This window comes from Perna viridis, chromosome 11 (assembly GCF_037379345.1).
Source record: "Perna viridis isolate PV_CMFRI_1.1 ecotype Kerala chromosome 11, ASM3737934v1, whole genome shotgun sequence".
NCBI classification, from domain to species: domain Eukaryota; kingdom Metazoa; phylum Mollusca; class Bivalvia; order Mytilida; family Mytilidae; genus Perna; species Perna viridis.
The window spans coordinates 38,503,309-38,575,397 of record NC_142455.1 but is presented as its reverse complement, the minus strand read 5'-3'; the positions used below and the strand labels follow the sequence as shown (position 1 = coordinate 38,575,397).

The following is a 72,089-nucleotide window of genomic DNA, read 5'->3' as shown; positions in this document are numbered from 1 at the left end:
ATTTCCTTCCAAACTCAAATATTCGTTAATGATGGTAAAAAGTATGATTGAAACCATATAGCTCAGATGTAGAATTAAGGTACTTACCATCTTTATATTGAAGAAGTGGGTTGAGGGATGGGGGTTATATGGATGCCTGAGACTATTTCTTTTAAAAATCCAGATGTGGGATTTTTTGTTTTATTGTTTTTTAGCCATGGACAGAAACAAATAATATTCAGTATTTACCACATTACATGACAATGTAAGTTGTTGCATGTAAATGAACTACATGAAATAGGGCAATAGCAAGAAGGCGTCTGTTGATCCTCTTTATATAAAAACGGATACTCATGTAAACAATATTGTATTAGTAAAACACAAAACGATATACTTTTGTTTATGAGAAAAGATCACTTCTGCAAGAACCTTTAAATTCTTGGAACATGTACGAGTCGTATTTACCTCCTAAATTCATTAACCTTTTGCCCTATTTTCTACGGAACTGAATGCCACACATCTGATCCTATTGTCTTCACCCCCCAAAAAGCTACAGGCGTTGTTTTGCATATATTATGTTATAATTTGACTTGCTGTTGTTATGTTTAACCACAGGGTCGGTGGCATTAGTTACTGTGCTTCTTGTGGATATATGCACATGCGAATTTCATTCATTTACAGGTATGTTAACCTCACCTAACTTCACATTAAAATGATGTTCACGCTAATCAACAACTTTACTAAACTTATTGTGTGTGAGATACAAACGTGGACGGACATACAGGAAACATTCTCGCACACCATGAGCCTTCCTTATCTAAACCAAACTTTTGACTTACTGGACTCCAAGACACGATCCGATTCAAAGAACTCGGTTGTTTTATTTTGTTTTATTAGTCAGGGAAAGACAGAATGCTACAGTTCTGATAAGGGTAGTTTACCACTTCGAGTAATAAAACAGTCGTTCCGATCGACGATTAATATGTAATGTACATTAAGCAACAAAATGTCGTGAACAGGGTTGTTTTAGGGTAACACAAATATCTGCTATGTATGTGATTCACAGATAAATGGGGATGATAAAAAAATGGGCACGTTTAAAAAGGAAAACTACAAAATAAAAACAAACAAAATACCAAATAATAGGGCAACATTTTTGCATCGCGACCTTCGTCGGAATTGATAAACACATAAAAGAATTGGCCTTCAAACCCGAATATAGAAGTAAGTCTTCTTGCGGTTGTTGAACAATAATAAAATAAAATAGTAGTTCGTAAAATTGTAAGAAGGACACTAAATCTTGGAATAAAACTGAAAACAGGTAAATGCAACTCTCCTCATGTAGTGAATCATAACAGCAGGACATATAATTTGGATGTCTATATGCCTTATAAATGATAAATATGACATGAGATCATATTAGTTTAATCATGTCCGTTCGTTTGCCAGTTTGAAGAGAAAGTTAGTACATGGTCTTAATTTCTACCTAAAATTACAATTCTGGGGCTTAATATTTGGTTGAAAACCAATTTCACCATTTGGAATGCTCATATAAAAACTACAGATATTTACAAGACAAAATGAATAGATTTTAAAGTGGGTATAATTCGTATTATAAAGACATATTTTTTATCTTTATTTTCATGCGCTTTTTTTTTTCAAAAAAATTAGGTCGGTTTTCGTCTTTTATGAGTAGTTTTACTTTATTAAGTTTGGGGCCTTAGATTTACAGCTCGCTTTATTGTTCAATAGACTAGCCAATCACATCAATTATTAAGAAAACAAGTGACATGTATAAAGCAATTGCTCGGTATGGAGGTGACTTTATTCCTTACTCGACACGCGTGTTACCCGTTTATTTCAAGGTTTACCAATGAATAGCCTCCATATATTTATACTTCTTAAAGAGCTTGGTAATGTCACAGCACAGTTTTCATCCTTCTTCACCAATAATATTCGAGTACTTACAGAACATGCAGAACTAGCTCGGGTTGTAGAGAGCTATATCAATGATGTGCGTATTGCAATTAAGGATCTATCAAAAGATCAGTCAATTTTACAGGCTACACACTCTTAACAACCGATCCGGTTTACTACTACAAATATGGTAAATTTGTAGCTTTCAGAAATGCAACAACACTTCACCTATCATAACAATTCCCTGTTACAACTATTAAGATGAAATTCAATGTTTTCCACATTTCGTCATTTCATGTCCCAGTCCATAATACCACTACACAGTCAACTATTCCTAAAGATTTTCCGGACTATTTAGTAATCACAGAAGATATATGCCAAGCTCTCGCGTTATGTTATTGATTAATGCACCGATACCATCCCTAGACACTGTCTTTCTAAACCTTCTTTCCAACGGATTAATAATACCACCAATGATTGTGTCCTGGATTTCGATTTCGATAACCGTGACCCAATCAAACTGAATTGTGATTTTAGGTTTATTCAAGAGGAAATTAAACCCAACATCTTACAATTGTCAGGCAATGAACTTTTGATTTACCACATACCAACTATTACTTTCCTTTGCATTGGCATGAACGATACTATTCCTGGATGCGAATGTTGTGTTATAACACTGCCATGTATTTGCGAAGTGTACTCTGAAGTTGCACATTTTCCCTGTTTTGTTTCTGCATGTCATAACGACACAACCATTAAGAAGGCCCATCCAGTAAATCTAGCAGTTTTACAGGAGTTCTTTTTTTCCTCTCAGTTGAAAGACATTCTTGTAAACACTAACTTTGATGACCCTATTTCTGTAGACGTCCCTGACTTCCAAGTTTATAAACATAAATTTGCCGATTTAATAGCTAATGATAAGAAAGACGATTTGATCCTCAAGAAAATAATCGCAACAGTGAAAAACAGGAATACTGTGTATTCCAACCTAACAGATTCCGTCTTAGCAGGTGAAATTGATATTAACAAAAGTTGTTCGACTCTTAATGATTTGTTGTCATTTGTAGCTTTTGTCTTGGGCTCTCTAAACACACTCGCTACGTTTGCCTCATTTACACATTCCGTATTATCGCTGCGGCATTAACATTTTATAAACCGTTACGCGCAGAGGATTTTTTTATCTTCACTTTCCCTACCACCGAGGCACCACGAATAAATCAATGGGCTCAGATAATTCGTGATAGCATTGAATGGGATCACGTACTGTTCGCAAGTTCCTTTTTAATACTATTAAGAATCGGCATTTTAAGTGCATATAATATCAAAATGACTGCCTCCCAGACCATGATTTGGAAAACAGTGTGTTTTAGTGTCATTCCTAAAATGCCCGATTTGTACTACTTCTTATCATTTTAATCTACCTGATTCAATTGACAATTTTCAGTTAATAGGATCATTTCGCCCGAGACTTAGTATAGAATGGCCAAATGTTATAGTTATTGACAGAACATCCAGTCGTTTGATACGTGTTCCATCAATAAAAAAACATTTCATGTTTTAATTCTATAAAGATCAGAACCATACTATCCCATCCATTTTTCGCCTATATAGTAGCAACTCACAAATGGTATAAGGTATCCGATTCAATGGAACGAGCCAAAGAAAAACTCGACCGATATTTCCATTGATAATATTAATGTTAAAGGAAATGATGGTGACACTATGTCCTTAAAGATAAGTCCGCCAATGTACTCAATCTATCCGTCTTTATATTCTGTTTACATTCTGACATAAATTAGCTTTAAAATTAGTTTTTTCGTTTGATTTTAAATTTAATAATAACAGTGAACTTGCAGACATTGTCAGATTTTGTGGTTTCTTAAACACTTCTAGTGAGGATTTACAGTTTGTTTTTGGGTGATTTAAAAAAAAAATATATGTTTATCCTCCACAGATGGGAAGGAATACTTACCTTTCATCTCTTTCCTACTAACAAAGGGGTATGCTTCCATCGCCAAAGATTTCGGTCGACATATGGAAATGCCGCCCTACTTCTTCGTTGATGAGTATATTCCGTACATAAAATTTAAAGTTGATTTATTTAATTACAGACTGACAGTGTTTCCGAGTTGCAATTGTCCATCTTGTTTGAAATCACATTGGCGTGAATTATATGTTAAAGAAGATGATACACAATTTCCAAAGCAAACACAACTTAAAGATTTGATTTTTATCCCAGGATGATAATTACTTTCTACACGTTCTTTCCTTACTACATCATGGATGTCTTGTCTTTGACTACACATAATTCATAGACGTTATACTTTTCATATACTCATATTCATAATACAAAATATACTTGTAATTGATTGTACATGCACAAGCAACGAATTTCGTTCTTGCGCATACTTGTCATCGCTGATTTTACTTGTGGTCTTCTACAAGCAGCCTGTTCATTCCTGAACACGCTCCGGGTAGGTGGTATGGTACGCAGTTGCATCGACACTCGTTCAATTGTTGTAATTTCATTGACGACATCCAATTTATGTTATTATTTATATATTTGTGTTTGCCTATGTGACATTATTACAAATATTGTTTATTCTATGTATATATCTTGTTAACTTGTACTTCTTCACACTAAAAAAAACATAATTGTTCTTCACATTTATCTTATATATGTATGTATACCTTAAGCTGTCATTTATGTAGTTATTATAAATTTATTACATTTACGTTGATGATTTTATGTATTCGTGTGTTTTTAAACAACTGAGGACAGCTGTTAACTAAAAAGGGGGTGTTTTGTGATACAAAATTTAGGTTTCGTGTACTTAACAAAATATATTAACTAGGTCTAAAAAACAAGAACGAGCAATTTCATTACTTGATTAATCCCACTAGTCATTCTTTCGAAATATATTCAGATATATTTCAGAAATGACATGATTGCATTAATGATATTTCCAGCTAAATTAATTCCTTATTTTAAGTCATGGACTCGTGGATCGTTATGGTGTATCCATCAGCACCATGAAAACTGATGTATTCAACGGGTCAGTTTTCCTTTCCTCGTTTGTCTACCCCGGACTTGACTTTTTATGAGCAACTCGGCGGGTGTTTCTAGAAAAGCAGAGGACGCTTACCCTACCGGTGCACCTGGTCCATGCTCCCAGTTTTTACTGGAGTCCAAGTTGCTCTTTTGCTTTTGTTACTTTGTATGTATGATTTTAGTTACTTTATGTTCTTTGTTGTGTATGTCTGTTTTCCATGTCTGGTCTTACATTATTTTGATTACCGCTATAACCTTGGTTCCCTTGATTACTCTTAAAAGATAATTATATAAAAGTAATTTAAAATTGACAACACGTAAACAAATGTGTATCTCATCAGACATATTAGAAGTTCCATAATTTAACATAAAGCAAAGTTCTTCTGAGAAGTTAGCTACAAAGGAGAAGAAATGATTTGTACAGATTTGACGGTGTTGATGGGCATAGCCCATTTAAGACATGTTCGCTAGTAGTATATTAGACTATTATGAATCTTTTAGACCGCTTAAACGTGACTACACACACTATTGTTTTAGCTAAAGATAACTCTTTATTCCCAGAAATAAATTAATATCAAACGGGATGCTGTTAGGTAGCCAAATGAGATCATTGATAAGTAATTCCCTGTATTCCCTGTACAAAGGACATTCAAAAAAATAGTGTTTGGCATTTTCAATTGAATATCTACAGCGACAAGCCGGATCTGAGATAATATTAGCTTTACATAAACCATTCTTTAAGGATGAGGCAGAACATCTTAGTTGCGTAAGTATAATATCAAGTTTTCTTGAACCAAATGAGAAGTATTCTGGAATTTCAGTTCTGAACGTTCTTCTTTTTAATGTCATTTTAAAGTGTCCAATTGATTTTGAGTGGCGTATTGAGAGGTCAAGAGTATTCCATTCTTTAATTATTGCGGGTATGAATGAATCTATAGTTGAAGACAATCTATAAAAAAAAGGTACACTGATATCTACCCCATTTCTTAGGGGGTACGTTGTTGTACTCTGTATATTAGGAGGTAAATATTACAAAGATAGTTAGGAGCGTTATTTTTTTCATATTTAAAAGCATTTGTAGTCTTCCTTTCTTTCTTCTTTCCGCTAATGTTTCCCGCCCAACTTCTTTGTAGATTAATTCTTTTTTTTTCTTAAACTTGGCAAACCAGTTACTATTTACTGGTAGCAGTGAGAGTGAATAATTTATTTTGGCCGAAATTGACAAATATGATATGAATACATACCAGTCAAAACTGGTCCAAACTCTAGCCAAAACTTTCGGTGCAAATAAATATAAGACCTGATAAAATACATTATTGATGTAAAGATTATCAACGGGCAAAATGTAACAATTATATCTAAAGGTATGTTTTGTTTTGTTTTGTTTTTTTTTTTTCAATTCATATAGCAGATCATCTTTTGGATCATGATTTTGATTACTTTCATTTTAGTCTTTAAAAATCAAATCAATTAAAATGATGAAAATCAAACGCATTTAATACAGTTAAATTCAAACCAATGTATTTCTCGACCGGGGTTTCTAGAAAAGCCAAGCATGCTTACCCTACCAATGCATCTGGTCCATGCTCCCAGAGTTAAAGTTTATTTTTTTTTGTAATACTCTGCATGTATAGTTTTAGTTCGTTTTATGTTCTTTGTTGTATTTGTATGTTTTACACCTATGGTCTTTGTCCATGGATAGTATTATATTGATTTCCGCTAGATTTAATATGTACATGTACTAAATCATATGATTGCATACTTAGATAATGTAAAAGGAGCTTCATCATTACAACTAGTAAGTGTCAAGTAGTATTCTGGTAAGTTGTGGAATCTTGATGAAGATATTCTGTTTCTTCTTTGAGGGAGAAACTTTATTTCGGTCAATCAAATTGTCAAATTGAGCGTTTAAATGCTATAAGAATGATATTAACAAAGACTGAACACACCCCTGATTAATAAGTGAATTTGACAATATCCACTCTTCACAGCATATAATGATCTATTTATAGGTTCTTGACTGGAACGTTGCACGTGGAAGATTTGCGTTTACACGCTTAAATCAAAATAGTGTGAGTTTCCTGTGTTTTAAAAATAGTAATGATAGCCAAGACCTTGGATTATATCTGTAATTTGTAATATCCAAGACGTTATGTATGGTTCTTCGACGTTAATGGATTTATTGGACCAATAAAAGCAAACTGATCGTTGAAAAAGCAGTCAAAGGAACCAAAATCAAAAGAATGTAATCCAAGGACAAAGACCAGATATGGAAAACAGGCACACACAACAAAGAACGAATAAAAATCGAAGAGATACGTTAAAAAGTAACAAAAGTAAATGAGCAACTCCACTACAAACTAAGATCATTGACCAGGTTTTCGGGCTGGAAAAGCGTTCTCTGTCAAGTTCATGTGTACGAAGGAGGGGAGAAAAAGTATGACACTTTGAACAAATCAGTTTTCATGGTACAGATGGATAATACGTGATATATATATATAGCGGGAAATGAGATCAGGTCAGCTTTAGGGTGAAAAAAAATAGGTCAGCAAGTACAGTTGCGATCACTTCTAACCTCTCTTAAGTTCTGTCAGAATCTGTCAGAATTTCTGTTCTACGACAGCAGATAGAACAGAAATCCTGACAGGACACATTCTGCCCTACTCCCTGACAGAAACTGTCCTGGGACGTGACAATGAAAATACGAAAAGCTGTTCTAAAATATCATACCCCTGGACAGTTCCTGACACTAAATCTTTCTATTCTGTTTGACTTAATTAATAAATGAAACTTCGTGACTAATGTAAATATGCAAATCCGATGAGGAACAAAATCTTAATTTCAAAATTTACCTTGATTTTCCAATTATATATATAAGCTTGTTTTGATAATCCCAAAATCACTCGATCTTTGTACATGTTCCAATTTACGTCAATCACAGTCCAGTCACTAATAATTATTGTTTACATGTATTTTATTTTTACTTTCTGTCATACCCCTGTGATATTAATTAAATTAAATCATTTAATTATCAAATTAAATGTATATGTTTCTGTACAAAGAGTTAGAAATGGTAACCGATAACTTTCAGATGTTTGTTAATTCTGGACTCCCAAACTCCACAAGAACCCATACAAACAACGTTTCATAGCAGGATCTCCAAAATGTGCCACCAAACCTATTTCAAAACTGTTAACTTCTATCCTCACAACCCTCAAAGACGGTCTACACTCCTACCAAAATACTTGTGACTCTCGTACTGGTATTAATTCAATGTGGATCCTGAAAAATTCGAAAGATCTTTTGGAGACAATCACTTCAAGTCTATTATCTGAATATAATAGCATTAAAACCTATGATTTTTCAACACTGTATACTTCTATTTCCCATACTCATACTACACATAGATACAAATACATAGTTCTTGGTGGAGATTCTTCATACCTTGTAAGAACTAATTCCTATTCATCTTCCAAAAATACAGAGGAAGATGTTCACATTGTGAACTCGTCGATCGTTATAATGTATCCATCTGCGCTCTTGAAAACGGATTTGTTCAATGTGTCATGGCTTCCCTTTTCTCATTCGACTACCCCGGACTTGACTATTTATGAGCAACTCGGCGGATGTTTCTAAAACAGCAGAGGACCCTTACCATACCTGTATACCTGGTCCTTGCTCCCCGTTTTGAATGGAGTCCGAGTTGCTCATTTGCTTTTTTTACTTTGTATGTATGATTTAAGTTATTTTATGTTCTGTGTTGTGTATATCTCTTTTCCAGGTCTGTGTGTGATAATTTACTATACAGGTAAAACCTCTGGTAGGTACATGTGCATATACCTTTTCAGTTAATTAGTAATGTCATGTTGTATATTGGATACAGGTGATGTTGTTGGATGATGTCTTGTTAATAAAGGGCCAATAAGCAATAAATACCTGGCATTGGATGCTGTATCTTCTGCCGAGGTCAGACATTTGGGCTTGTAGCCCCTAAGACAATGCGGGATCACATTCGTAAAAATAATAACTAAATTTAATAACAAATATAAATGAAGATTTTTAAACATTTTTACTAGTCAATTTGAGGTATTAATTCCAAAATTATACGTAATACCAAAGATTCTTAACGGTTATGCAGATTAGGAACATTTTAATCAATATTTTAAATTCACATTGAATAGGACTACACTGTGTATACCCATAAATGTACCTATTTTTTGAAATCCTACTATTATAATTGTTCTGCCCATTTTATCTGAAGTTGTATTTCTGGAAGGCTTTTATTATTTATGTGTTTCTTGAAAAAATGCCTACGTGAAGTAGTATTGTAAAAATTACAATTATGTAATGAATTTAGTTTGTTAAGGTCAATCAGTCATTTTCACTGTTCTTTAAGTACATTCATGTCCCTGCCACTGAATACAACTGACATAAAATACTCCTGAATTAACAACTTTAAATAACAACGTGATGTTATTCGGAATGATTATTTGTCTACTTTGTTACTACAAGTAAGTATCAGCCATGTACATCGTATAAGGTAATGAATATACATGTCATCTTGTGTATTACATGTAACACTGTGTTTCTCACTCCTGGATTTTAAATTTATCTTCATAATACTTTTCACACTATTCTTATTTAATTTTATACTGAAGCAAAATTAAGTCATTTGGCCAATTAAAGAAAAGTTTTAAAATTTTACAATTACGCACAGACAACTTTTTAGAGTAAACCTAAACCACACAAATCTTATATGAAAATGTACCGTAACTTCAATATCAGTAGGAGATTTATAAGTTTAGGGTTTGACATTTAACTTTCCTGACTATGTAGCCCACAGGACCATTTGATAGATAAGGTAGGTTTTCCGAAAAAATTGTCTTGGGATCCCCTCCTAAGAACTAAATAACTCATATCTTAATGCGGCGATTCAATGTTAAAGACATTATGAAACATTAAGAAATACAATCGTAAGGGCTATTAAGGTCAAGATAACATGGTTGTCATGCATGCATTAATTTCATTGTATTTGAGTTCGGGAAAAAAATATTTTGTTTTTGTGGATTTCAGAAAAGCATTTCATACGGTATGGAGGGTGAGTTTATGGCGTAAAATGGTTAAAAATATGATGGGAAAATGTTTAATGTTATATTAAACATGTATACGAACATTAAGTCTTGTGTAAGAAATGGGGAATTAAAAACAGATTTGTGCCCGTGTGAAATCGGTGCAAGGCAGGGAGAAAAGGTATTCCTCTTTCTCTTTGCCTTATACCTTCACGATTTGGAGGGATATCTGGATGAAATTTCCATAGATGGTTTAAAGGTTTTAAATGAAAAAAAAATGTATGTAACCTCGTACTGTATATAAAGTTATTTATCCTCTTGTATGCTGATGACATATTTTTTTTTTTTTTTTTTTTTTTTTTTTTGCGGAGTCATCATCAGATTTACAAAAAACACCGTCTGTCTTAAAAAAAAATATTGTATAGATTGGAATTGTAACAAAATCAAAAGTGGTAATTTTTTTTCAAAATAGGAAATTTACAAGAAATATTTATTGTTCGATGTAAACTTAAATGATTCATATTTTTTTATTTGGGACTTTAATTTTGCGGATCTGGTCTTGGTGACGAATATCATTATTTATTTGAATATAATAACAATATAGTTTTAGATATCAGAAAAAAAAAATATTTCGAGTTATTATAGTAGGTATCCAAATAGAGAAAAAAATTGATGGTGTGTTAAATTATTGTAATGTAAACGTATTAATAAATGTATCAATTTTCATTCAAAAAATCCAAAAGTTTTTAAATTGATTGATCATTTGTATGTTCATGTAATGATTCATTGTTTTTGTCATTGTACATGTATGTGATTGATATTGTGTAATATTTTGTTTTATGTATATTTATATGCATTTACCCTTGTTACGCAGTAATCTGCGGCTCAGTTTTCTTAATAAACTAAACTAAACAATGTGAAGAACCAAAGCATATATATAGGCACTAAATGAATAAAAAAAGACATCGATTCTCACATATGTACTATGAAATCTATAGTGTAAGCGTCAATGTCTATTTTTATTATTCATGGTATACATGTATTTCCATTCATTTAATCTATAAGTGATCATGTTTATCGATATGAAGAAGTTAGCAAAGTACATGTAAAACTATCGATTACAACAGTGGTATTCTTGAACGTTTGATTCAAAGTAATGTTTTAAAACATTTAATTTAGTTTTTTGGACACATGATGAAATTAAACTCGTCTGGACGGGTTTGTTTATTGGGTTCCATGTTCTTATTTTGTTGTATGTACTGCATTGTAACCGTGTACCCTACAGGCATGCTTCATTGTAATAACACAGGTAATTATCGGATTAATAATTTAAATTGTATTTAATTTTTCGGTATGTGTAAATAAATATATTAAGTGATCTACTTTTATATGATATTTCTAGGTAATTATCCATGATGCTAATTTAAGAAAAACATAAAACAACTACCGTATTATGTATTTCACGATCACTGTGCACATCACCGTCTGTCTCTCGGAAACTGTAAATACATTGACAAATAAGGAACCTGAATATCATACTTCAAGAATGGTTTAGGACGTATGATGAGTTTGTATATTTAGCCATTGCTTATCGTTTACATGTTATGAACGTTTATAAATTTAAGCATGGTGCATAGGTAGCATTTTTTGTCACACAAGAAGAACAAAAATAGACATATATTATGTATCATAGACCTGTAAAGGTAAGAATTTATCTATCTTGCATCACCCTGTATATTTCGACCATTCGTAAACTGTTTCTCTGCAACACGCCACGACAGTAGATATTACTATTCTGTTTAAAGACTCTTGTAATGGTCAATTATTAACTGTAAGAATACAGGTGACTTTGTGAAAGGTCGAGTTATATTGTTCCCACCTATGGTTACCATATTACAGTTCAGTGCAATTCATAACAGGCGATACTATATTGTCCAAGTCTATCAAGAACTGCGGTAATCCAACACAAACAGCCAGCAAAATATTGTAATCACCTGTCAACACCTTTAACAATCTACGACAGTCCACGAAAATTGTCACCATCTATCAAGAACAGGCTTTGGCAACCGGACAAATTTTTATCACGATCTTAGACATAAGATGACGGCACATATTAGACGTGGAGTAGTTACTGTGAACTTCTGTCATCACCTGTCTTAATTCATGACAGTGTTTCATCGTTTGTCCACAGTTATTTATAAGACACTGACAGTAGACAACAAGTCCAACATTGACAAATATGACTCCTTTCAACTAGACTCTATTACAAATGCAAAGAGTAATCAAGGGAGCATAGATTCTAGCGGAAGTCAGGAAAACGTAATCCTGAGTCAAATACCTGGAAAACATTCTTTTGCAACGATAAATTTCATCAATTTATCTTCCCGTTGCACTAACGTTTGTGCCTATCCACCGTTTGCAACGTATACGTTTTTTTTTTCTAGAAATTTGGGCCGCTACCTTAATAAAGAGAGAAATAGGGGGCTCAGCCCTGACGTATATCTGTTGGTACAAGGATATGTTGCCCGTAGATTAATCTGATTAATACGAACTATCCTATTAAAATATCAGCGGCCTCATTACATTTGTATTTTTTATTCGTTGGACTTGACCTTTACCGTAATTTTAGATCTGATCATCTCACTTCATTCACGGTTTGTAAGTCAATAATGTAAAAACACACCAGAGAAAAACATAAAATAAACATTCAAATATAAATACAATACGCATCCCAATTACTATACAATACAACCATGAACAGATATACAATAACCATCCCAGTAGCCATTCAATAAACACCCTTACAATTATACAATTCCCGTTAATCTGAACACTCCAACAGGCATACATCGCACTTCTAACACACAATAAATGTCCCAGTAGACATACGATACACCTCCAAAATACATACAGTTAACATTCCAGCTGTCATTCAACTAACATCCCAGTAGACAGAAAATATATCTCTCAACAGTCATACAATACATATCTCTACAGCTATACGATACACCTCCTAAGAGACATACAAAAACGTCCGAGCAGGCATACAATACATCTTCAAACTTCCCTTTCATCAGTGTCAACATCCTTTTAGGACCTGCGTATTGAATTTTAATATTACAACTCATACGTTATGCCAAAGCTTGCCTTAACTACGCAGAAGATTTTGCATCTCTTTAGACTTCTTACAATTAGGCTCCTGGAACAGGGTTATGATGCTACAAAATTAAAGTTATCACTACAGAAATATTATTATCGTCATTATGATCTCGTCGATCGTTACGATGTAACCATCTGAACCATAATATCTTATTTGTTCAACGTGTCATAGTTTTCATTTCCTCTGTCGTCTTGCCCGGATTTGACTTTTTATTAGCAACTCGGCGGGTGTTTGTAGAAAAGCAAAGGATGCTTATCCAACCGATGCACCTGTTCCATGCTCCTAGTTTTTAGTAGAGTCTGAGTTGCTCATTTACTTTTGTAAGTTTGTGTGTTTTATTTTATTTACTTTATGTTTTTTGTTGTGTTTGTCTGTTCTTCGTGTCTGGTCTTTGCCCCTGAATTAATTTCCTTAGAATCTTGGTTCGCTTGATTGCTTTTTACGAACAGACTTAAAATACACATCCAAGCAGACATACAATATGCCACCAAACAGAAATACAGTACAACACCCAACGGTCATGCAGGACACATCCCAAAAGACATACAATACACATCCAAGCAAATATACAATAAACATCCAAGCAAATATTCAATATTACTCCCAGCAGGCATACAGTACACATCCCAGAAGACATACAATATAAATTCTAGCAGACATACAATATACATCCCAACAGACATATAATACACCTCCCGACAGACATGCAATACGCATCCCAGCAGACACACAATGCAACTCCCAACAGACATACAATACAACTCCCAAAATACAATAAACAGTAATAAGAAATTTGCATATAAAGCAGGATAAAACATACTTTATGGCAAAAATGATCGCAAAAGCATGTGCAGTTAAGTGCCTATCACATTGGGAGGAATGTTGTGAGGAGTCATATAGTAATTCAACACAAGAATGTAGACTTGCTTTAAAGAGTTGCTGTAACAATTTTAGAGAAGATACGACGGAGTCATCTGTCCTTCAACCTATCCATTGTGAGTAGGAAATGATGTGTATAACTTTATAAACCCAATAATTCAAATTATTCGTGTTGTAAGTAATATCCGTTTCGATTTCAGGGATAAAAAAAAATGCCTAGATGACTGCGGGGTCAGACTCGATAAGTTTTTTGATCTCTGTTTCTTAAGTTTCCAAAACAAATTGGAAATTTGAAAGAGAATTCAAGGGAACCAAGATTCTAGCAATCCAGGGATACAGATAGACGCAGGCAGCAATGAACATGAAATAACCACAATAACACGTACAAAGAAAAAAAAGTAAATGCGCAACTCGGACTCCACTAAAAATTGAGATCATAGACCTGGTGTACCGGTAAGGTAAGTGTGGTAAGCATCAGCATTCTCAGTGTTTATAGAAAAACACACCGAGTTGTGGGTATACCGGGTAGGTTAAGTCCGGGATATATGACAGAGAAAAGGAAAATTATGACACGTTGGACAAATAGATTCTCATGATGCTGTTGTATACACCGTTATGATCCAACATTTCATGATATATACAAATTTAACATACAGTTGATTGTATGAATAAAGCCGACATGCATTTTTTTAAGGGCAACTAGTTATTTTTATAGTTGTAACGAATGGTATTGATAGTTTTGGTGATTGGACGAAACCTAAGTATTGTGAAAAAGGTCAATATGCATTGGAGTATAATATTTTTGTAAGATTTAACTAATAGTTGAAAAACAGGAGGACGTTTTCAGTTTAATAATATTAAATTTATAGCAAATATGCTCATAGTAATATATCGTAATCTGGTTATTTATTGACGTTTGTGTTCGTTAATTTGGTGTCCCGTAAAAACAAAAGCACAGCCCCATGGCAATTGTAGGATTAGCATTCTCTTTAATTTTAATTCACAGTATATCTTCATGTATTCGAAGGAGCAGACAAAGATACGTTTTTAGCAATACACTGTGATTGTACATATAAGTAGCGACCACAGAGAGCATACAGAAGGCTATATATATTTTTTTTTTCAAATTTCATTACAACATAGTATTATTCCTAATCGCATCGAACGAAATAAATTGGTGTAAAAACCACATACCAAATGACTGGTAAATGTCTACCCTCTTAATAGGCCTAAAGTTGATATGGCACGGTTTCCTCTTTGCAATCATACTATTATGACAGTGAGTTCCATGGCGTGGTGGTGTGCATGCCTTCCTAGGAAAATGTTACATATTATAAGCTCCCCAAAGGAATTGGCATATGGTAGTATGGAAACTTATGAATGTTGGACCACTTTCCTCCCAATTGGAAACTTACCTAAGTCGTAGTAAAAAATGAAAAAAAATAAATTCGCCTGTTATCGTGGTAATACGATAGTGGACTATATGAGAGTTTTTGTTGTTTTTTTTTGCTTGTATTGTTTTGTTTTTGTTTTTTTTTTGTTTTTGGTTTGTTTTGTTTGTTTTTGTTTTTGTTTTTGTTTTTGTTTTTGTTTTGTTTTGTTTTTGTTTTTGTTTTTGTTTTGGTTTGGTTTTTGGTTTTGTTTTTTTGTTGTTTTCTTTTTTCTTGCGCATGCCACTTGTTTTGTTACATGAACATGAATATCAAATGTATAGTGCCCTAACAATAAGTCTATTATGATTATAAAAATAGGCTATTTGGTATCATTATGAATTCCAATGAGACAGTCATTCGTCAAATACCAAGTAACGAAAAATTATACTTCTACAGGTCACCATTCAGTCTTCAATGACTGGCAAAACCCATACCATAAAGCGAGATAGGAAAGGTCACAAAACAAATTAGGCAAAACTGTTTCTGGAAAGACTTAAACCGACCAAATATACAGGAAAAGGTAAAACGAATAACATAAAAAATACACATAATCGACAACAACTTGACTAAGGGTTTCTGATAGAATAGGCACATAAAGTATTTAGCGAGGTTAAACATGAATGTGCGTGCTAAGAGTTCCCCCTAATCTTGGACAGTGATGGGAAAATACTAGTACAGTATTAAAACGAATTATTAACATCTGTTAGATTCGGATTTAACATTTCAGTAGATACAGAATAAAAACACCTTAAGAAAAAGAACAAAGACAACAGGCAGTTTTTACCTCGAAACTACTCACATTCCAAAATCCAAAGGGAACAGATAAACACACCAGTTTACCTAAACAGAAAGATAAATAAAAACACGTCCGATCGCATTTAGTGAAAAATACAATAAAATATCTACGTATAACAGGGTCTTCGTTTTAATTCCAATATAAAATATATGACTTTCAAATTACGCAGGATACGTTAATCATGTAAATTTGTGAAAGAGTAATCAAGGGAACCAAGGTTATAGCGGTAATCAAAAGAATGTTATCCAGGGACAAAGATCAGACATGGAAAACAGACACACAACAAAAAACATAAAGTAACTAAAATCATACATACAGAGTAACAAAAGCAAATGAGCAACTCAGACTCCACTAAAAACTGGGAGCATGGACCAGGTGCACCGGTAGGGTAAGCGTCCTCTGCTTTTCTAGAAACACCCGCCGATTTGCTCATAAAAAGTCAAGTCCGGGGTAGACAAGGAAAACCATGACCCATTGAAAAAATCAGTTTTCATGATGCTAATGGATACACCATAACTATCCACAAGTTCATGATGACGGCCATAAAACTTCTGTAGTGATGACTGCAATTGTGTAGCAACATAATCCTGCTCCAGAAGCATATTTATTAGAGTTATAGCGCGATACAAAAAGTCTGCGTAGTTTCGGCAAGCTCTGGAATAACGTATGAGTTGTGATATGAACACTTTATACGCAGGAGCCGAAGGGATGTTGCCAAAGGTGAAAGAGCCAATATGATTCAAAGATTTAACATTGTTGCAATGAAAATATATACACTAAATTTAAAACCAATTTTCGGAAAGACAATAGTTTTGTCCTTAGTGTATGAGTTACGAAGAACCGAATGAGAGGAATTGGGATTAATATTACATACGATGAGGACATGATATATTGTAGGTTTAAACTGGTCTAGAGCTTGCATGTCATTTCAATGTTAGTTGTCCTTTGTTTGTGTTTTTGTGTAACTTATAATCAGTTTATATTTTTTTTAAATGACTCAGACTTTTTGAACTGATTTGTAGCGTGTTTAATTGTGTATTATTGTTTCCACAGTGGAACAGAAAATGAAAGGGGACGGGTTGTTGCCATGCTAAAATACATTAACCTCACTCTATTTTATGGGCTTGTATAAGTCAGGAATGTTTGGTTTATGAATGTCTTGATTCGTATTTATGTTTACTTTTCTTTTTTGTCGCTGTGGTTCTTTCCACAGACGATTGTGTAAAATTAGTCGTAAGATATGCCGTCATGAAATATCAAACGATCGTGGCGTCATAGCTTACAGCTTATTTAACAATTACGATTTTTTTGCACAATGTAAAAATAAGTACATCATTGAAGAGCATCAATCAAGTACTAATCACATTGATACTACCGGGTGTTCAGCAATATGTCTTTTTAATCATAAAACAGTACATTACATGTACAAAAACTTATATTTCATACACAATTGATATTCAATAGTCAATTATTTAACAATTACGATTTTTTGGCGAAATAGAGAAATATATTTTAAGAGTTTTATTTTGAAAAGGTTTGAAACATTTTTACCCCCAAATATCAATGAGAAAACTCCCGTAATTAAGTCATTACACTAAGTAATGAAGAATAAACCACAAATGCAACATTATGGGTTGTCAATTAAGTAATATCAATAATACAGTCCGGTAAAACTATCTTCTTGTAGTACATTTTTTTTTTGGTTTTCAGAATAGCTGTAATTAAAGAAGAAATATCAACATTGAACAACAGCAAAACAGTAAGACTTGCAATTGTCTTTAATTTATTCACTTATTCATAAAAGTAATAAATTCATGTATTATTTACTAAGATTCGTCATGCATTCGCTATGAATTTGTTTCCTATCAGTTGTCAATACGTCTAGAGTGTTAGCGGTTCGTATACAGAACGTTTTGGTTCGGCCTGCAAACACCTTTGCACTTGTTCTTCGTTCGTTAAAATTTTGTTCTGATAGCGATTTACTCTTTGCACATTCTTTTTTTTTAATTCGTTCAAAACATCAGCTTTATATCTGACAGGTGATTGACATATATCTTCTCGGTTTTTTTTTTTTTTTTTTTTTTTTTTTTTTTTGTTTTGTTTTTTTTTTTATTATTCATTTGCAGACCGTTATAGGGTAAGAGAGCCTTTATTAAAATCGATACGATAAATATACGTAACTTCTATGATGATTGGACCTTTTCCTTCACTCTTATGGAGCTGACTTTATAGTTAATCTGATCCGAAAGAAAGAATATCGTTTAACTAGATCTTTTAACATGAGTTTGCGTTATAAAGGTGAAATATTATCTTTAAACAATCCTAAATTCGGGGATTTGATATATTGCATCTACCCCAAAGAGCTTGATATATAAGATAATACAGCCTTATATCTTTTTTTTTTTTTAATGGCGTTAAAATTCTAATACATAGGCTTCATGACAGGGCTTTATTGCTACAAGATTGGAACCATCACTACAGAAGTTTTATGGTCGTCATTGTGAACTCGTCGACCGTTAAGTGTATTCATCTGCGCCTTGAAAACTGATTTGTTCAACATGTAATGGTTTCCCTTTCGACTACCCCGGACTTGAGTTTTTTATGAGCAACTGGGCAGGTGTTTCTAAAAAAGCAACATTGTTTTTGTCTTCAAATATAGATACAAATATATAGTTCTTGGTAGAGATTCCTCATACATTGTAAGAAATAATTCCAAATCATTTCCAAATATACAGAAGATATTTACAAAATGCTTAAATTTTTAATCGACAACATATTTGTCCAGTGTGGTGGACGTGTTTTTCAACAAACGGTCGACATTCAAATGGGAACAAATTATGCTCATTTACTTGCTGACCTTTTCCTTCATTCTTATGAGGCTGATTTTATAGCTGATTAGATCCGAAAGAAAGAATATCGTTTAGCTAGATCCTTTAATCCCCGTTTCCGCTATATAGATGACATATTATCTTTAAACAATGCTAATTTCGGGGATTTGATACATCGCATCTACCTCCAATGAATTTGAGATGAAGGATACTACAGACACTGTGAAGTCAGCCTGATATCTTGACATGCATTTAGAAATCGATGGTAAAGGAAAATTATTGACCAAACTTTACGACAAACGTGATGACTTTTCATTCAAAATTGTCAACTTTCTTTCATATCTGACAACATCCCTTCAGCATATGTGTACAGAGTGTTTATATCACAACTCATTCGGTATGCCAGACCTTTTATCTGGCGCTAGAACTGTAACAAATAGGCTTCTGGAACAGGGTTATGTTGCTACAAGATTGAAGTCATCACTACAGAAGTTTTATGGTCGTCATCATGAACTCGTGGATCGTTATGGTGTAGCCATCTGCACCATGAAAACTGATTTATTCAACGGGTCATAGTTTTCCTTTCCTCGTTTGTCTACCCCGGACTTGACTTTTTATGAGTTACTCGGCGGTTTTCTAGAAAAGCAGAGGACGCTTACCCTACCGGTGCACCTGGTTCATGCTCCCAGTTTTTAGTGGAGTCCGAGTTGCTCATTTGCTTTTGTTACACTGTGTATATATGATTTCAGTTGCTTTGTTTTCTATGTGTTTATGTCTGTTTTCCATGTCCGGTATTTGTCCCTGGATTGCATTTTTTGTATTTCCGCTATATCCTTGGTTTCTTTTATTATTCTTTGTTACCGAGTTTGACCAATATGTCTAGTAGACAACTACAAATAAAAACATGAGTTGTGGTTTTCCGTGAAAGAAAATGCCATCAAAAGCATTGATTCCCCATTCACCGATAGTTATTTTTAATCTGATCCCGAGCATGGAGTTTCCATTCTGTTAATATCACACTAATGTTTTTGTTGCATTTAACTTAATTGCGAGGATATCAATAAAGCTTTAGGCCCAAATGCATATCTATAAATGGAATAGAGGTTACACATTCATTTTACTTTCCAGTTTGTTGTTAGTTGTGCATTCCGCCATGTTTGTTATTTCATCTTTGTATCTTGACTTTCAAATTAATCCCGTTTTGATTAAAGTTACATTTGATCTTTTATCCGTAGCATTTCATTGATTACATTCGGATATTCTTCATTGTATTACAACTGAAGATATGGCAAAATGTGAGTCTCTGACCAAACGTGTTTAAGGAGACAGTCTTTTTTTTATCTTAATATAATAACAATTCAGAAGGAATAATTCTTCATCAATGCAAATAATTAAATTTATTGAAAACAGATAATATTTCGTTGGTCAAAGTGCAAATAACACTTTATAGATTCTCCACGTCTTTTCAATTCAATTCAATTGTTTCAGTTCAACTTATATCTGAAAACGTTCGGTCTGCACATTGTATTTGTTAATGTTTCATAATGCCATTAACATTGATTGAATGTTCATTTATTCATCTTTGTTTCTATGTGTTATATAAGTCCTTGGGCATCATTTAAGTACTAATCACTTTGATACTCCCGGACTTTCATCAATATGACTTTTTTTTACCAAAACAAAAACAGTACATAACATGTACAATAACTCTCTCACTAAACGCTTTAGATTAGAGCCTCACAGATTTTAAAATATTCAGTTTATCGCCATAAATGTAGGTATACGATTGGTAAGCATAAAATGTCTATATTGACAGTCAAAAGCAGGACAAATGATTTGAAAGTCAAGAGACAAATAATGAGAAAAACAATAAAGGTAGTAATATACTGCAACGGGCAGACATCACTCTAAATTGAATGAGGATTTTCTGCCCCGTTTACTATAATATTGGAGCACAATGGGGGCGTTTTTAAGGAGTAGTTCATGTTCAGGGAGACCTTGACACTTTACTTTAATTTGTTCTTGTATTGAAAAAAGCCACACTTCAACTGTCGTCAAATTATTGGGTCGGCTGTAAAAGTTGTAAATAATATTCACGAGATTACGTAAGCCTAATTTTTAGATGTTTAGTGAAGCCAATTACATTCGTGTACCACCAGAAAGATGAAAACTCCTGGCAAAAGGGCAGACTGAATTTTATCATTAGAGAATGGCAAATCGATTGTATCAACCGTCTTTCTACATATTCACAATAACCTATGGCGATACTCCTTCAATTTCAGTATTTGTTTGTGACAATTGATACAATATAAAAGTATTATGTAACTGTTGTGTCGGTTTTAAAGACTGTTCCATACCTCTGTATAATTGACCAAATCTGAGGATTGCCCCCACTTGTTTTTATACGGTCTAGGTTGTTGTATGATGTTTGGCTTTGCCTGTTTTATTTTTTGTTATTGATAATTTGTTTGTTATTTCTGTGGTTTTTGGTTTGTTCATTCAAGGTTTAATTTTTGTTCTGTTATGGTTTTGTTGGGTTTGTTTAATTTAAGATATTTTGTGTATATTATTCTCAATTTTTAGTCTGAAAACACAAGATGCAGTCAATGCGTAAAAGAGAGAACAACTCCATGGGGAGGGATAAATGTCGGCTCAATGCCACCTATTCTTCTTTAGTGAATGAGGAGCAAACTTTCGAATCATGGGTCATATTGCAGCTTGCCCAAAACAACGATATACACGGGTAGAGCAAACGGTTGCCCCTATCGACTCCAGCAACATAAAAGTAAACTGACAGTGAAAACGAAGCAACGTGTACAGTGGCCCTGAAATTCTTGGGGCAGGCTCAATAAATGCGGCGGGATTAAAGTACTTTAGCATGATCACAATCCTCCCCATTTCACGCATTCATGACTTTAACGTGATATTTTACAATACTATTTAGACAAAAATAAGTATCAACCAAAATAAGCCTAACTGAGGGGAAGAACCAATAGTAAAATCACGAGAAAAATGAAGTTAGTAATCGTGGTTTCCCCGATTCCTGCTTAGAAAAAAAATGTTTGACTTTATTCATAAAAGCTGCATTATTCCGATGACTGCAAAACATCTAGAAATGTCGTCTTTATATCTGCAAATAAAAAAAAGACTTGAGATATGAAATCCATTTAATAATTGGTTCAAACATATACAGGTATTGTAATTGGTAAAAATATGCATGTATTTAAAAATTGCTTGTATTATCAGTTCTTTTATTTAAACAGAGAAGGTGGAAAATAATCAAAATTACAATACCAACTTCTTATCACTTATTTCTTCTACGCGATGTACTCATATCGTAATATATTTGAGACAACTTGAGGAATATTTAGAGCTTTTTCTTTTGGTATGATACATATTAACTCGATACAAATATACGATCAAAATTTCATTTCAACGTTTATTATATCTTAAAAGACTCATGTCATACAATCATGTATATTTCGAAGTGTGAAGTCACCTTTCTGGAAATATTTTGAAGTTTCTTTGATTAAGTCGCTAAATCTCTCTCTAGGGTGAAGTTACGTATTATCATTTTATTAATTTAATTCAGCAGAAATAACTGTCATCAGTGTGTGAAATCCTTCATATAACTTGCATGCATAACTTCAATGTTTGCAACTGATATATGGCTGAAACTTTTAATTCAACTTTGAGGTAATTGTTCCTTCACAAGTACATCACTTCTACAGATCATACATTTAAATAACTTTTCAGCACTTGTGAGATAAAGGGTAAGAACAAAATTGCTGAACTGATCAATTCTAGGCAAACGGATATATGTTTAACATATGGCAATATCTAAGAAAAAACTTCAATTGCCCTGATTTTGTACAGTCATTTCTGATAAAAATCGTGGGCTGAACCATATGTATTGCGCGCTTAACCTCCCAGCTAAGTTGTTTCCTTGTAAATTGCAATGGAAAATGGCAAATTTGGAAAATTCAGCAATGGAATCAGCACGGAAGATATATTGATGATATTGCTAATATGAATACATATATCTCTTTGTCAGTTAAGAATATTTTACAATAAGATTTTGATATCAGAGAAATATAACTTTTTTTTCAGGAAATGTGTGAGTTGTACTTTATTTCTATAAACTTGTTTAAATGCCTGACCCTCAAGCAAACAATAGCTAGACAAAAAGAATAGTTGCTTCTATTTCTGGTTTATTTTAACAACACCATATTCAGGGTATATCACTGCAAATAAAAGAGATATCTAAATCGTCTCTTGTGTCATATATTTTAGAACTGAAATGTTAACTGTCGTAAAATTTGAAGTTAAGGTCTAAACAAACGACGCAGAGAAATTGACTGTTCTACTTTCCTATAATGCATGGGACAAACACATTAATAAAACATCAAGTACAAGAAACAAACTGCCTAAAATGAAGTTGAGTTTAAATCGTATCAAACAATATGGCTTAAATCTTAAACTTTCGTATACTTTATTCAGCCAATAACAATTTTTTTAAGCTGAAATCAAGATATACAGCTTTGTCAAATAAGGGCTGGGGTCACTTTGTCTAAAAATGCTTCTAACATATATTTTGCGATGGAATATTTAACAATAATGCGCAACGTAAACAATGAAACTATGGCATCAAACATAAATTTGACGTTGTTCAGGTTGTAAGATATCGATTTCGTAAACCGGTAGAAAGATTCTAAAGAAAAGAAATATTAAGACGATTTACTGGAAGAAGTAACGCAAAGTTTACATATACCGGACAACGACAATGAACAAACAAAACATTTCAAAGGAAATATTGCGATGTTATGTAATATTAAGATCGTATTGTCTTGGTCTTAAAATACTACGACTGATAAAATATAATTATCTTAATATTTAAAAACAATAAGTCTCTTCTTAAATGTAAAAATGTCCATGAGATATTAATCAAGAGTCTGGCGTAAATAAAATGAATGTAATCAAGGGACAAAGACCAGACATGGAAAACAGAAAGACACAACGAAAACATTATATAACGAACATAATACATACAAAGTAACAAAAGTAAATGGGCAACTTCATACATAAAAACTTGAAGCATGCACCAGGCGCACGGGTATGGTAAGCGTCCTCTGCTTTTTAGTAACACCCACCGCTCATAAAAAGTCAAGTCTACAGTAGACAAAAGAGGAGGAAAACTGTAACAACTTGAATAAATCATTGTTGGTGGTGTAGATGGATACACTTATTAAATGTCAACATATTTACAAAATGATGATCATGGTGTCATCCAGATCTAAAGTTATATTTTAAGATATGAAATTCAAATAAAAAAGTGCAAATTAGATAAAGCCCATGTGGTTGATATATCCGCAAAAAGTTTAAAAGATAAAAGGTCAAACTTAAACCGAGTGGTTATACAGAAAGTTACCATGTAATAACATCCAGGTCCTAAATTTTACGCCATACAAAGTTTTAAACGTAAATTAGATAGTGGTAGGGTTTTATGTGTTTTTTTTACAATCTTACAATACAATATAAAGCAAGTTTTTTAATATTACATCAAATCAAATAAATATCTCCCGAAACAAAACAAGTTGATATCGACAAAGGATAAGTTAAAGAAAAGGCTTATGAAATTGCGAACTTTTAACTGTAAGCTCTTAGATTAAATAGAAATTTGTTTCCAACCTTGTCTTAAATTGTTGCCAAGAATTAAATAAATATTCAGAAATATATGTTGGAATAATAGCCGCATGTTGTTAGTACAAAAATAAAGAACGAATATGATATTTTTTTTTGTAAGGCTTACCTAAGCATTGTTAAGATGGTAAACATTTATATTTCTCTATCATCTTCATTGTGATATTGATCGAGTAACAACACTTGACACATGCAAACCAAAAATGCAGTATACGATAGTTTCTGCTGGACAGCTTCGAGGCACGCACATTAAATCTTTCTCAATTGATGAATTACTAAATTAAACTTCTTGTCCACACATTCAACATTGCGCTTTCTGGCTTCAACTCCGAAAGGAATTTCATGAATGCGTATTCATTTAGGCCCATCACGATGTAGAAGGAATTACTAAACCCGCTTCGAACAGAATAACACTTTTTTTTCTTCATTTTTGTGGATTTTGTTTTAATCTACACTTTTACTATTAACAGCGCTGTCGTTATTTTTGGTCGCGTGTCTTCTTGTCATATTTGATTTCCCTGATAAATGACAAATCTGCAATAAAGATAAATTTATGACATATTCGAAATCGAATAAGAGCAAAGCACTCCATAACATAGACTAATTTCGTACGTACTATATACAGTTGGCACATTTCTTACCACTCTTCGATTCTGTGAGAGTTTGCTCTCATTGAAAAGTTCTAAACAGTCAGAAACTGTTCTAAATCGCGACACATCTTGCCAGAATCTGTCGGGGGTTTAAATAAACTATGTCGTAATCTGTCATGGGTCTTGAAACTCTCTAATTAGAAACTGTTATGTTTGACATCAATCTGTCAATCTGTATAACATCACCTAGCCAGTAATATTCAACTTCTAAATTGCGTTGATTAGAAAAGTTTCTGACATATTTTCAAAGGGTATGGTGAGAAGGAAGCTTTGTTATATTTTTACTTATTCTAGTTAGCTGATACCCTATTTTTCAATTAATGTACAACATCCAGTACCAACAGACAATATTGGTACGACCCTTGCCACATCTACCGTACCAGGCGCTACGTCACTTGAAAGTGTTCTTACTCATATATTTGCAAAAACATGTCAAATTAAAATGATTCTGACTGAAATATATTTGTCACAGTCATCCAAATGATAGTAATATTTAAACCAAATACATTGTATACCACAATTTAAGATCCTTATTGAAATCATAAGTGCTCGCACTCAAAGATTCTGTAAAAAACATGTCAATTATTATAATTGTTATTGCAGTATATAAGTGTCAGTCACCTATATAAAAGGTACAATAAAACATTGACATTTTATCCAATGGGCTTCGACTTATGGAAATTACAAATGCTTTGCATGAAAATGTCGAATGTATAGTAATTTGGACTGAAGTATATGTGTCACACGCAACCAAATGAAAATAAGATTGATATTTCATACAATAATTGTGTACTCTTATTAAAATTTAAAGTGTTTAGCCTCATATATTTTATATATGTAAGAGCTTTATCGGGAATAAGTGTTCATACTCGTACAATTTGCAAGAAAAAAGTGTAATTTGTAAAGAATTATGACTGAAATGTATGTGTCGCAGTCATGAGCACTCACATGATAGTGAAATAAAAAAAAAATGAACCATTATATTCAATTATTTTAGACGTAATGGAAATTATAAGTGCTTGCGCTGATGCATTTTACAAGAAAATGCCATTCTCATAGAGTTTTGACTGAAATATATGTGTTGTAGTCACCCACATATTAGTTAAACTTAAAACAAAGTAACATTTTATTAAATAATTGTAGACCCTTATGAAAATTAAAAGTGCTCGTACACATACATTTTGCAAACATATGTATTTTTAGAATTTTGACTGTCACAAATATGTACCAATTACCAGCATGATACTTACATTGAACACTTTTACAGTGAGATAAGACCCTTTTGAAAATTGAAAAGTGCTCACACCCATACATTTTGCAAGAACATGTCATATCTAAAGTATTTTGACTAGAATATATATGTCATAGTCACCCACATGATAGCTATATCAAACCATCAGACAAAAAGTCGAATTAATTCAATATTAATTTTAATGATTCATTGCTTTTAAGTATTAAAATAGTCCATCAGACATCAGACAGAAAAATTCAACTATTTAGTACTGTTTCCATTATTTTTTAACCAGACTTCCTGTTCTAATATAGACTGAACTAGTATCAATAACTGTCCAGTGGTATGACAGTTTGGAACAGCTTTTCGTTTTCCTTTGTCGTGACCCAGGACAGTTTCTGTCAGGATCGGTCAGACTCTGTAAGGAATTTTTTTCTATTTGCTGTCATGGACCTTTTTTTTTTTGTCTGACAGATTGTGGCAGATTTCCAGAGTAGGTAGAAGGGATCGCTACTGTATATTTGTCAATCATGATTTACCGTTAACAGCCGAATAACTTATAATTATTAATAATATGTTTATATATGACTCTAAACTTATCAGCGAAACAATTTCTCTGGTTAATAAGTGATATTAACTGATCTGTGATAGATCAACAACTAGTGCCAGATTTCGTTTGCAGAATGTCGATAACTCTTTTTTTTTATTTTAAATTTCTTTGAGACGAATGAAAAGAAGGAATTATAAATTCTAAAAACTCATTCTTCAATTTCAAATAGAATAAATTATACTACAAAAGTGTTTATCCAATTCCAAGCCGGCCTTTCAAATACATTGGGATGAATAAATTTCTGTTTGAGTTTCCCACCATTTAATATTTTCTTAGTTTTCAATGCATTTCATATATGCCGCCGCTTTTTTACAGAAACTGTTTGACAGTTGAACAAATGATCTGAAACTATTAACTTATTAATAAATGATCGTAAACTTGGTACTTTATATGACGATTGTGTATGAGTGCATTAATAACTGTAATAAAACTGTTTAATTAGCAATAACTTATCTTTAATAAGTTCCAAATTTCCTGTTCCTCAACCAACCAATCTAAAAATAAAAGTTATTCACAGTGTAAATACGTTTTTTTGTTTCTTGTTATTAAATTTACATTGCCGACAATCCAAAATAGTTCACTCCACATCGGTATTGATTAAGTACATTAACTACATCGATAGATAACCGATCATTTATATCTTTTTTTCCTTTAAAAGGCACCTAATTGAATAGTGTTGAATAGATTTCCTTCATATGTTTTCAATATGAAACATGTAAAACAAAATATTTGGAAGTCTATACTTCAGCATTCACATTTACATTTCTAAATTAACTATCAAATATAATGCATTCTTTAATAATAATTATAAAACAAAACACATGACGAAAATTTAATAGTTATTTTAAATACTTCTATTTTCTTAATAATATGCAATATGTTCATTTTCTTTTGAAACATACTGGTTACAATCGATATTGTTTACAGTTTACAGTATTGGCTCATTAAAAAATACTTCAAATGACTGATTCTTTGCTCTCTTTGCATGAATTTAATTATTAACAGCTCTACAATTTTCAAAAAAGATCGATAACCAGGTATTGCAACAGTTTTGTTCTAAATATTTTTGATTCTTTAATAACCAAAATATGATCAGGAATGCCGAAGAACGCCTAGATGTAACGAATGTGCGGAAATTTTTCTGTGCACTAGTTAAATCTTTATTCGTTGTTGGCACGAATGATCATATTCTTGTCATTAACGATAACCAATTATTATCATATTAATCGTTGCTATTTTCAACAGGAATTTAAAATTGTGTGAGCGGCGGATTGATATTTGTGACATGTTGACGTGAGAAAGTGCGAGTGTAAAATTAACGAATTAATTACACAGTGTGAATTTTAGATTTTGTTTTTCACTGGGAACATTCTGCAAATCACTGCAACCTATATAATAAAACAGATAGATTCAACATCCAGTCGTGTAATAAAATATGTTAATCAAATAGTATACTTACTACATCCGTGTGGAAGTTATGATGGTAAGTGAAGGTCTTGTAATATTTTCCTGTTATCCGCTTAATTGAATATGGTCCTTTTAAAATTGAACCTCTGTTAGTTAGGTGTATTGGATTTTTCCTTGACCAATCATACTGTTGCCACGCCTACATAACCTCTACCAAGTAACGACCGATTAAAGTTCATTTCTTTGATCTAAAAGTAAAAAAAAAATGAAATGAGAATGTTGTCGTTTTAATGATCCTGTATATTGTTTCAAACACAGGACCTAACTATACTACACATTTAAATGTGTTTGTAATGTGTATTATCAGCCATGCATTTAATACAAATCACACTGATATAATAAAGTTTCCCGTAAAAAGTTAATAATTGTTTCCTCAGGCAAAGCTTACAAAGTGCTACTTTACGTCTGCGTTTTATTTTCTGTTTGCATGGAATTCCATTGTTCATGTATTGATTATTCAACAGTTAATCTAAATAACGTGTTGTTTGAAATGTTAATAATACAGACTAAATTGCAATACTGTGAACATGATTTTGTTTATACATGTTTTTTTTTCGATTTATATCTAGACTTTATATCACAATAGTTGTGTAAAACGTTCATGATGATAAATATACTTATAGATTATATTTGATAAATAAATTATTATTCTTTTCAATAAAAAACTGCTTTTCATTGGAAATAACCACTAATCATTTCTTGATAACCAATTATTACATACAAGGTAAGTAATTTAAATTGAACATATAGCAAGATATGGGTTGTTTTTAAACCATGACTCAAAGCCAAGGTGCAGTGCAGTCTAAAACCTTTCAAAAACAATATAAAAACTTACCCTATTGAAGGCAGTATTCTTAAAGTTGAACTTTTTTGTGTTACTTAATTCGTTTTAAGAAGAATTACATTACATACTGTAGTTGTCATTTATATTATTGATAGTAAATATATATGTAAACAAGTTAGAGTTTGTGACACTCATTTGAAATAAAATAACCAGAACATTACTAAAACATATTTTATACCAAATAGTCATAAATGTGTTCTTTTGGTTACGTTTTAAATAAAATGATGAAATTTGTGCCACCCACGTTACAATCGCGGTATATGTTGCGTGCATTAGATACATTTCAGACTGTTAGATTAAATAATACAGAAACAAGCTTAAGACACGCTAGAGAGATAATGTATAAGCAGACGCTAAACGACAGTTTAGAACACACCCACCATCAGATAGACTCAGAAGTAATGATAAAGAGATACGTTATAAAACGTTTTATAGCCAATGTTTATTATCAGAGGTAGACGTAGAACATAATAGCAGTGATAAGACCTACACTGCTACCACTCTCTCTAAAGAAGAGATTGTGGAAAACCATAAATATGTGCTATCCTCTTTTGGTCTCTCTACCAAGGACGATGATTGTGATTTACCGTCTATGTACTGGATTCCTAAACTTCACAAGAATCCATACACACAACGTTTCATAGCTGGATCTGCAAAATGCACCACCAAAGCTCTTTCAAAACTTTTAACTTCTATACTCACAACTGTCAAAGAGGGTCTACAGTCCTACCACAACACTTGTTACTCCAGTAGTGGTATTAATTCAATGTGGATCTTGAAAAATTCAAAAGATCTTTTGGAAACAATCAGTTCAAGACTATTATCTGAATAAAATAGCATTAAAACCTATGATTTTTCAACACTGTATACTTCTATTCCCCATACTCAGTTAAAATTTCGACTTAAAACATTATACACTGTTGTTTTTTTTTTCAAAAAAAAAAATGGTACACATAGATACAAATATATAGTTCTTGGTAGAGATTCCTCATACTTTGTAAGAAATAATTCAAAATCATCTTCTAAATATACAGAGGAAGATATAATAGTCTTGAACTGATTGTCTCCAATAGTTCTTTCGAATTTTTCAGGATTTTTTCGAATTTTGTTAAACAATCCTAATTTCGGGGATTTTATACATCATATCTACCCAGACGAACTTCAGATAAAAGATACTACAGAGACTGTAAGGTCAGCCTCATATTTTGATCTACACCTAGAATTCGATAGTAAAGGAAAACTATTGACTTTACGACAAACGAGATGACTTTTCAGTCAAAATTGTTAACTTTCTTTTCATCTGTGGCAACATCCGTTCAGCACCTGCGTATTGAGTGTTCATATCACATACCACTGTGACATCTATGGCAACACCGCCTCGAAGTCCAGCCCATGTACCTTACTGTAGAGTCCTTGAACCGATCCGCGCAACAATTTAACGGATCGATGACCGTTGACTGATTGATCGCTGACCGATCAATGACCGGTGACCGATCTGATCGCAGTTTTGTTGAAATATATGTAAAATAAAAATATAAATTGATGTTTAAATCTATTACATTGTGTAAATATGCGTAAAATTGACAAAGAAAACAATAAAAACCGTAAAATACAGTGACTGCTCCATGGTCACGTGATGAGATCAGCGGTTTAATGGATCGGTTTGACGGATCGATGACTAACCGTAAACTGATCGATGACCGATCGAAATTTTTGTTGCACGGATCAGTTCAGGTACTGTAATTCTTTTGATTATTATTATTTCTTCCGTAACTTCTTAAAGTGGATTTGGCAGAAAGAGTATGCGACACATTATTACGACACTTTAGACTAGGACTATGCGTAACGGAGTTGCTGGGAAATATAATGTTAGGTCTAATGGAACACTTCTAGCGTTTACATTACTTTACATGTTGAGAAAGTAATTTTCATTGTTGGACAAATTACATCTAAATTTGCATACCATTGCGAGGCTTGGAAAATAAGGTTTCCAAAATTAGTATGCTAATGGTACAGTGATTGTACAAATTCTTCACAAAATTTATTTGAATAAATAAAACTGAAAATACACAATGTTACCTTTTCTGCTAGCTGACAGCATGGAGGCAAATTACTCACACATGTAAACAATATTCATACAATTTTGTAGTTAATTATATATATGATTTTAAAGTACTTATTCTAAGCTTTATTTTGACTACTTTTAACCATAATACACACAGTGAGTTTTTGGTACTATATAGGGAGGGGGGTAGCCGTTCGACCCGGAAGTGGTTAGTGAGACCTTAACGCGCCTTGAGTTATCTCCCTTAACACCGATTTGTTTTTTGTTCGTTTGCTTTTTGTTTTTGTTTTTGTTTTTTGTTTTTTGTTTTGCATCTATAGGAAAAAACGATATAGATAAAGAAAAACTGAAAAATGCCTAATGTGTGTATGGTACTTGGCCGACAAAATTGTCCTGTTGGTCAAAGCTTTTCAAACTATTCCTTGTATGAGTTATTTAATTCTAACCGAAATCTCTTTCCGTCATTTTTGTTTTATTTTGAAAACCGTAAAGCTTAGAAACATAAGACTTCCAACATTCATCCTAGGTCACATATGGAGTTTCCAAAAATGTATCACTCGATGACATACGGCGACCTAAAGTCTAGTTATGGACTCTCCTTAAAAACCGTAATAGATAGAAGCAAACATGACATGGGAAAAATACTCGTCTTGTCAAGTTCTACAATAATTCTATGATCACAAAACCCTCCGACCAACTATAAGTGATTTATCGCCCATAAATTGATTTTTGAGTAAAACTTTTACAAATTCAGAGCAAAAACCATAAGAGATAGACGGGTAATGTAAATGGCAAATTGTTTAGGACAAGGAACTCTACAAGAAAAGTAAGGGCTTTATTCAGTATGCTCAATGCTGTATGAGTTATTGGCCAAAATGTTTAACTACTCATTACTCATTAATAATAAGAAATGCTCCTTTATTTATTTAATTATCAGTTTCTTTATTTTTTTCTCTTAATATAAAGGCAAGAAAAATAATTGTTTAAGCCCACATATTTGGACTGGCCGTGCGATACATGAAAGTGGTAGTCAAGCTTGTTAAAAAATCTTAGTAACTACACTTTAAATTTGCACTTAGAAATAAATCTAATTTACAGGAGGTAACTTGTTTACCTAACAATACTAGATATGCACGTGTTATCCCTTGACAGCAAATACTGAACACTCTTAGCGCACTCTTAGCACCACTAAATTGATTTGAGTGACGCTAACGGATTTACTGAAATTACTCTTGACAACTCTTAACGACAGATATTTAATGTGCACTGAATCGCTACTGAAAATATAGAAACTTTTTAACGTATTGTTAAGAGTTTTCAGTAGATGTTAAGTAGGACATGACCGATTCAGTAAACAAATATGCTACTAGCGATGAACTGTGACACTCCAGCAGCATAATATTTTGTCTCCACAACCAACTGTTAAGCACATGAATAATATTAATATTTTGACAGCTACTTCTTGCCCCATTGGCAAGCATTTATTGAAATTATTCCAAGTAAATGATAATTGGCTGGGATTATACGAAAAACATCTTCTATATCACATTTTGCGAGTTTATTCAAAGCGGCCATGATGTTGTACAAGATTGACAACTACATCAACACTGTCATATTGAACTGTACAGTTCTCTCCGGGAATTAAGGAGTATACTGAACTATCTCTGGGAAAGGAAAGGTCATGAATAAGCTGAAATTGTCCAGGAACACTACATTTGGGAAGGGGTTTAAGACAGGGCCCACAATACTCTCGCAGGATAGTTAAGGCACATCGGGGTACTATTTTGATAGAAAATCGTTTTTTTTTTTTTTTTTTAAATGCAATATCTCTGCATAATTATTTTTGTACGGTATTTTGTGTGTAGTGGTTTTTATTTCAGAGTGTATCAAGAAACATTTGCAAAACCAATTGTCCACGAAAACACCCATTAAGGTATTGTCACGTGACTTTTTGCGCTAGCGTAACTCATTAAGAAGTTAAAAATACAAGTTTTTCCACTGAACGGATTTTCTCGAACTTTTACACATGTTTAATTGAAAGCCCAACCTTCATGTTTATCGGTGCTCGCTTCAGGAAATAGTATGCATAATTAAAATATCCCCATTAATTTACCGGTAATTGATTAATTGATAACTTTTTGCATTAACATTATCAATTTTCCACGATTCTAAAAAAAATATCTCTTGCAAGCATCTGTTTTCATACACATTGCCTTCTAATTCAATCATTCCCCAAAATAAATTCATATCGTTCCATTGGAACAACTAGTAATTTTTTGTAATTCATCACGTAATTTGGGCAGTTCAAGCGCACTGCCGTTACTTTCAAGCGCTCAGGTGATTTTAACTGAATTATTTTGAAATCGGACCCGGAATGTTTTTCCGTATGGAAAGCGGGAAATATGAATAAAAAAAAACTAATTGTAAATTTTATCCCTTACTCCAAGATAGCTAGTTTTGCTTTGTTTCAAATAAAAAAATACGTTTTTCAACTGTTTCATAATTTACAAGTGTAATTCTATTAAATGAACTAGCAATTTCCTGTTTCCCATATACAACTGTATATATTGTAACCAACGTATCCGCAGTCGTATTTATCATGCATTTTGGACCTACTTTAATTTAGAAGCTGCCACACAAAATAATGGACTAAAAAGCGTTTCACCTACCTTGTTTACTTGTTGATCTGCAGAATATTTATCTCCAGTAAAGGCAGGTGCATTTGACACAGACATGACATACCATTGTGCATAAACGATTGAACCAAGGATTTTGTGAACATACATACAAAACATTTCAATGTGTTCGTGATTTTTTTTTATTCAATGTGTGTGACTTCATGATGCATTGTATATAATAAAAAAATAGGATATTCATGCTACTTTTTTTCTCAACATCTTAAGCATTTTTGTGGTCAAAATCTAACTTTTCCTATTACTTGCAGTTCTACATTTTTTTTTTTTTTTTTTTTTTTTGACTTATAAAATAAATAACATAAATATTAAGTTAAGTGTAAACTTGTACACCTTTTGTATCTTGTTTCTTTTTTGTGTTTTAAGGGGCATCAGCTGCAAGAACATCAGAAGACATGTCTGCCATTTCGTTTTCAAGATTTTAAAACGCTAAGGAATATATCAATTTCATTTTCATTGGTCCATATATTGTATGAAATTATGAATATTTGCAACTTTGCTAAAGTTATTCTTGCCAGATCGACCGAAGATGGCAATGCTATTGAAAAATTCAACAATTTCCCAGAATCAGTTCAATCAAAAATAACATTAGAAAAAAAAAGAGGAAAAGTTTATTGAGGCAAAATACAACAACTACACATCAATAACTCAGAGACATGAAAATTACAGTATCTTCATGAAAAATTACAAGAATCTAAATATTGAATCATATGATACTTTCACAAATATGTTAAAAAAGGTTCAAAAGTATGTAACTGAAAGCAAATATTTCATTAACAACAGCAAACATGGAGAAAAAAAGGAATTCACAGACTACCTCTGTCTAAACAATTGGCTGCACCTTCCTGAAGCTGACCAAAAACAACACACTATAGACAACTGCATCCAGTGCATGACAGTTCATGCTAGCTCTCCCTCTCTACACAAAAGATTTTCAAATGCTTCCATTCTTGTACAATCTGGTTCCATGCTATTGAAAAATATTGAAAATTTAACACCACCTAACACAAAACCATCTCAGAAAAAAGGACAGAAAGCAGTTGAAACAATGATGAAGGTTCTACAACCAGTTGTTGAGAGGAAGTATGATACTAATTTCAAAAATGCTGTAGCAGAATCCTTGTCCCTTCAACCAAAAGAAACTGCAAGAGAGGCCAAAAAAAAAGTCAAGAAAATTATTCATCAAACTAAACACCAAATTGAAGAATCAATGCAAGAAAATGACAATGACTTAGACCATCTTTTGGGAAGTGGGCAATCCTTTGCCCAATATGAAAGGGACAGAATTAATTCTTGCTTTATAGGTAGGGAACAAGCTGAAAAAGCAAACAAAAATAGAAACAGGTAAAAAAAACCAAAAGATCATATTGGGAGAATTGAAAATTATACGTTTAACAGAAATGAGTTTTTAGAGTATGTAAAAACAACTGCATCAAAACAGATCAACTGGTCCCAATTAGCCAAACAATACCAGGTATCATGTAATGGAAAAGCTGTAAATAATGGAGGTCAGGTCTTAAAAAAAATATGCATATGATCAAGGAATTGACATCTCCAAGTTTAACCAACACCTACGAGTAAGTGGCAGAGAGTATAAGCAAAGAATTAGAAAATCAAAAAAAAAAAAAAGAATAATGCATAAACTACCTGTCCCATCAAGAAGACCAATCAAAGTTTTAAAAGAAAATCTAAAAAAGAAAATCCAAGACAACACCTATGATATTGGAGTGAAAATTGCACCAAAAGCTGTACAGCAAAACAAAATTGGGCCAGATGGCAACACTATAACAACAACTGTTCAAGTACCAGCCAGAAACATTTCACTCAGAAAAATATTTACAAGAGAAATCAGGAGATTAAAAAAAAATAGGTGTTGTACGACAAAAAAACCGATCACACATTATTCTTTAAACTATGGCATGATCACTCTGCAATATTAAATCACTCATATGTTAGTTTCATGGTAAGCTTATTATATGAAACCAGCACTTTTTTAACAAATGAGGAGTATAAAACAAGTTATCCACAACGACAACCAGTTGATGTCCAAACAGCAGTCGAGCGACCTAACCTATACATTTTTGGCCAGTCAGGTAAGCATATAAATATACAATGAAAATAAAAAAAAATTACCACTGATAAGATGACCAAGTATTCAAACAAAGTAATCTCCATGTACAATCATACCAACCCATATAAAAGAACAGCGTTCCAATGTCCCTCATAAGTAAAAAAAGTGTAGAAAACTTTAAATTCACTGAGACTTTCTAATTCGAAGGGTCATAACTTCCGTTAAATCAATCAACTGTAACCAAAGTCAAACTTAATCTGTAACTTCTCATAGTAAGACTACATACAAAAGGTAAAAGCATTACAAAAAAAAGTGTGGAAACTGTAAATTCACTGAAATTTTCTAAGTCCAAGAGCCATAACTTCCGTAAAAATCATTCAACAGTAACCAAAGTTGAACTTAATCTGAAATGCTTTATAATGGGGCCAAATACTAAAAACAAACTCGTTTGATAAAAGCATTACAAAAAGGTGTGGACAACGCAGACGGACGGACGGACGGATGGATGGACAGACGGGCGGGTCACAAGTAATACAATGAGAAATGACTATATATGGTACACTCCTCGAGACATTTACGTTTCCACTATAAATGCTCACCAAAATCAATGCTTCTATCGTGCGTTTAAACAAACGCTCCTATCAAATGACGAAAAATAATAATATTGACATATGATGTGACAGAAAAAAATTAAAAATTGAATTAATGAAATTATATAAATTAATAATACCAAAAAATATAAAAAAAATAACAGTTAAATCAAGGAAATAATCAAAAGACAAACATAAACAAATGTTTCTATCTTGCCTTTTAAACGTATGCTCCCAGCATGCATTTGAACGAATGCTTCTATCGTGTGTTTAAACGAATGCAAAACTGTGTGTAAACCCACGATAAATGATGCACGAACGCTAAAATGGGAAACGTGAACATCTCAAGGAGTGTATATCAAAACACAATGTGCTAGTAAGTAAGTATACAATCATTAAACAAGTACATCCAAATATATTGTACAAGTTAAAGTAAGCCAAGTACAAGTATATCTAACTACAATGCGCTAGCGCTAGTGAGTGAGTAAAGTATATATTACTATAATGTACTAGTAAGTAAGTCGAGTATATCTTAACTACAATGTGCTAGTAAGCAAGTCAAGTATAAAGTCATTAAATGCCAGCTAGTAAGATAAAAATGTACATCCAATTATAAGTAAAATGTGCAAATAAGTAAGCTAAACACATCAAACTAATGTATAAAAGTAGTAAGCTAAGTATACAATGAACAAAAAAAGAACACATATCTACAATGTGCTAGAAAGTAAGCTATTTTTACAGTCATTAACTAGATTATATAACCTAGTTTTTCCACCTTACACTCAGTTTGATAAGTGAACCCTTAAGTAGCATTAAGAAATTTTCTGCCTGAACATCAAAATTATGACAAAGTAAATACCTCACATTCCAAGGGTCCCTCCCCCTTTGTTTAGAAAGAGATTTACAATAAATTTGCAAAACCTGTCCCCAACATTTGTATAAATTTCTTAATTGGACCCACTTTTAAAAATTTCTAGATCTTCCCTCTGGCAAATAGAATATTATTGTCCCAGCTATTGACAACTCTTATTTTGCAAGAAACTACATAATTCCCCATGTACTGAAATACCTTTCAGGCTGAACTTGTCAATAACTGACAGTCATAAGAATAGAAAATTTCAAACGAAAAATAAAGTATTTTAAGTTGTGTACATGTCTAAAGGATATAATAAGTAATATCAAGTAACAATCTCACCTTATTTTTTTATTGGCCAATAAAAAAAAAACTAGGTTATAATCAAAGCCGGTTAGAGTACATTAAGTTAATTCTTAATGAATAAAGGGGGGAGGCAGCCACTGCCCACTCTTCATTCATTAAAAAGTTGCTTAATACACTCTAACCTTCACATACATGTAATAGATATACTAGTACTTAAGCTAAGTATATAAAAAATCAAGTAAGAGCAGGTGAAAGGACCTATGCCACACACAGTTATTTTAACAACAACATTTAAATATGTTATACCAACTTTAAATTATACTACATGTATGTGTCACATACATGTATCTGGACCATTTGATTTTGAAACAAAAAAGAACACTATATCTATTTCAGACCTGGCAAAATCATTTTCGATCTGTCCGACATTTGAACAAAATCCATCCAGCCGTTTTCAAGTATTTTAGTCCACTATATTTTCCTATAGGGTAGTATGTACAAATTCAACATACAATGTACATGTAGTAATTAGTCCCATAACTTTTAAATTAATCGAATCAACTAGAAATGGTGATGAAAAATCCTACAAAATTTGAACAAAATCTGTCACTTTTTTATTAGAGTACAGAAAATTTTAAAAAATAAGGAACTATGTAGCGAGTCCTTGGAAAATAATAAGTAATATTTCATCATGAAACTTTTAAACTTTTAAAGCATCAAAGGATGTTGAGCAGGCCTTGTATACCACACCAAGATGTGAGGACATTTCTGATTTGCTGAATGGCATCAACATTGATGGGACACAAAATGATTTTAAACTTCGCTTGTTTAGTGGTGATGGTCCTGCCAGACAATTTGAAGCTGGCCAAAAAAGAGGTGGTCACTATAGTTGTCTATGTGGGGTAAACTCAAATCAGCACATGGACTTGATCCGTTGCTTCGATATCAGTTACATGACTTTAGAAGAAAGGAGGGAGCATGTAGTCAAAGGGGTACTGTGGGAAAAATCGTATCCAACAACTGTATAAATCCTTTTAACAACTTAAAAAAAGATGAGATCGAGTGCGAGTTGGACAAGAGGGGCATTGATATATACAACCTAAAGAGTAAGCAAGACCTTCAAACTAAACTTGATGAAGTTCTGCATGGCATTTGTCGTCCACCTGCCTTACCTTTAAAACAACCACAAAAACAACTGAAGAGCACAATATAAACTATTATGAAGTTATGAGTTGTGAGCCATTGCATGACTTAACAAATGTCATCCAAAACCTGATTGTTGAGTTGCCTAATCACGTTACTGACAAATCGACAAAAACAGAACTTGAAAGATTCCACACCACTACTATAGTCGACAAAACACAAGTCAAAGGGTCAGATGCCAGAATTTATCTGGTACGTTTGGCAAAAAAAGTTGATGACCTCCATGTTGATAGCAAAATATCAGAGGACATAACAAACATGATCAACTCTCTCGTAGAAATTCAAAACATTGCTTATAGTCCAGCAGACAAAAGGTCACCAAGGACAGTTCTAAGGATTTACAACCTTATCTTTTCTTTTGGAATGTTGGCAAAAACTGTTATAGGCATACCAGAGAAACTCACTGAGAGGAAATTTTACGGCAGCCATTTCCATAGTCTTGTAGTGCACCTTCCAGAAATATTTCGTATAATAAGCTTAAGATCCATCCTCGCAGAACAAGAAGAAAGATCCTTCGGCTCACTTAGGAAAATCGCTCTTGGTACAACAAAAAGAAAACCAGGTTTTGTTGTTGATAATACTGTCCTCCGATTTAACAAACAACAAAATTCTGACAACTTTAAAAATCATTTCAGGACTCAGCCATAAGTCAAGAAGCACAGCTTCTTTCCAAGAAACCAAACACTTCATTCCCCAAAACCCTTGTTGCCAGCAGAGGATTTCTGTTCCAGTCTCATTTTCGAAGAATGTCAGATTTCCTCCTTCCAGGACAAAATGTGTGGTGGCATTACAATGGAAAGGACATCATTTTCCATGACTGTACTGAGGAACTGTCTTCGAGGCCAGAAGGTCCTCCTCTGGCAAATTTTGTTCAAACATCTGTTCCAAAAGAACAAAAATTAATGGAATTTGTATGGCAAACATGTCTTAGAAAGGTGAAAGATGACAAAAGTTTCTCTCTACCTTTACATCAAATCAAAACAAAAGAGCATGGAAAAATAACTTATCTACAAACTAATTTGAAGCCAGGTAAGAAAATGGCTTAATGAATATCACAGAATGCCAAGTACTTGCATATACCCGGTATGCAATAATATCTAAAAATCTTTAATTACTAGTGTTCTAGAATTTCACTCTACATCACAAAAAATGTATTGATGATGTTCCGATTTCCTGTTGCAAGTAGAAAATTTAATTTCTTATCAGACTATTTTAAAACCAAAAAGTAGACGTTAACTGTCGGAAACCTACAATTCTTTTTTATTACTTTGTCCATCTGATCATCTTATTTAACAAAGAAGTATAGTGTCTTTTGTTTTAGAGAAATGTGAAGTTTACTATCTTGTAAAATTTTTTACAAAATTTACCTTTTACTTTAGGCGAAAGAACTCACAACATGATCTTTAGTAATGACAACCTAGTACTAGTATCAAACAAGGAGGACTCATTTATCTCAGTAGCAGGTATGCATTACTACAAAATAAAACAAATTCCAAGTTAAATGGTCATAATTAAATTTTTTAAATTATAAACATCATATCTCTTGCAAAGTATAACATAATATGTTCTGTCTAGGAAGACAGTTAATAAGAGGCTCCAAGGAGCCTGAATTGCTTACCCTGTTAAATTTTGTCTTTCAAGGGCAATAAATTTAACAAGGTTTTGTCCAAATATTTTGATATGCCAATGATGCTCATTTGTTTACATCATGGCTTTGTCTCAAACTTAACTTTAATGGACATGCATATGCAAACATTTTCTGAGGGTATCTTTTAATACCACACCACTACGTTTGGCAGGGTATAAAAATGTCAATGTAACTTTCAGGAGCACAATGCACTGATTGCAAGGAGGAGGAAATGGAACATGCAACATTTAGTACTGGAAAACCAGAAGGTAGTATTGAGGCTAGAAATGTTAGTTCAACCTGTACGGACTTTGAACCGATCCATGAAACGATTTAACGGATCGATGACTGTTGACCAATCTGATCACAGTTTTATTATTAAATGACGTAAGATCTGTTTTCAATAAAAGAAATGAAAAATAAATGTATCAATTGATGTTTAAATCTATTACAGTATATAAATATGCGTAAAATTGCGAAAGAAAACAACAAAAACTTTAAAAATACATTGACCGCTCTATGGTCAAGTGATGCGATCACCAGTTGAGTGGATCGGTTTGATGGATAGATGACTGACCGGAAACTGATCAGTGCATTAAGACCTAAAATTGTATAAGCATACAGGTATTAAAAATACAACACCATGCCTCAAATGCATGTACATGATGTACTTAAAACAAGCACAATGAACTGAGATATGTAACATTTAGAAAAAAATTAATATACTATGCTGCAATTAGGGCTTGCACAATTTTTATTTCACCAGTATACACTGAACTAAATACCTTATAAACATTCTTTGCATGACAGGATGTTTACCCTCTAAACCATTGATCAATTGTGTAATTAACACAGCTGGAACAGGATCTAAAATAGACAGTATTGAAGAAGCAAAAGGTACAGTTACCTTTTTAGAAGACTACTACATATACATGCTTTCATAATATAACTTGTACCTTGCCATATATAGACCATAAGATTAAAATTTTGTTAAGGTTCAAACATGGTGTGCAGGACAATTTGAGTACTTTTTTTTATTTTAAGTAGTAGTCTTTACAAAGAGCAGAGAGGACATGATTCATGCATGTCAAAAACCCAGTAAACTCAGATTTATGTCTTGTTCAGAAACCATCATTAATAACATAATCAGGCTTTGTTTTTCATTTGGGTGTTGCACTTTTCAGATAAAATTTATATAGATTTTACATACAATTAGCACGTTGCAAGAGTTATTGTCCTTGATACGGTTAATTTCAGGTTGAAGTTACAGTGTAGTTTTCTCAAAAGTACAAATCTGGATACAAAAAGGACTGTTGTCACATGAAATACATGTAATAGCATACATGTATTCAGAAAAAAAATGTCATCTAATCCTTGGATTTTTTTACACCATGAATCACCTTATCAAAGGCAGTGTCTGATCTTCATATGGACTAGTACTTAATAATATAGGAAAACAGTTTCAACGAAAACAGTGGCTTTATGAGCCTGAATTATATGGATTTTTCAAAACGTGGTCATAATGATCACTCTCATTGCATAATCTTCACTTTTCACATACCAAAAGTACTAAACAAAAAATTACAATATTAATCAACAATCATGCTACAGATGTGATTCAACTTATACCTACACTTCAAATGTGCTAATTCTTTATGTAATTGTATGGCAGGACCAACTAATATTCCCAGTAGTAGTCATGATGTTCAATCCAATCTACAAAAGACAAGAAACAGAAGTACTCTCTTGAAAAACAGGTAATTTCTTGACTGAAATATAAATCAAATATTGACTTGTTTACAGTCATGAGATAAATACATGATTTTATAACTATTTATATTATTATCATGGGCATGCATTGCAACAGAAATTAATTGTAATTAAGAATGAATACTCAAATACACTAACTACATTATAAACAAGCTTACCCCGGACTTGACTATTTATGAGCAACTCAGCGGGTGTTTCTAGAAAAGCAGAGGATGCTTACCCTACCGGTGCCCCTGGTCCATGCTCCCAGTTTTTAGTGGAGTCCAAGTTGCTCATTTACTTTTGTTACTTTGTATGTATGATTTTAGTTACTTTATGTTCTTTGTTGTGTGTGCCTGTTTTCCATGTCTTGTCTTTGTCCCTCGATTTCATTCTTTTGATTACCACTATAACCTTGGTTCCCTTGATTACTCTTACAATTTATTTTTATTTTATTTCATTAGAAAAAAGCAGACCAGGTGTAAAAAGAAAATTATTCTGTACAGAATCTACAAGTACATGTAAGTATTACATAGTCATTCAAGAATATATATATATGATTTGAAAATAAGAAAGTCCTACGAACCCAAATTGACCTACATTTGAAGATATACATTTTTTGTGTGGCATAGTAAATAACAAACCTCTCCAGAGCAGAATCAAATGGACAGCAATTGTTACCCTTTTACTGCAGCCGACTATTGGCTGTTGCCCCTGGAGACTTTTCCCAAAATGTTGAAAAATATTATTCCCAAAGGGGGTAAAGTTTGCATTTGTCAGGCATAATTTTCAAAAACCAGGTAAGGAAGCCAGTGAAATGTTCCTCAAGATGTTATTTCTCAGTCTCGGTACCTTAGGGAATATTTTTTTGGCAAGTTGCAACTTAATGAGTTATTGTCAATACAGTATCGGTTTTCAGTTCCGAATCAGCATATGATGCATTTCTGTCCCCTGTATCATACATCCCAATACAACAAATATTTCCACAAAATAAAGGGTTGGGGCTGCTTTTAAAACAAGGAACAAAATCACTGATTGACGGTGAATAATACATATAGACCCTTTAAATGAAACTCTTAACGCAAGACATTTTTAACTGCTCATGTGTATATATTTTTAATTAATGTGTCAATAGTAAACAGGAATTAAAACAACATTACCATTGGCTTGCAAATATTATTTTCTTTTTCAAAGTTCTGCCAAAAATATCACGAAAAGAAAGCAAAGAATGTAGAGTTAAAGCATTAGGTATGTAAATGAATAGAAAATCCCTTCTACCACAATACTTAGGCCAACACATAAAAGAAATATTGTAATGATCCAAGTAGTATGTGAAGAATACTAATAACTGCCGAAATACTTCATCTGTGACAAGAAATTTGTTTTTTTCATTATTGACTGATCGACTGTGTCTTAATATTATATGGCAGACATTTCAAGAATTTCAGAATGAAAACTATTCATCCAATGAACACACCCTTCTTAGTACAAGTCGAACACACCAAGTTAAGACTGTAATACTGCTAGCTCACCGAAGCACTAGGGCACATACATATGAATCAAAGCCAGCAAGCATTCATTTAATATCCTTAAATACCACACGACTGGTGGAGTAGTAGTGCTTACCAATTTTGAAATATTTGGTGCGACACTGCTAGGAGTTGAACAAAGCAACCTACTGAACTGAGGCGAAAATATTTTAAATCATGATTAGGAATCTTATATCTGAAACCTGGCAGAATGTTTATTTTTAAATTTTCTTTCAAAATGGGTATTCTGACCTTATTATTAACTAACTACCCAAAATTCGTTAAAATATGTCAAAAACTGACCAATTGATATGAATTCAAATCGGACATCTATACAGGGCCAATATGGTATCATAACTTCTATTTTAAGTTAGAAATTGGATTTAATGAACTTTGATCACAAGGACTAAGAGCTGCAGAAACAGAACAAAATCTTCCATTTCATACAAAAAAGATATTAAATACTGATTAATGCAAATAAACCTACATGTTCTTTGTAAAATAGGAAAACAACTGTTCTACAAATCATCTTGTCAAGTTGTTAAATAATATTGTTAATAAATATGTAATTTCATATTGGCCCTATTGTAGAATTCGGTCAATCATTCTGGCCTCGACAGCCGTATTGTCGGTGATGCCTCTGGACCAATACGACTGACCTCAAACCTATAACAGGGCCAATATGAAATTTAATATGTATTAACAAATAATATTAATTGGGCTCAGATTAATATTAATCACTTTGAAAATGTAATATAAAATTCTTGATAATTTACTTTTGAAACCTTGCAGCGGAAGATTTAGAGTGTACATGTATCAACCCATTTGACCTGACAGATGATGAAGCTGATCAAGCATGTTTTGACAATTCACACCAAGCAGGTACACATTTTTAATGTACTTTTCTATCAAACAAAAAATACTGATATGTAAATGCTCAAATTCAATATGCCAAGTAAAATGCATTGCAGAGCACAGCTTGATACAACAGCAAGGGTCAAATTCTGATGAGTTGGGGCAAATAAGGACACTCTATTCAAGTTGATACAGATCTGAATTTTGAAAAGAAACAAACTGAACAACTACTTAACCCCTTTCAATAATAATTAAATTAACCATATAAGCATGTTCTGTCAGGACTACATTCAATCCTTGTCCTTTATTCCAGAATATATATCCGCATCAGAGCTTGTGAAAACTATATTTGGGAATACAGATGATGTGGTTTAGTTCATCAAATATAGGCGACTGGCACGAGAAAATCCTTCGAACTCATCATTTTCACAACAGTATGAACGAGCCATGGCAGTAGTTGGATTTCTTATTCTTGGAGGGCTAAGAAAAATGTCAACAGAAATGCTTCAAAAACAAACAAAAGCTCAATTAGAAAAATGGGGTATAACAACGAGATGAAAGAAATATTGTATATGCATATAAAAATTGACTTAACTACACCATAGAAATGTTTGTGTATGAATTTATGAATGTCTAGATTTTGTACATGTTGTTTTCTATATTTATATTTAAAGAAATAGAAAAAAAAGAAAAAAAGAAAAAAAAATAAAATAAAGAGAAAAGAAAAGGGGAAAAAAAATAAAAAAAATAAAAAAGATAAAAAAAAAGGGTTGGGTGGGTAATGCAGCCAAGTTGGTTTCGATCACAACTTGCCAGTCACAAGCCTGGAATAAAAGCCACAATTCTTTAGCACAACATGATTTAGTTAACTGTTACATATTATTTGATGTACACACAGTGCTTATGTCAACTTTTAGTAACCTTGTACAGGTAAAATTTTGAAAAAAAAAAAAAAGAAACTTCATTCTCTGGGCAGGAATTAAAAAATATTATATAATATGTTATCATACATATATTTTTTGTATTATCAAACCAATAATTCAGGTAAAATAACTTAAAAAATTTAAGCACTTTGTTTAATTAGGGAACTTTCTCTCAAAGGGGCAAAACTTAGTTCGGCATTAATTATACATGTACATATGTACATGTAATACAGTATTATACTATTACACTGTATACTACTATTAACTGAATTGGGGCTTTTAAATGCAGAGTGACCACTCTTAATAAGTCACGCTCCTTGGCAATATTCAGGCAGATACATGTATTAAGAAAAAAATCAAATGCATTATTTCAACAGCACACCAAGACCTCAATATTGATTTTAAATAGGTAAAAATAGATTATTAATTTATAATAACATTGTCATTGAAGTTTGGCAATTTTTTTGCTATTTAGTATTATGAACCATCCGGAAAGTTGAAAATTATAAACTAACATTTGGACATTTACTGCCTGCCTGACCAAAACATTTAGCTACACATATATTTTTATAAGCATTAAGTTCCATCAACCATTAAATAAAACCATGCTACATGGAGAATAGGAAAATGTGTGAACTTTCAAATGTAATGGTATTAATGCTGACAATCAAAAGTCTTTCCCCTTTTGCAAGCATCGACATTTAAATGTCATTGTCTTAAAAAAAAAAGGAAAGAAATTAGGAAAAATAAAAAGGTTTGCATAACCACTGATCATACACATAGGTTTTAGAGCATGTTCACTAGTAGAAAAAATGAAACATTGTTCTTTACATTATTTCAAATAAGTCTCTGAGGACAGTTAAACAAATTATACTTTAATTTGAAATCCTATTGATTATACATGTACATGTAGACTTACAGCAATAGAATATACTACTGAGTAGTGTTCCCAGTTAGCCTACAATAGGAACACCATAAAGACCTTCACATCAAAAAGATAGTATCATACAAAATGTAGTATCATTTATGCAATCCATAACTTTCCTAAAACTGTGTGGGAAACCATCGCTCGACAGCTTTCCAAATACAAGTAGATGTGTAATTTGGCGAGTTCCAAGTTAAGTTAACCAGCCAACGGCTTATTTAGTTAAACATTCCTTAATATTATAATTAAATATATGTTCCATACATATTAAGAAGTTAAGCTTGAATATGTTAAGTAAATTTTGCACTATTTTATTGACTTGTAAAGCATTGTTACGATATGCAATTTTAATCTCCAGTAAACAGGATGTGCCAAAACCTACACAACGGTCCTGATCTCGTTTTAGTAGTCAAACGAAATTATCTTGGTAATTTATGAAATGTTAATTTGCAAATTAGTTGTTTATTGTCAAAATAAAATTGAACAAGCAAATGATAAATATTTTCTTGTTTCATAATGATAAATCTGTTGAAATATAATTTTATTTCTAAAATATGAGTTCAGAAATGGAGTACTTTAAGTACTTGAAAAACTTCAACGGGAGGGAATATTCGAAAATGGAAAAGATTTTGATAAATTTAGAAATAAATGAAAAGATAGTTGAAGAAAGAAAAAGAAAGGCAGAAAATTGTCAAATAAAAGAGAAAATAGATGATATTAAAGACAAAAAACCAAAAAGAATTTGGCTAGTTGAATTTCTATTAAAGATCAATATTCCACTAGCCAGTATGGCAAGTTGTGAAAAAAATGGTAACCCAAACTGCAAAAGATCACCAGGTGTTCTATGGTAGTTATGTAGGAAATATTGGTATAATGTGGGGCAGATTTTCCCTCAAGAGCTATTTTAATTTCTCATTAACATATCTAAATTTGTACTGAAATCAGAACTGGTCAATTTTAACTAGTGTTTAAGGTGTTACAACATTCCCATACTCTGAAAAACAGCAAAACAGAGGTCCTATTCCACGCCCCATTATTCAGACTATTTTGCCTGCTTTGAACACTATTTTTTTTCAAAGAAAGCGTTCCAGCCACCCGTGACACTTAGTTTGGTAAACAGGAAATAATTATTGAAATAATGAAGCCGAGTTCATTGAGTTTTTTTAAGGGACACTGTTCATTCAGAATCAGATAACAGTTCATTGATTTGTCAAGGGTTCTGACCAAATTCAAACATCATTTTATCAAGTCAGTGCACTGTTGTTGTCTTGAAAATAGAACCAATAGAAGAAATATGCAGTGGTCAGTAAGAGAATGTCTTGAGTTGAAGACATGACACTTAAAAAAATCAAGTTACTAGGATTAAAATACACGTATTATAATAATCACTACATTCTGAAGTACAGATAATCATGACATTCATCAAGGCATTTGTTGAGACATTTTCCAAGAATTTATTGTGAAGATGTTGGTAATGTTGTCATAATTGATGCTACTACTGATGTTGCCAGCATTATATACATTTCAAAAAACTTTTGATTTAATTTTAGACAGTACAATCTGTAACTGGATCGAGAACATTATTTGACTCACAAAACTGAGGATCAAACCCTAAACTGCTCAGCGGCAACCCAATTTGGCAGAATTAATCCTTTATTTAGGTCAATTAACTTATTATTTTAATCTAACTACCTTCTACAACAAAGGTACATGTAGGCGGTCCTGCAACACAATCTAAACAACCAGAACTAATAGAGCATTAGTATAGAACACGTTCTAAACAGGTACAGTGCCAGATTCATAATGGAGATCTTTATTAAAAGACATATTGCAGGAAAAATCATTAGCTTACGACCAAAAATAGGGCGAAGTTGTTTAGGTTAACTTCCATCAAATCCAATTTGTGTAAAGGGGAGAGGAGGGCGTTACAGACCAGTACAGTTGATCAAATATTTCATACCAGTCAATTGCTAGCCTTTCATCAGTTTTAGAAGAATCAAATTATGTGTGTGGACGACCGTATCTACTCAATGAAAGACATAATTTATGTCGAATAATCACCATGTGCTATAATACTTACGATGCGGTGACACCTAGGAAAATGCAGAATAGTCGTTGAATTTGACGAAGTACGCTCAATGTCCTAGATGCAGTTGATTCAAATAAAAATCTGGCAATAAATCGCGACATTTCAATATCAAACAGTCTCTCAATAAATCAAAATTTCACGCAGACTTCAGAGCAATTCATAGGCAGGTGCTCTCCGAAACATGGCCGCTTCAAAGCTTCGCGGTTGGGCGGAGTTATGTTAGCAGACGAATTATTCTAAATCATGCATAAACATCACACTTTAGTCATGTTTTTTCAAAGAGAATAAATTTCAGCGCTCAATTTTTACAATATAGGCTAATTTTTATTAATTTTCCTTCAACGGTAAAATTGTGTTACTATTTTATACTGTTCCCGCCGTTCAATGTATCGACGCCATATTGTGAATACTAATGAGTTGAGGGGGAAGACAATGTCATAATTGTCATATTTCATACTGTAGGCAGAAAATGACTTAACTATCCTGCGTCTGTTTCAAAGATTTTTTAGCTATTTTTCATAAACAATGTCTGAGTTGGTTATGGCTGGGTAATTTTTTTTTTTTTTTTTTTTTTTTTTTTTGCTTTTCTTGATTATCCACAATTCCTAATCCTGTTTTCAATACAGCATGTCCTTGCAAATCAATACTTGAGAAGGGGTTGTCAATCTTTGTCCTTGATCTCTGATCCAGCAACTCTGCTGCATTTTGAGGCAAGACGTGGTCCTCTAAGGGCGTAATTGCAGTTTTTTAGGGTTTCTTTTTTACACAACTCCCATATGTGTTGTAAACATGGTATGTCCCATGTCTTGAGATACCAAGGAAAGGCTGATTTTTCTGGGATATGGATGGGTTACCCTGTTTTGAAGGGGCTTCGGAAGACTTCATATACATAGCCTTCTTGTATATTTCATTTACCACTTTTTGCCATGGTTGTTGATTATCATTTCGCAAGTCTCGGAAGGACTCATCATAATAATGGAAAGCGTCGTTTAAGCGTGACGCAACTATTTTCCAAATGATACTCGAATTAATTTGAGGCTTCCATTGGAATTTTTTTTAAATATATTGCCATAAAAATAAAAAAAAATGTAAAAGGCCTCAGTCCAATCCAAGAAGGACAGTGATTCTTTTGACTTAAATTAATTCAAACGATTTTGTACAGAAAATTGACCTAGTGTCACTGTTACTGCCCAAGAGTTATTCTCAAGTGAAGATAAATAATTAAAATCACCACACCACATTATATAGATCTGGGTTCTCGGTAAAAATGATAGCTTGAAGGCAAATGTTCGTTTACAGGCGCGGATCAAAGGACTGGCAAGTCGGGCGAACGCCCCCTAAATTTGTAGAAAAGTTTCACCCTTTAATATTGTTTGTCTTGCTTTGCACGGCGTTTGATTCAATTAACGCCTCCATCCCCCCTCCTCCCACCCCCGCCCCAAACTTGAACCCTGGATCCGATCCTGGCTTATATTACACTCTGGTTATAATAAACTACAACACGAGGTCCATCAACTCGGGAGAAAATTTCACCAATAATTATTATGTTAAACCCAATCATAAGTATGAATAGTTAGAAAAAGCAAAAGCAATGAAACTGTTGACCACCTCATTTACTGGATTAAACGAGAGATCGTTGTCACCAACTTGAATGAACAGGATGTATGGTGGAGATGAATAATTGTAGAGACCTGGTCGCTTGTGAATTAACAAGTAAGGCCTCTTTGGCAACCAAAGTGAATATCGAATGCAGTATGATAAAGTCTTAAATTAGAATGATAAGTGGAATAACGACCAAAATTTCCCAATCTACGTATGTTGTTACGTCCTATAATTGCAACTTGATAAACCAAGTTCCTAATGCATATTTCCGGAAGAGATATATTTCGCACACATGCAGTCTAAATATAACTTCTTCACATGAAACGGCAGCAACTATTAGATAACAGGCATAACGTATTTCTCGTGCTACAACATCACTAATTCAAATAAAATCATGAAAAAAGTGCACTGTATACCGAACCCATGCATCTATCGTCAAATTTCACAACATAGTACATATAATTTGACATATGTTTACAAACAGCGTCATCCAAAGACAATTAAAGTTTGAAGAATCCGGCACAAAAATGAAGCCACACGTACGCTCAAATATGTTCCTTGAGTCACATTGTCAGATACAATGTTAAAAATTCACCTGTAATTAAATCAGACTTCCACTTGATGGAGATAAATTGTAACTTTTCTTGTTGGTCAAACAAAAAAAATGACCAAATATCTCAGTCATGGGGTCACCATAGGGGAAACATTGGCCATATAAATCATTTAATTTTCAACTGTAAACTGTATCATACTGAACAAACTCTATTTTGTCTACTTAACACACGTAATTGCCAATCACTGATAATTACTTTACAGCTACTGAACGCACTGTATTGACTTTCAAGTGGAAAACTGAACATACTAAACGCTTTACTGATAACAATGAACAAGATTTGAATAAAACGCACTGAATTTGCACTGAATCACTAGATAACACGGAACATATTTTTGTTCATAAAATTAGTATATATTCAGAGCATTTTTGCCGTTTCTGTTAAATGTTGGCTTATGCAGAGTTGTTGCAAGTCATGCCCATTACAGGCAAAAGACGAAAGGAAAACAATGACAAGATGAACAAATCAGTTTGCATGGTGCTTATGGATACACCGTAACGCCCCTGGAGTTCACGATGACAACCATAAATTTTCTATAGTGATTATTCAATCTTGTAAAAACATATCCCTCTTACAGAGCCCTAAATGTAAGAAGCCTCCTCAAACCATGCCAATCACTTAAGGTCGGAATATACATAATTCTTGAACATTTGTTTGCCTGATAACAAAAATGTAACTGTATGCTAGAGTGATTGCAAATTATCCAGAAGTTTATTCGAAAAGTTCGTATGAAAAGTTCGACAGAATGATACATAAACTCGTGATATCACAATACATTTATGTCAAACGTTTCAACGATTCCCTGTATTTTGAAAACAAAAATCAATATCAAAATATAAATAAACGGACAATAGCACACGATCATACTGCATTTGAATAGGAAAACAAACAAGTAATAGAAAATAATTTAGGCAGTAACTAAGGCTTATTCGAAAAGGATAAAACTATGACCGTTTTCCTTTCCTCTTTTGCCTACCCCGGATTTGACTTTTTATGAGCAAATCGGCGGTTATTCCAAGGAAAGCAGAGGACGCTTACCCTACCGGTGCACCTGGTCCATGCTCTCAGTTTTTAGTTGAGTCCGATTTGCTCATTTGCTTTTGTACTTTGTGTTTGATTTTAGTTACTTTATGTTCTTTATTGTGTATTTCTATTTTCCATGTCTGATCTTTATCCCTGGATTACATTATTTTGATTATCGCTATGGCCTTGGTTTTCTTGATTACTCTTAAAGAAAACATATGTTTGTATTAACTTTGGATCGCTCGTAGAAGTCTTACATAGAAACAAGTACACAGTTTATCTGTCCTTCTGGTATGATTTATGATATACCTTGTTTTCAACCCGCATGGGAAAAATTTGGATTTATATTTTATACGATGAAGACATAACTTTTTTAGGATTAACCTGGTCGAGAACTCCTATGTCAGTTAACTGCTAGTAGTCCTTTGTTTGTAAATTTGTGAAACGTATAATAAGTTTCTTCTATTTCTGTTTTAACAAAGTACTCAGACATTTTTAACTTTTTTAAACTGTATTTGTTTTGTGTTAAGTATTGTATTTTTTTTCCATAGTAGCCAGATTTAAATTGGAAAAGATTGTGGTTACTTTATATTTCTTTAAAGCTGTCGCATTTATTGCGCCTGTCACAAGTCAGGAATTTCAGGCATCTGTATAATTGTCTGTTTTCACTTTCAATTTACTTAAATGTTGCTGGAGTATATAAGGGCGGCTATTTCGTTATACCTGCGTATAATATATGTTTTGGGGACCAGGTTGTAGCCTGCCCTATGATATGAGGGTTTTTCGGCGTTCATTGAAGAACCAAAGGGGCCCTGAGCTGACATTTTTCATACAGGTGGTGTTGTTTCTTTGACATGTTCATCATTTTCATTCTTGTGATATAAACCGGTTGTTTGTTATCAAACGTTATTGGAATAATATCCCTTTAAATATCATCAGCTTCTCAACTATTTCGCACTAGTTTAGCTCATGGACGATGAAAAGTCTGTAGCTTCTATCACAACGTATTCTTGTTTATTGTTTATACATTCAAAATGTTAGATAATATTGATGAGAAAATCGCCCAATATTTCGACATTTGTTATATAATGGGTTGGTTCAACATGTAATGCAATTACGAATAATTCTGTATATTCCAACATTAAGAACGCCACTGCAAATTCAAAATTTGATGCTTCTGTTAGTAAGTGATTTGAATCTGGGTAGCCCATTTAATTTGATTCTCCAATCCAATTCGATAATCGTATGAACCATGGTTTCATGAAAGAGTAAACAAGGGCATCAAAATTCTAGCGGAAATCAAGAGAATGTTATTCAGGGAATGAGACCAGGAAGGGAAAACCCACACACACACACAAAAGAAAATGAATAAACCAAAATAATGCATACGAAGGAACAAAAGTATATGAGCAACTCCACATAAAAAATGGAAGCATGTGACCCAGGTACACCGGTAAGCGTCCTCTGCATTCTTGAAAAATCTCCATTTATTTTGCTCCATTATTACAGAATGTAATCAGAATACCATCGGATGAGAGCGCAAAAATTACACAGAGACACCTTTCATTTTTGGCATGTTTTTATTTATTACCATGACCAAATTCATGCGTTTTCATATATATCGCTTATTATACTCTTCGTTTTATTGTGTATGATTTATTATCTAAATCTAATACTTTCCTTTCATGAGCGTTTATGGTTGTATTATCAACTTGGTTTTGTATACTTATGGCAAGACAAAGTATCAATATTCGGTTTGTGCCTTCCTTTTCAGCAGCTGAAAAACAGCATAATGGCAGCTTCATTTGCGAATACTTATATATGTGCGATTGAGAGCCAAACAAGTCTCGGGAAATATTCCTAAGTTGCGATAATTAAACACAAATTGAATCATAGCTTTTCAAAGATAGTGTTGGTCATAATAGTCTGCAAAATGGCGCCCAGATATTTACGAAAATAAAGTGATCAATATTACCTATAATTCTGCAGTCATAAAAATTGCAAAACGAAAACGAAACAAAACGAATCGGAAATGACTGATAAAAGAAAGAATTAAATCAAAACAAGTCGATAAAATAAATCAAATCGTGATAAAAACATTATAAAAACGGTACCAACCGAAACAGAATGAAGCAAAATTAAATTGGATAAACGAAATATTTTCAGACGTTTTGCTAATTATAAGAACCATAATGTGTACCACTGCCAGATAATTCGAACCAAAGACATTTCAGACCATGACAACCAATTTAATTAATTAAGTTATTTTAATTAATATTTCATCGGGACGTTAAAAGGTTTCACCTTCATCGTATTATGTTAATTATGAATATCTCTCCATTCAGACATCATTTACTTTAAATCATGATGTTTTGTTAAATTGAATAATATCGCCCAAGTAAGTATTTGACTGCACCACTCTATAACTCATGTCGGGAGCTTCATTACTGTTGTAAGGTTATTTTCTAGATTATTCTCACTTGCAATATGACGGTTGCTACCGATGGAGTAGAACAAACTTATTTAAATTGCTCCAAATTGGACGCTTCTTTTTTTGCCTATATTTTTTTTAATCATAGACTATCTATGGCGCCAATTATAATTCATTAATGAATATATGGACTTGCTGTCGGATACTAGATAACACCTACTTTCAATATGAAAACATCCGCTGGTATGCTTACACTTTCGAAGCACTTGAGCCGACTCCCGATATTATTGCAGGAGTTCATTTGTTACCTCTTTATTTTGTGTAAGGCAGTACGGTTATACAGTAAGGTCAATCCTGAAGCTTTGGTCTCATTTTGTTGAAATAAAGCTGTTTGAAGCAGTCCTCATAGCAATTCAAAGTGTTTTATTATAAAAAAGCACATAGGTGAAACAATGGAAAAAACACCATTTTCGATTCATATTCTAACGTATTTTGTTCCAAAAGTTCGTGCGAAAAATGGATGTTATAGAAATAAGCAACCTGATGTTTCGGAGAGAATATAATACGACAGGGGACTGAAACCTTCTGGATACCATTTTTCTTCAATTTACACCGGTTTACAATACATCACCTAACAGATGAGGAACAGATGGCCTCAGGTAATACCGTACTGATTGACTACCAACACCAAATAGTCAAACAAAAATATATACAATACATCACCTAACAGATTAGGAACAACAGGCGTCAGATCAAACCAAACCATTTGAATACACACAACAAATACACACTATCATATATATATAACCTAGCTGGCCGAGTGGTCTAGGGAGCTGGGCTTTGTGCAGGCGGTGTTGCCATAGATGTCACAGCGGTACGAGTTCGAGTCCCGCGGAGGGAACGACCAAAAATTTGCATCGCAAATTTGACAGTTCTAACATCGTTGGGAATTTTTCAGACCTCTCTCTCTCTCTCTCTCTCTCTCTCTCTCTCTCTATATATATATATATATATATATATATATATATATCTGTAGATCTGAACACTGACACTTTGTGTTTTATCTGATATGTTCCACCCTATATTATTTGAAATATGATAGTTCTTTTTTGTTGTTGTCATCGTGTGTTTCTTTTATCCGTTTGTCCAAAGTCTGATTATATCATGTCCTTTTAAATATATTTTGGTCTTTTAAATATCTGGTTTAGAATTGTTGATTGAATCTGAAATATTTTTTATAAGTATTTAGGTGAATTGAAATGTATCCAATGCACTTAAGTACAACCCCGGTTGTCATGTCGGTGGCATATGTATAATAATATCATATGAAACACATGTAAAAGAACAAATTTACATCCAATTTTCTGTATACAATATATGTCACTAATGCATCCGTTGCTATTTTATTTCTGTATGGATGAATTTAAAACAAAAGCTTAATTGTTTGTATATCTCTTTAGAGTCAATGAAAATATCGATATAACCGCAAGTATATATTTCCTTGTTACCATAAAGCGGATCGTTTTCGATAGGTTATTAACTTGGCGCTTTTTAGCGGTCTGCTTAAACTTGCCATATATTTACTCTTAGCTTAAGCAGTTAGTGCACCACTTTGTATATGCCAAATTAAGAATCCGCAAAAATTGTGGCATCCTTTTTCGGTTTAATATCGTTGAAAGTTACACCACGCCAAAATATGGTATTTTTTTGCAGTAAGAACTTAGCCCCCCAAAAAAGAACAATTCAACTAGTAAATCAAACTTCCAAATTGTAATAGTCACTCACATAATCGTAAGTCATCATATGGTATTCGAAACGTTTGCCGAATGAGTCATGCACTGATATTAGCCTAGTGGTATGATTTTTAAGTCCAAAGTTATCATTTTAATTGTGTTATTCAAATTGTATTCACGTTTACCGTGTTCTATACCTTGTTATAAAGAGGTGATTAATTTGTATTTCAAAGTGCTTATATTTAAGAGAATGAGAGAAAAAAAAAACCTTTTAACCTTTTTCGGAGTGGATACAGGCCGTGAGGTCTTTAGTTTTGAAATATAGGTCAATGACTGTCAACGTTAGTTTTCATTGTGCCCGATGTAGACAAAAATACTTTGTCCACTAAACAGGACAAACATATTATAGTACCAGCTTACAAAGCCCAATACAACATTGTCGTTGTTTGCAAAACGTATTTCATCCAATGTTTATTATTAAATGTAGACGTGGGAATTTATAGCGGTTATAAGACATATACTGCTGCTACCACATTCTTTGTATTCCTTAACACCAAAGGAATCCACACAAACAACTCTACATGGCTGAATCTTCAAAAACATCTAACTTCTATATTCACATCTGTAAAAAAGTATACCTTCCTACCACGACACTAGTGGTATTGGAGGACGCTTACTCTACCGATGCACCTGGTCCATGCTACCAGTTTTTAGTGGAGTCTGAGTTGCTCATTTGCATTTGTTACTTCGTAGGTATGATTTTATTTACTTTATGTTCTTTGTTGTGTATGTCTGTTTTCCATGTCTGGTCTTTGTCCCTGGATTACATTCTTTTGATTACTGCTATAACCTTGGTTCCCGTGATTACTCTTAAAGAAAACCTATTTCGTCTTAACTTTGACTAGCTGTTAGGGTTTTTATAGAGAAACAAGTACACAATATCTGTGTCCTTCTGGTATGATTAATGATGTACGGTTTTTTCAACCCGCATGGGAAGAATTGGGATTTATATTTCATACGATGACAACATAACATTTTGTAGGTTTAACCAAACTGGTCTAGAACTGGTATGTCAGTTAACTGCTAGTAGTCCTTTGTTACTAAATGTACTAGATGTACGAAAAACACTTCTGTACATCTTTTTTACAACTGGCCTGATCAATATGAATGCATCACATCTGAAATGATGAACATTTTACATAATGGAGATAGCCGTGGGGCAATGGAAATAAAGGCAATTAAAGTAATTGGCTGGGGGAAAATCATGACATAGTTAACAGTGTTATTCAATAGATGGTTAATTTTGCGTGCCATAATGATTACTGACGTTTATGTGACCGACAATTGAAACTTGGAAGCTTAGCTTACTCCTTTCACTGTCCTTTCCCATTTTATTTCTGAAAAAAAACAATATTTGGGGGGTGTAATATTTAATGATATTAAGCCACAAAAAATGTAATATAAATTCGGCGGATACTTAATTTGGCGGATGCTTAGCGGTGCGAAAATGCTTCAGCTGAGAGACAGAACCACTAAAACACGCCAAAAATAAGACAAAGCGAAAAATATAGGCCATTATGTAACATCTGTTTTAAGGGAAGACATACTTGCTGTTAAATCATTATTTTCATTGACTCTACAGAGAACACCCACCGAGTTGCTACTAAAAAGTCAAATCCGGGGTAGACAAAATAGGAAAGGAAAACGGTCATAATTTTATCCTTTTCGAATAAGCCTTAGTTATATTGTCTAAATTATTTTCTATTCAAAAGAAGTATGATCGTGTGTTATTTTCCGTTTATTTATTTTATATATTTTGTTTTTTCAAAATACAGGGAATCGTTGAAACTTTTAACATAAATTTATTGTGAAATCACGAGTTGATGTATCATTCTGTCGAACTTTTCATAAGAACTTTTCGAATGAACTTGTGGATACTTTGGAATCATTCTAGCACACAATTACATTTTTGTTATCCGGCAAACAAATGTTCAAAAAACCGGTATATTCCGACCTTATGTGATTGTCAAATTTTTAGGAAGCTTCTTACATTACTTACGTTAATTAAATCAAATGCCGTGCAAAGCAAGACAAAAGTATTATGGGATGAAACTTTTGGCACCAGCATGGCTTTGGAAGGATTACAGTCATTTAGCATGGAATGGTGTACACTCACTTCAACCATCACGGGATGCTGAAATACTTCAGAAGTGTTAGAAGTGCCATTCTCCTTACATCTCTCTCGGTAATATCTATTTTGATATAACTTTTGTATCCTATTTTTATATATATTCGCATTTCACTTATTTTGATGTTTTTGTTTTTTTTTCTTGTGGCACATGATATTTCATATGTACATGGTACTTTATATCATATTTCACCGACATCTTGGTACATGGTACCTCTTTTTTATTGGTACATGGTGCCAATTGTGTAGTGCCTTTGTAAACATGTGTATATTCGATTTTTTTTTATCTTTCGGCTGCATCTAGTTTTTAGTGTCGTTTTTACAATTGTTTGTAGCAATTTGTTTATATGTCAAGAACAACATGTTTAGAAGAAAAAGTTCAAATATATTGGTACATATACATGTGTAGATTAAATTTTACCCTGATTTTCCAGGTACATTTTACATATATAATTTTTTTTTATCTTTATAGTTTAAGCAAGTTACTCATGATTATTGTAAGTTGGATATAATACAATTTGCATACATTAAATCTTTACGCAGTTTTTTATGAGTAACATGGGATTTTAGTTTACAGGTATTTATCATTGTTACAACATCTTGCATTTTAATGATAAACAGCTGTTTTCAATTACGGTTCATGTAATTGTATTAATGCCAAGGCTACATCAGTCTTCAAAGAACCCGATGTAGCAAAAACATTGTCTACTATACATGACAAATATGTTGTCGTACCAGCAGACAAAGCCCAAAACAACATTGTTTTTGTCTGCAAAACGTTTTATAACCAATGTTTATTATCAGATGTAGACGTAGAAAATAATAGCAGTGACAAGACCTATACTGCTACCACTCTCTCCAAAGAAGACATTGTAGAAAACCATACATCTGTGCTATCCTCTTTTGGTCTCTCTACTAAGGACGATGATTGCGATTTACCGTCTATGTACTGGATTTCTAAACTTCCCAAGAATCCATACAAACAACGTTTCAAAGCTGGATCTGCAAAATGTACCACCAAACCTCTTTCAAAACTTTTAACTTCTATACTCACAACTAACAAAGAGGGTCTACAGACCTACCTCAACACTTGTTACACCCGTAGTGGTATAAATCCTGAACAATTCAAAAGATCTTTTGGAGAAAATCAGTTCAAGACTATTATCTGCATATAATAGCATTCAAACCTATGATTTTTCAACAGCGTATACTCCTATTCCCCATTCTGAGTTAAAATCCCGACTTAAAAGCATTATACATCGTTGTTTTTTCCAAAAAAAGATGGTACACCTAGATACAAATACATAGTTCTTGGTAGAGATTCCTCATACTTTGTAAGAAATAATTCCAAATCATCTTCCAAATATACAGAGGAAGATGTTTACAAAATGCTGGAATTTTAAATTGACAACATATTTGTCCAGTGCGGTAAACGTGTTTTTCAACAAACGGTCGGCATTCCAATGGGAACAAAATGTGCTCCTTTACTTGCTGATCTATTCATTCACTCTTATGAGGCTGAATTTATAGCTGATCTGATCAGAAAGAAAGAATATCATTTGGCTAGATCCTTCAATCTTAGTTTCCGCTATATAGATGACGTATTATCTTTAAACAATCCTAATTTCGGGGATTTGATACATCGCATCTACCCAAAAGAAATTGAGATAAAGGATACTACAGACACTGTTAAGTCAGCCTCATATCTTGACATACACTTAGTAAAGATGTTTTATGGCTGTTATCATGAACTCGTGGATCGTTATCGTGTATCCATCAGCACCATAAAACTGATTTATTCAACGGGTCATATTTTTCCTTCCCTAGTTTGTGTACCACGGACTTGACTTTTTATGAGCAACTCGGCGGGTGTTTTTAGAAAAGCAGAGGACGCTTACCCTACCAGTGCACCTGGTCCATGCTCCCAGTTTTTATTGGAGTCCGGGTTGCTCTTTTACTTTTGTTACTATATGTGTATGATTATAGTTACTTTATGTTCTTTGTAGTGTATGTCTGTTGTCCATGTCTGATCTTTGTCCCTGAATTGCATTATTTTGATTACGGCTATAACCTTTGTTCCCTTGATTACTCTTTAACGATGACAACCCACACACCAACAAAAACAAAAAAAAACTTTATGTACCGCCATATTCTTTGTTTCTGTCAGACTCCGAGGGTAAAAAATGATTTAAAAAGTTAGTATCAAGTGAAAAATTAGATTAAACATTAAACAAACGAAAAAAAAAACCAAACAAACAAACAAACAAAATATAGTTTGTCTTCGATTACATTCCATGTGCTTTAAATTTCATACTTGAAACAGCATCTACACTGCAATTCAAAAGTGTTCAAAATAAAGGTTTGATAGATGTTTAACTATTTTAGCCATGACGACTGGCATTTTAAGACTGTACTAACTAAAAATATGAATGATTTTGAATTAAAAAACAATCGTTTAACAAATGTATAAGTCTTCAAATGAAGGTATAGGGGGAAGCAAGTATGAACTTTATCATTGTGTTAACATTTTCTCAATGCATTTAATAGAAATTTTACCAAGCAAATAATTTAAATTTATTCTCCCTTGATGAACTTTGCATTTTTCATTTTCTACTAGAGTATATTTGTTTGTATTCTGAATAATTACGTCGTCTTGGGAGGCTAATTTTTATTTTGCTTATCGCCACTAGGGACACAAACACCAGATTAAAAACGCCTCAGCGAACATCATAATTATCTAAACTAATTTGTGGGATACATATTACACGTGTAATCTTAATTTAAAATAGGCCTATGTAAGTGCAAGTTGGCTGATGTATTGATGGAAAGTGGGTTACAAAACAGAGATAGTTAAATTATTTACCTTGCTATGATCGAGCTATTTTGCTCCATGAGCTGGATGCTGACATTCAATGACAAAATGACAAAACTGATGGGAAGTTGTAAAACCTAGATTTAAGTCATCATTTCGTTTCAAATGCCTGTACCAAATCAGGACCAATGCGGTATCAGCTGCTCTGGTTTTGTAATATCTACTTTGCTAGATTTTTTTTTTTTTATTTGACTTGATCATGAATCGGATTGGTGTTTGGTAATTTTGTTGTTACCATTTCTTTAATGATATTTCAAATTAGGACTAAAAAAATGTTCCCTCGCGGTTTAAAGAGAATTTGGGCTCACTAAAAACTTTAGAATCTTATAATTTGGAATAGACACTCTTTATATGAATAACGAATTTCTGTCGCGTCGTTTATTGCTTAATAACAAAAGAAAATACACATTTCGGGCAAGGCAATTTCGCCAGAAATTGGAAGATTTTTCATATACTGCAAAGTTCATACTAACCTTATTGCAGTTCTCTGATTTCTTACGTTGTGACCTCACTCGTTGTCTCAGCAGTATCAGAATTGGAATTCGCAAAACATGTTTTGAAAAAAAAACGCCGTCATATTGGCTTCCTCAGCAGCCACCTGTGGTTAGATATGTCCTTACCCTTGCGCTTCCTGCTGTCCTACTGACTCCAAGATAATGTGAGTAGCTGCTGAGAAAAGAAAAAAATGTTACCAACACATGGACACATGGGAATAAGTACAATGATAAAACAGTATTCTCCTTTCTTTCGGAGAGGGAGTATGAATATGCCAACTTATATCTAAAATTCTACAAATGAACGGATTTACAATTTAAAGTGATAACAAGCAGCTTATTCAAATACTCCTTTGCTAATTATTGAATAATCGGCTATATGCGTGATGTTTTTTTAAGTCAATGAAACACAACTTCGAACTATTCATATTGGTCATGGCCTCAATTAAGTGGACTTTCCTTGATCACTGTATATATAATTTATTAAAGATATGGCATAACAGAAGCATATGGAATATTTCATTTTTTTTTTTTTTTTTGTTTCATGAGCGATGAACGTGTAAACAAAAGCATCGGTTAGACGCACATTTTTTACACGAAGCACTTGCGCGCTTCATTGAAAAATGTTTTTCGCTTTTACACGCCGATGAAACATGAAACATTTGATTCTTAGCACATTTTAACCAAATTAAACGCACTTTTAAATAATGGATTGTTCGTGTCTTATTAGGGACTTAGTAACTCATTACATTGTATGTGATAGAAACATATTCTCATCTTATTTGACTACATTTTGTGATTTAATTAGCAATCTGTTTTAAGTCAGATACGAAGTGATTCGTGCATGTCAAAAACTCAACGAATTTAGTATTATTTCTTGTTCAGAAACAGGTACTAATCACATAACCAGTCTTAGTTCTTCATTTTGTCGTTGCGCTTTTGAGATAAAAAATGAAGTTCATTTTATTTTATTTTTTTTTTTTTATATATTTATATATTTATATATTATTTATTTATTTATTTAATTATTTTTTCTTTGTATTTCTTTTTTATTTTGAAAGGGAAAACATGTAAACAAACACAATACACAAACTTGTAGAAAAAGAAAGAAGTTCAGTTCATGAAATGAAAATCATCATAATTATGAATTATACAAAACAGAATTTAAAGTTCGAGTAGTGATTTGAACTGGGAATTGTGTAAAAAAGGACTTTTGTGGCTAAAAAGGCCATGGAATTCAGAATTCAAATCATTTTCCCATTTTTTGCTGGGAATTAATTTTATCGTCCTTTTTTCTCTCTAAATATATCTTTATCTTCAATGTTTGGTACTTTATGACAATTACCAATTAATGTTATCCATCTGCCTGGTATGGCATCGATAATATCATGATGTTCTAAAAAGTTAACTTTTACATTGTATTCCCTTTTAAATTCACCATCAGAATAAAAAACAAAAACTATTCTGTTTAGATATAAGATCATTTATGAAAATTATGCCATTCTGTGAGAACTTAGGTTTAATGCACAGTTTTCCCCTTATTTTCAAAAATAGGTTAAGCCATAAGGATTGTTTTAGAATGGAATCAACTTCCATATCATTTCGATCTGTTGTGTCTTTCAAAATAGAAAAAAAAAATGATAAATACATCTCTCCAAAACAAAATTGTTTTTTTATGCCACAAGATACAGACCCTCAGAGCTGACATACAATATTTTATCACCCCCATCTGTGTATATAATCTATCAAGAGAAATTTCCAAGTGGATTGATTTTGAGGATTTAATTGTTTATAAAGCCAACTTAACTGAAGGCTGTAACAGAATGATACAATATCTCGAATTTTAAGACTCCCTTCCTCACAATCATTAATAATATCTTTATCTTATCTCGGTTTTAAAGAAAAAATAAAGAAAATATTTTGAATCTCCCTTAGGATTGCATCAGGGGAATTTGGAAGCACTGTTAACACCTTAACTAACAAAGGAAGAGCTTAGGTCTTGATAACAGTTATCCTCCTGATATATGTCAGTTTTCTAGAGGTCCATGTGTTAGGTAAAGACTTGATGCTCTGAATTTTATCATAAAAATTGCAAATGGTTTTGTCAACCTTTGAAAATTCAAACCATATACCCAGTTATTTAAAACTTCCCGCGTTATTCCATTTTAAATCTTTATGAGGAAAAAATTCCTTCCCACACCCCTTTCTTGAACCAATCCATATTGCTTCTGTCTTGTCAATATCAGACAAGATATTGTCAAAACAACACACTCTGAGAATTGTGTCAAAGAGATATAAAGAATTTTCTAATGATATTTCACTGTCATCCAGAATTAAAGAAGAGTCGTCCGCATTTTGACATAGTAAGAACTCAGAGTCCTCTACCATGACATCGGACACATTTTGATCATTTCAATCGTTGCACTCAGCAACTCTAAAAACCATAATATACATGTAAGGTGACAGCTGGTCACCCTGGCGCACACCCTTTCTAAAGTAAAGAATTCTGACATGTGTCCATTATTCAGAAATGTACTATAAATGTCTAAATAACATGTTTTGATACACTTATTGAAAGTCGGACCAAAACCATAGAATTCCAAAGTCTCTTCAATAAAAGACCGTTCAACAGTATCAAAAACCTTCTCAAAGTCCACCAGCAGTAATAACCCAGGAATGTCATCCTTGTACATGAAGTTGGCATTCTGCAAAAGTTATCGTTCTTGCTTTAGTTTCATATGGCTGATTATAGAGTGGAACAAATATATAATTTTCTAAAACGTGCATATCTGAATGCAGAGATGATTACCGTTGTGTAAAACTATAGGATATGTAGACCGAAAAAAACATCGCTTGATTCTTTTGGTTTTACACCATGCATCACTTTACCATTTACAGAATCTAAGTTGTATATGGACTGGTACTTAAATTGTAAATTGAACTGAAGAGATCATATGAGGAAGGTGAAACCTTTTAACCCCCCCCCTAAGAAACATTACTTCAAAGAACCTTTCTGGCCTTTCTAATACTACTGTTTACATTTTCAGAGCTCATATTCCTGGTTGTTTTTTTGTTTGGGTCAGTGATGTTATGAGAAGTGTGCAAAGAGGAAGGAGGATTCTCTATGGTATAATCTTGGTGCAAAATATAAGGAGATATTATAGGTTCTGAAGGATATTGACCATAGTCAAATTTTGACAATGTACTTTCATTTACAACCTGGGAGATTGACACTGGGGAATTCTATATCACAATGAATGTAATCATGGTCAACTAGAAATTTATTGGCAGTGATATTTAAATTTCGCCCATTTTCTTTAGGAATACTTGAAAAACAATTATGATCAGCCAAATTCTTACTATATCAGCATCAGATTTTGGCTTTAACGGGATATCCTTTTTTTTTTTGAGGGTGAATTAAAGCTCGACGGAACTTTTGATGACATTTTTTCCACACAAAAGCTAATTTCAAACTTAACAAATTGCTCTTACCAAAATATACAACCACATATTTCAAACAGTTTTAGCGAGGGCAGACGACTAAAACAATTAAGAATGCGCATTGGCTATTGTAGAGCTTACACATTCCCCGATGTTTAAACCATAAGCAGGTGTTTTGATTTTATTTCTTTAATGATTTTATTTGTTTGTATTATTTGTGTAGGTAACCTCGCAGTTATTCCTTTAGCATAAACACCATGTCTATAAACGAACTCAAAAACGGATATACGTTATTGCGCAAGTCACGGTTATTGGTTCGAAAATGTCTTAATGTCGTTTTCGCAATAGTACGGAATTATGGGTAATGATATTTTCGTAAACGTTGGAGCGCTTTCTGTTGACTGTTTTGACAATTCATATCTTTGAAATAATATGATATGTTTTGAACTTAATCAAAAACGCTACTGAGACTGGTTCTGTTCTCAATAACATTTTTCGAAGTGTACGAAAATGAAGCTGCTATTATACAGTTTTTAAGTTCCTGATTTTTTTTAGTTTTTAAGTTCCTTCGGGAGCGTATTAAAATCATCATGTGCAATATTTTGTTTTTTTTATTTTGTACTGCATTCGTTTTAAACTTAGTATTTATGTGTGGATATGGATATTTTATGTGGTAACCTAATTTCAATATTTAAGGTATAACCCTCCAGGTAATATAACGCATCATTGAAGAATATTATAGCAAAATATAGACAAAGAGAATGTCAACAGTGTGATGATTCAATTACGTAAAAATTCAAAAACATAGCCTGAACGTGAACACATAAAACAGGGAAGATCTACATTCACAATGTAGCAACCGAATAAAAAAGATTGCATTTAAAAACTGACAAACTGAAGCACTAGCAATAAGAACTCCCATAAAAAGGGACATCCAGAATGATTTGCATGTCCTGCACCGCCAGCGGCAACCATAAAATTGCTAAGAGTATAATCAGGTACTAATCACGCAACAATAATGCAGTTCCGCGACACATGGCAAATGCTTAAAGGAATAAACATATTAGTTTGTCAAGCATAAGTTATTATATTAAGAATCACGTCTAAATAAAGCATATGTCATAAATGCTGCTCCCATCATTTAAAAAAAAACACATAATTTTATCTGAAACATCTTTTGATATACCAGCACATTAAGCATTATTTTACCCTTACTATGCAAAGGGACGACTTATCGGCTTTGGGGAATTGTTTTGGTTTTCATAAGGTGACAATGCTAACTGCGCAATGAGCCAAAGATGAGGGAATCGAGCGGGGGATTCTTGTAAAATGACGAAATGCTCTATATTAAATAACATGCACTATATATCCACTATATATCCAGTAGTTGTTTCATCATTATCCACAACTTGATTCGTACTTGTTACATCATGCCTAAATAGGTGGGTATTGTATTATTACTGACATAGCACACTAATGTACAATTAAGTGCCTCTTCAATTGAAACAGTAATCAAGTGAACCAAGGTTATAGCGGTATAATATCCTTTGAACAGCATTATCGCACGTATAACTAAGGGTTTATACCTCAATGCTGGGTCATTGGATCTGTTATTTGTTTTCGGTGCTGCATTATCATTTTCATCATGTAATCAGTTTCTTGGCACGTCTATAAATACATGTATACGAGAATGTTATATTGAATATTTTACCAGCAGTTGTGCGTTATATTTTTAGAAACTTTAATCTGCATGGATATATATATATATTCATAATTTTATTTTACACTTAAATACTAGTATTCAAACGGAAATTAGCGTGCTAAAATTAAGCGCATTTTTTATTTAGTTACTCGTATGCAGACCCTTAGCATCAAGAAATATAGAGGTGTGAAAACAAATATTTTATCTTGTATTATTTACGGACAAACATGTGATATAGGCAGCTTGGAATTTAGACTAATAAACGTGTGCATGTGATATGTATATGTGGTATGTATAGGAAAGAATTTTGCGTTATTATGCGAAATCATTCATCTACAACATTAACGCAGAACATCCGCTACAGACTTTAAATACATATTTCTCAATATTTGTACAAGTTACATCTTAACAACAGATAGCCAGACACATTGTTTTCGGTAAAAGAGGGAGTGGAATTTCTTTTATTTGGCAGTACGACTAGTTTAAAGGAGGGTCTATACGACTGGTAAAGTCGTTCCCGTCCTTTCTGCAAAAAGACGAAAAAACATATCATTAAATGGTCAGGCATTTGGATATCGTTATACCTAAACTTGCAAAATGAGGATATGTAAAGGTGTAGGGTGTCCGTACTTCCGTCAGTCCACACAAACTTCCATTCGTATGCTATATACGGGATGCATCTCGCATCTCTCATATCTTCAATTATATTTTTAAAATGCTTAAAACATATCTATGTTTCTCTTCCGACTATATATAGATATACTTAAGATATAGATTGCAAATTAATTTAAACAGTTAATATTATTATTGACTGGCATTTTCTCCTCTTTATACATAAACTCTTTTTATAAACTATAATTTTTATTTCATAAAAAACCGCACACACAACATACAAAAAAAACAACAAACAAACAAAAAAAGAAAAGAAAAGAAAAGCTATTTTATTTTTTTTTATTTTTATTATTATTTTTTTAAATTAATCTATCAAACGAATATTATATAACAACATAAGTCCGTAAAGTAATGATACAACATTATCATTTTATACGGTACCATGTTTATCGTTTATGTGATTCAAGTAGTTCATGTAGGTATTGTGATTTCGAGGATCGTAATGAATGCCACGTGCCGGCCGATTGTACGGCATATTTTATATTATCTGAATAGCGTAAATACTCGTATACAATTTTCTCTGGTATAATGATGAACGCCCCATATATTTATCTAGTGTTTTCATCTGGTCCTGTGTGTACCAAGGACTCCTGAGCGGTGTTAAGATGCACCGAATAGTGATTGAGATTCTTTTTAAAAATATCTTCGGGCTGAACAGGAGTGTTTAAAAAAAGGCTGGCTTCAGAGGTCACCACGAACATGTTTTCAAGCTATAATCTGCACATTTTGTTCAAAAATTATGAAAGTAATATGTGTATTGTGATTTCGAGGATCGTAATAAATGCCACTTGCCAGGATCGGTTGCATGGTATATTGTATATTTGCTGAATAGCATAAATACTAGTATACAATTTTCTCTAGTATAATGATGAACGTCACATACAGGTATTTAGAATTTTTATCTGGTGCTGTGTGTACCCAGGACACCTGAGCGATGTTAATATACACCGAAAAGTGATTCATTTTTCTTTTTAAAAATAACTTCGAAGCTGAACAGGAGTATTTAAAAAAAGACGTGCTTCAGAGGTTACCACGAACGGGTTTTCCGGACAATGTTATATTTATGTCAAAAGTTTCAACGATTCCCTGTATTCTGAAAAAAAAAATCAATATCAAAATAAATAATAAACGGACAATAGCACACGATCATACTGCATTTGAATAGGAAACAAGCAATAGACAATACTTTAGGCAATAACTAAGGCTTATTCGAAAAGGATAAAATTATGACCGTTTTCCTTTCCTCTTTGTCTACCCCGGATTTGACTTTTTATGAGCAACTCGGCGGGTATTCCTAGGAAAACAGAGACGCTTACCCTACCGGTGCACCGGTGCACCTGGTCCATGCTCTCAGTTTTTAGTGGATTCCGAGTTGCTCATTTGCTTTTGTACTTTGTGTTTGATTTTAGTTACTTTATGTTCTTTATTGTGTATTTCTGTTTTCCATGTCTGGTCTTTATCCCTCGATTACATTATTTTGATTATCGCTATGGCCTTGGTTTTCTTGATTACTCTTAAAGAAAACATATTTTTGCATTAACTTTGGATCGCTCGTAGGGGTCTTACATAGAAACAAGTACACATTATCTCTGTCCTTCTGGTATGATTTATGATATACCTTGTTTTCAACCCGTATGGGAAAAAATTGGATTTATATTTTATACGATGAAGACATAACTTTTTGTAGGTTTAACCTGGTCGGTTATGTCAGTTATGTCCTATGTCAGTTAACTGCTAGTATTCCTTTGTTTGTAAATTTGTGTAACGTATAATAAGTTTCTTCTATTTCTGTTTTAACAAAGTACTCAGACATTTTTAGCCCCGTGCAGGTCCGGGTGTTAAAAGAATAGGCCTGCAGCAGCGCTAAGCTTGTCGTAAAAGGCGACTAAATAGTGCTCAGAAACTAGCCGGGGGCTACGCGCTCTGCCCACAGAGCAATTGGGATGTGTGCCCTAGGTGGTGGAATAGGGTACTCCTGGCGTGTTACATGCTGGGGTTGTCAGGCTATAATACGGAAAACCTGACCGCAAACCATAGTGGTGCACCGTGTTGGGAAAGATGCCACGTTCCTCGCACGCTAAAGAACCCTGCTGTGGTATTCGATAGGAGTAGAAACCTTTGCGCTCCGCCACAGGAGGCTAAATTGCCCGCCTTACCCATCCCCCTTTTTCCAGTGGCAATCAAAATTTGTCGAACCTATTATACTTGTGACCCATCCTTTTTTTTTCATTTCATGCTCATTTAATCATCCATTTTCTGTTCATTGTCTTAATATAGCTGAAATATTGCTGTTCGGACGTTAAACCCCAACAAACAAACAAAGAAAACAGACATTTTTAACTTTTTTTAAACTGTATTTGTTTTGTGTAAAGTATTGTATTTTTTTCCATAGTAGCCAGATTTAAATTGGGAAAGATTGCGGTTACTTAACATTTCTTTAAACCTGTCGCATTTATTGCGCCTGTCACAAGTCAGGAATTTCAGGCATCTGTATAATTGTCTGTTTTCACTTTCAATTTACTTAAATGTTGCTGGAGTATATAAGGGCAGCTATTTCGTTATACCTGCGTTTAATATATGTTTTGGGGACCAGGTTGTAGCCTGCCCTATGATATGAGGGTTTTTCGGCGTTCATTGAAGAACCAAAGGGGCCCTGAGCTGACATTTTTCATACAGGTGGTGTTGTTTCTTTGACATGTTCATCATTTTCATTCTTGTTATATAAACCGGTTGTTTGTTATTAAACGTTATTGGAATAATATCCCTTTAAATATCATCAGCTTCTCAACTATTTCGCACTAGTTTAGCTCCTGGACGATGAAAAGTCTGTAGCTTCTATCACAAAGTATTCTTGTTTATTGTTTATACATTCAACATGTTAGATAACATTGATGAGAAAATCGCCCAATATTTCGACATTTGTTATATAATGGGTTGGTTCAATATGTAATGCAACTTTTTCAAATCATGCAATTACGAATAATTCTGTATATTCCAACATGAAGAACGCCACTGCAAATTCTAAATGTGATGCTTCTGTTAGTAAGTGAGTTGAATCTGGGTAGCCCATTTAATTTTATTCTCCAATCCAATTCGATTATCGTATGAACCATGGTTTCATGAAAGAGTAAACAAGGGCATCAAAATTCTAGCGGAAATCAAGAGAATGTTATTCAGGGAATGAGACCAGGAAGGGAAAATCAACACACACAAAAAAGAAAATGAATAAACCAAAATAATGCATACGAAGGAACAAAAGTATATGAGCAACTCCACAAAAAAACAAATGGAAGCATTTGACCCAGGTACACCGGTAGGGTAAGCGTCCTCGGCATTCTTGAAAAATCTCCATTTATTTTGCTCTATTATTACAGAATTTAATCAGAATATCATCGGATGAGAGCGCAAAAATTACACAGAGACACCTTTCTTTTTTGGCATGTTTTTATTTATTATCATGACCAAATCCATGCGTTTTCATATATATCGCTTATTATACTCTACGTTTTATTATGTATGTTTTATTATCTAAATCTAATACGTTCCTTTCATGAGCGTTTATGGTTGTAGTATCAACTTGGTTTTGTATACTTATGGCAAGACAAAGTATCATAATCCGGTTTGTGTCTTCCTTTTCAGCAGCTGAAAAACAGCATAATGGCAGCTTCATTTGCGAATACTTATATATGTGCGATTGAGAGCCAAACCAGTCTCGGAAAATATTCCCTAGTTTCGATAATTAAACACAAATTGAATCATAGCTTTTCCAAGATAGTGTTGGTCATAATAGTCTGCAAAATGGCGCCCGAAAATAAAGTGATCAATATTACCTATAATTCTCGAGTCATAAAAAAATGCAAAACGAAAACGAAACAAAACGAATCGAAAATGACTGATAAAAGAAAGAATTAAATCAAAACAATTCGATAAAATAAATCAAATCGTAATAAAAACATTATAAAAACGGTACCAAGCGAAACAGAATGAAGCGAAATTTAATTGGATAAACGACATATTTTCAGACGTTTTGCTAATTATAAGAACCATGATGTTTACCACTGCCAGATAATTCGAACCAAAGACATTTCAGACCATGACAACCAATAATTCCTTATGAATGCCGGACATTTCGGCCAATAGACATATCAGATCGTGACAATTAGTATAATGCTTTTGGGCATACATATTATTACAAAATGTACCGTATTTGAAGGTTACATGAAT

At 33.0% G+C, this 72,089-nt stretch overlaps 1 protein-coding gene and 2 long non-coding RNA genes across 4 annotated transcripts; 2 read left to right on the top strand and 1 right to left on the bottom strand.

Moving 5' to 3' along the window:
- Positions 1-23,212: 23,212 nt before the first annotated feature.
- On the bottom strand, positions 23,213-29,014 carry LOC148603997 (uncharacterized). Its single transcript, XR_015916430.1, has 3 exons — positions 28,764-29,014; positions 24,923-27,798; positions 23,213-24,282 (listed from the first exon to the last, which is right to left on the bottom strand). It is a non-coding gene; the product is annotated as an uncharacterized LOC148603997 (long non-coding RNA).
- Positions 29,015-39,983: 10,969 nt separating this feature from the next.
- LOC148603996 (uncharacterized) lies at positions 39,984-42,784 on the top strand. The gene is made up of 4 exons (XM_088551476.1): positions 39,984-40,425; positions 40,776-40,859; positions 41,224-41,292; positions 42,696-42,784. Exons 1-4 carry the CDS (start codon positions 40,143-40,145, stop codon positions 42,782-42,784), a joined length of 525 nt encoding a protein of 174 aa, XP_088407602.1. The 5' UTR covers positions 39,984-40,142.
- Positions 42,785-43,234: 450 nt separating this feature from the next.
- On the top strand, positions 43,235-45,604 carry LOC148603995 (uncharacterized). Of its 2 annotated transcripts, XR_015916548.1 has the most exons (4): positions 43,235-43,293; positions 43,967-44,020; positions 45,094-45,183; positions 45,470-45,604. It is a non-coding gene; the product is annotated as an uncharacterized LOC148603995 (long non-coding RNA). The 2 variants fall into 2 exon arrangements; XR_015916547.1 differs by lacking the exon at positions 43,235-43,293 and having other exon boundaries at positions 43,869-44,020.
- The last annotated feature ends 26,485 nt before the right edge of the window (positions 45,605-72,089 follow it).

Bases quoted from the DNA above. Each gene is read 5' to 3' on its own strand.
- LOC148603996 (XM_088551476.1), top strand. From the start codon at position 40,143: ATGTCAGATTTCCTCCTTCCAGGACAAAATGTGTGGTGGCATTACAAT. The intron at 40,860-41,223 runs GTATGCATTACT...TGTAACTTTCAG, and splicing joins CTCATTTATCTCAGTAGCAG to GAGCACAATGCACTGATTGC. The intron at 41,293-42,695 runs GTAGTATTGAGG...ATTGTATGGCAG, and splicing joins TAGTACTGGAAAACCAGAAG to GACCAACTAATATTCCCAGT.